Raw genomic sequence first — 72,089 nt, forward strand, 5'->3', positions numbered from 1 at the left:
GAGCGGGCGACTGCTGCCGAGCAGGAATTTGACGTGGCAAAGGTCCACTTGGTGGAGACTGAGGCGGCGCTCCAGAAGTCCTTGGAGGCTCTAGAGGTAGAGTAGAAGGCCCAATTGGACACCGAGCAAGAAGTGGTCGCGCTCCGAAGGCAGATGCTTGGGGTAGAGGAGTCGAATGCTCAACTACTTGAGAGGGTGACCCGGTAAGAGGAAGGGCTCTCCATTCTTGAAAGTGCCTACCTTAGTATGTATCTATTCTACCCTCGGTTGATGCCTTGGTTTTTTCTTTCCTTTGCTTCTAAATTTGTCGTCTATTCCCAGAACTAGGTGGAAAGATTGGCTCTCTGGAGCAAGAGCTGGAGACGGTCAAAGCGACGATCGATCGAGGCTCAAAGGCACTAGCCCAGTCCTTTGAGGAGCAATGTGCTCTCGAGGGAGAGCTCGACTGGATTCACAACATCATGTAGGTGGTCATCTCTTAGGTGTTTGGGTCAAGACCAAGCACCAGTACGCCCGCCGTCCAGCTGGCGGAGGTCCCGAATGAAGTTCGAGTGCTCATCTTTGATGGCATGTTCTACGGGACGTCGGGGGTGCTGACCTCGGTGGCGATCCATCACCCCGATGTAGACTTCATAGCCATCTATAGAGGATACACCGATGGGTGGAGTGCAAACAAAATTCATGCGCTGGGGGAGAGATTGGTGCCACATGCATAGATGGTCGCTGAGCAGGTCACCACGCAGTGGGTGATGGAGGCTCGCCGTTCAACTATGGGCGAAGACGTGTGCCGAGAAGATGTTATCCAACCTCTAGGGAGCAGAGATTAGGTCAAAGGCGATCATCGTCCCACCCCCAACAGAGCCGAACGTCTTCCCGACCAGAAGCGAGCTGCCTTCGCCCTCATCAACTGTTCCATCAGCCAATGTCGGTGGGGGGCCATAATAGAGTTAGAGTAAAAATAGTCAGTTCATATAAAAGATGAGTTTGTGGGGGAGCTCCCATGCGAACAGTTTTATATTCGTGAATATTTTAAGTTCATTTTGTGATGAAATCAGTTGTAAGGGGAAGCTTGTCCCATCCGCCCTTTTATTTATCCTTACATAATTTTGTCTTTTGTCCTTTCCCTTTTGCACCTGCCTGTTGACCCATAGGCTGCAACCTTAAGAACCTAGGCGTGGCCCACAAGGCTCAGCTGCTCATAACCATAGGTCGTGGCAGGGTGTGATCAGTTGAGAGGTTAAAGTGCAAGGTACGTAGGATAATCAAAGGAACAAAATGCCCTTTTGTTTGGGCGACGCCCTTTTGTTTGGGCGAAAAGTATTACTACATGATAGTAAAAAAAAGGAGGGTGGTATCATAGCCCTATGGAGCCCTCGAGTGACCCAGGCCAAGAGTGCTCAAGCTGGGGTGCTGTAGGAGCAAACATTGAATGGAAATAAGCAGAAAGACCGACCTTTAGGGAAATAAATGATATAACTGTTTGATGTTCCATGTGTTGGTGAGAACGTTGCCGTTGTCATCCTTTAGCCGGTAGGTGCCTAGTCAGATTACCTCAGCCACCATGTACGGTCCTTTCCATGGTGGAGAGAGCTTATGTTTGTCCTTGGTTGACTAGGTCCTTCTGAGTACAAGATCACCGACCTCAAGGATCCTCCCCTGATTTTTCTTTCAAGGTACCTACGGAGAGTTTGCTAGTAATGAGCAGAGCGGATGACAATCATCTCATGAGCCTCCTCGAGCAGGTCGACCACGTCCTACTGAGGCTCCATGGCTTGGTCTCAGTCTAAGGCCTTTACTCTTGGGGCACCATGATCGAGGTTGGAGGGCAACACTGCTTCAGCTCCGTAGGCCAGGAAGAAATGGGTGAACCTTGTGGATTGGTTTGAGGTTGTTCTCAGGCTCTAGAGGATCGCTAGGACCTTTGCAACCCATTGACCGATATACTTTTTGAGTCAGTCAAAGATGCGGGGCTTGAGTCCTTAGAGAACCTTGCCATTGGCTCGCTCGACCTGGCCATTAGTATGTGGGTGTCCAACCGAGGCCCAATCGATCCTGATGTCATATCCATCATAGAAGTCTAGGAACTTCTTCTTAGTGAAGTTTGTTCCGTGGTCGGTGATGATACAGTTTGGAACACCAAACTAATAGATGATGTCGAGAAAGAACTTGACCGTCTCTTCCAAGTGGATATTGGGGATAGGCATTGCCTCTATCCACTTGGTGAACTTGTTCACTGTCATGAGTAGGTGAGTGAAGCCACCCGAGGCCTTTTTGAGGGGTCCAACCATGTTGAGGCCCCAGACCACAAATGGCCAGGTGATGGGGATAGTCTAAAGTTCTTGTACTGGCAGATGAGTTTGTCGAGCATAGAACTAGCATCCTTCACACCTATGGACCACCTCCTCTACATCTCATAGTACAGTGGGCTAGTAAAAACCTTGGCGAAAGGCTTTATCGACCAGTGACCTTGGGGCCATGTGATGTTCACAGATTCTAGCATGGACTTCGAGGAGGAGTTGTTTCCCCTAGTTGGTCGGGATGCACTTCATGAGTACTCCTGATGGACTTCACTTGTAAAGTTCATTACTAATGGTAACGAACGTCTAGGCGCATCAAGCGTTTCATCGTGCTTCAATCTTTTCCGATGGGAGAACCTCCTCAAGGAGGTAGGTGAGCAGCGATACTCTCTAGTCAACCGGATCGAGTGCCATCATGGTGATGCTGATAGGTGACATTGGCATGGAGGCGCTAATGTTGGAGCCCCCGAGCACTTGGTCGGGGTTGGGGCACATCAGGAGGTCGAAGCCCCTGGGTACCAGATTGGTGTTGGAATGGGTCTGGATCGAATCCTCCAAAACATAGGTAGATGGCTCATGGAGATCGTTGATGAAGACCCCATCTGGAGATAGAACCCGCCTGGCAACCAATTTTTGTAAGGAAGTCGGCGGCATCGTTGTCCTTTTGGGGGACATAATGTAGTTCGATCCCTTGAAATTTGTCCTCGAGCTTGCGTACCTCCTGGAAATATGCCGCCATGAGAGGGCTCTTGCAAGAGGACTCCTTCATGACCTAGTCAATGACCAACTCTGAGTCGCCGTGGACATACAACCGTGTGGCACTGAGCTCAACAGCGATGCGCAGTCCATTGATGAGGGCTTCATACTCCATGGCATTGTTTGAGGCTGAAAAATAGAGACAAATCGCATAGCAGAGCCTGCTCCCATCTAGGGAGATCAAAACCACTCTAGCCCCTGAGCTGGGAGCCATGATCGACCCATCAAAGTACATCATCCAGTACTCATGGGTGACATCTAGGGTCAGGTGATGGACTTCCATCCATTCAGTGATGAAGTCGGTGAGAGCGTGAGACTTAATAGTGGTGCAAGGGATATATCTGATGTCGTGGCCCATGAGCTTGAGAGTCCATTTGGAGATTCGTCCCGTGGCATCACGGTTGTAGACTATGTCTCCCAGCGGGTATGAAGTGATGACGATGACCTCATGATCGGTGAAGTAGTGTAGGACCTCCTGGGTTTTCACCAAAACGGCATATAAAAGCTTCTAGACCTAGGGGTAGTGAACCTTGGCATCGATGAGTACCTCATCGACAAAGTACACTGGTCATTGGACCTTCAAGGGGTGTCTCGGCTCCTCCCTCTCGATGACGAGGACAACGCTTACAACATGGTTGCTTGCCACAATGTAGAGGAGGGATTCTCCCCATTCGGGAGCGACGAGGATTGGGGCCAATGTTAGTGATGCTTTGAGGCTTTCCAAAGCCTGTTGTGCTTCTTCTGTCCAGATGAATGCATCTGTCTTCTTGAGAAGTTTGTAGAGAGGCATCCCTCATTCGCCTAGTCAGGAGATGAATCGACTTAGGGCGGCCAAACAGCCAGTGAGCCTCTATACACCCGTGACGTTGCATATAGGGCCCATGTTGGAGATGGCCATGATTTTTTTATGGTTGGCTTTGATGCCGCGCTTAGACATAATGTATCCGAGCAGCTTCCCCTTTGAAACCTCAAAAACACATTTTTCGGGATTCAATTTAACGTTGAACCTTCGGAGGTTCGCGAATGTGGTGGCCAAGTTTGCGATTAGGTCACTAGCTTGAGCCGTTTTCACCACTATGTCATCAACATAGATGGTGATTGTTGGTTTTGGTCGCTTGACTTGGCCAGGTTGGTCGAGCGTGTCAATTTGGTTGGCAAAGCATCACTGCATGCACCATTAATAGGTGGTGCTAGCATTCTTCAGACCAAAAGGCATGGTTACATAGCAGTACGAACCATACCGGGTGATGAATGAAGTCATGACCTGGTCAGACTCTTTTATCATGATCTGGTGGTAGCCTGAGTAGGCATCCAGAAAGGGGAGGATTTTGCATCCTGAGGTGGAGTCGACTATCTAGTCTATGTGTGACAAAGGAAAATGGTCCTTCAGACATACCTTGTTGAGGCTAGTATAATCAACACACATTCTCTATTTCCCATTCTTCTTTTTTAGAAGAACAGGATTAGCTAGCCAGTCGAAGTGGTATACCTCTTTGATGAATCTGGCTGCCAAAAGTTTGGCGATCTCCTCGCCTATGGCCCTGTGCCTCTCATCATCAAAGCGACACATGCATTGCTTGGCGGGCTTTGAGCCTAGGATGATGCATAGTGCATGCTCGGTGACCTCCCTTGGTATGCCCGACATGTTAGAAGGTTTTCATATGAAGACATCATAGTTGGCACATAGGAAGTTGGTGAGCTCACTTTCCTATTTGGCCGAGAGCTTTGTCCCAACCCAAACCATCTTGGTTGGGTCGGTGGGGTCAATCTCTAGTGCCTTGGTTTCCTTGGTCGGATGGAAGGCACTTGAGGGGGTTAGCTTGTTGTAGTCAAGGACTATTGGAGTCACCGAATTCCCAAGCTCTAGGAGCTCGGTGGAGTTGATGATAGTGGTGACGAGTTCATAATGCTCATGGTCGCACATGTAGGCGTGCAAAAAGGTGCTACCCATGATGATGACGCTGTTCAGTCCTATCATCTTCAGCTTGAGGTAGATGTAGTTAGGGATCGCCATGAACTTGGCGTAGCATGGCCGCCCCAAAATGGAGTGGTAGGACCCCGGAAAGTCCGCTACCTCAAAGGTTAGGACCTCCGAGTGGAAGTTGGCGCGGTTACCAAATGTGACAGGTAGGTCGATTTGCCCAAGTGGGTACGCCCGTGCCCATGGGATTACGCCATGGAAGGAAGAGCTCATTGAGTGGAGCTCTAACCAGGGGATGCGCATGGCATCGAGGGTGTCGACATAGAGAATGTTGAGGCCACTGCCTCCATCCATTAGCACCTTGGTGAGGCGCTTCTTGCAGATGATGGGGTCAACGACGAGCGGGTAGCGACCTAGTTGGGTGATGTGGGAAGGATGGTCTTTCTGATCAAAAGTGATCAGGGAGTCTGACCAGCTAAGGAAAGAGGGGATGGCCGACTCGGCGGTGCATGCCTCTCTGTAGCGTACCTTGTGCTGGTGCTTGGAGTGGATGGCGTCAGATCCCCCAAAGACCATGAGACATTCCTTGGGGTCGGGGAAGCCATCTTCATCCTTGCCCACCATGCCTCCTTTCTTGGCCTCCTCCTCCTTGCCTTTCCCTTCCTTTGGCTTGGCAGCTTGCCACAGGAAGCGCTTGAGGAGCTCACAGCCCTTGTAAAGGTGTTTAATGGGATAGGCGTGGTTGGTACATGGACTCTCCATGAGCTTGTCGAAGTGGTCAGGCTGGCCCTGCTGGGACTGCTTGCTCGCTCGGTCAGCCACAGCGACCAAACCTAGGTTGTCCAATCGGCGTTGATCCTTCTTATTCTTCTTGCCCATTTGTGTGGAGAGGCCCTCGCCTTGGTCCTCGCACTTGGCTTTGCCCCTGTCCCGATCGCCGCTGAAGACAGCCCCAATCGCCTCCTCACTAGAGGTGTGGTTCATGGCGATGTCAAGCAAATCGTGGGTGGTGTAACATAACCGACCAATTTATAAGAGCATAAGTACGAAAGCAGTCACCGAAGTGATCAAACCGTCATACTTGAACCCATATAAACCTGGTAGTCAACTGAAACAACAAAGGATTTTAAACCAACTTGCATACAACCAAGATCGTAGTGTTTCAACACAACAAGCCACATGTTACATCCATTTCACAAGTAGTTCACAAGTACCTCATACATCGGAGTTCACATAGTTATTACAACACGAGTTCACAAATAGCGGAAGAAAAGTAGTTTGAGACCATCACACACACTTAGTTCAAATACAAGCCAGTTCCATAGTCATATCTAGCAAAAGCAACATGATAAGATAACAAAGAGGATTGTGCCCATGATCTAGTCTTCATCCCCAGCAGGGTGGAGACAATACTTGCAGTAGCCGTTATAGAGCACGTCATCTCCAACAAGAGGGAATAAACCCTGAGTATGAGAATGTATTTAGCTAGACTTACCCATCGTAAACCAAAAATAAATGACGCATAGGAGTATGCAAGGCTTTATCAGTGGATCTCGCTTAATAACCATTTTGCATAAAAGCTTTAATGATATAAGAGCATAATTTAAATTATTAGTTAAGCAACAAGTTATCAATATTAACCTGTCATCTAAATTAGCACCTGTACTAGAGCAAGCAATTGATTAAACTCCAAACATTAGTAACCATATATGGTATAATGTTGTAACATCATCATCATCATTTTAACCATCAAGTTCAATTAAGTGTCTCTATGTTGTCGCTGCTCAGTCAAGTTCTCACTATCTAGGAGAGACGGTGACTCGAATCGATTCCTACCTAGCTAGGGAATTATTCCTAACACAAACCCAATCAACCTGATCATTGGTTGCCTTGGGTCACCTTTGGTACAACTCGGGAACAGATTCATGGGTCCGCACAGCGCCACACTCTTAGGGAATCCACTCTGCCAGGAGGTCAATCTCTCCTTCGAACTTACGCCAATGGCTCCCCACACATCCTTACTACCGCCAGAGTGCGCACTTTCACTTCTTGGCTTCTGGCTTAAGTTGAGCTACTCGGCTTCACAGTCGGAATGAGTTATCCGGCCAACTAAGTGATAGGCATGCGTTCAACAAGACATAAGGGCATACAGTGAATCGGTATTTAACCGACACAGATAGGGATAGATCCACACCCAAGACCTCTTTGCCTTGTTGCTTCTCTATCGACATCCCGCCCGGTCTCCTTTCATTATTAACACATGGTTATTTCCACGATAGTAAATATAGCCAACCATGACCAGACATCATCCTATCTTGCAGGTGATAGGAAATCACCTCACTTTACCAGTCTAAGCATGGCTAAGCTTTGATTCACTCCTAGACCTAAATAGGATTTAGGGTATGTTTACTGGACAAGGAATAGATAGATATGCAACAAGTGTTTGCATCCAATTCCAATCACTTAATGCATCAAACATATAAGATACTCAAAGTAACATTTTCAAAACATAGGAGACTTAGAATGCTCCAGGGCTTGCCTTTTAGAAATGAGAAAGGTTGGTGATCGGGACACTCAAGGACTTCTTCTTTGTTGGCTCCTCCTTCTAGGACCTGCACCTCCTGGTCTTGAGCTTGCTGCTCCTCCTCCAGAAGTCCTTGCTCGAATTCTAGAAGTGTGACTCCCTCCAGAACACCTATAGCATGCATATGCATAGCATAAGAGTCATGCATGCAAAAGCGATGGAAGGTGATGATGAAATATACTGCCATGTCAAGATGGACACATGAATGACATGATGATTCAAGATTTAACGTTTATTTTATTGAGTAGATGCATATCTCTTCATGAAAGCAAGAACTACACACTCACCAAGCTCTAACAACCTAAGATAAAGTTGTTCATCTTCAGTAAGAGGTCTAGCACATGCAACTAACAATTTATTTTAATTAGCCTAAGCATCTAAATCATCACATCAACTCATATAAAGCAATCAAGTTATTCAGTGCATTCACAGATTTAGGGCTGCAGACAACAGCTTCTAGTTTAACTCATAACTGGAGTTGTACTAATCTAAAATATATGCAACAAGATAATCTCGAAAGCTTATCAAATTATCTATAATTCATATTTAATCATTCCAGCATGATTCCCAAGTTAAAAGGATCAAACAGTCACATTTATCAAATATAGTCCTGAAATTCTAGAGAACTACAAGTTCTGAAGACTAACTTTGAATAGTCATAACTCACAAACTATTTGGCCAAATTCCATGAAACTTGAAATCAAACTAGTCAAGTGAGTTATCTACAACTTTGTTATAGACATGATTCATAGCAAACATCATCTTCAACATGTAATTTACTTAAATCTATCCAGAAAGTCACTATAAGTGAATTATAGTGAAAATAATATTTCACTAGATATAAGAATGGTACTTCGAGTATTACCAATATTACCAACACTTAACATACATCAAATGAACACTAGAAAACATGGTGGCCATTTCTAAATAAATTCTTTTCATGCCTTTATTAATTTATTTAGATAATTAGGTGAAATATTAAAACACATAGCCAAAATGTACAGAAAATTCCACAAAAATTACAGTAGCTTATACATATCCCCAATAGGCTACTGTATAAATTTCACATCATTTGAACAAGTATAACATCCTACACAAAAATAACAAGCTAGTAGGGCTTAAAAGACCATAAATAGGAAATCCTATTAAAATGTGTCAAAGAATAGTATTCATATTTTTCTTAGCTTCATCACTGCACAAGAACACTGTACAAAAAGTTTAATGCTTAATGGATACATATTTTTACCATGAAAAATAGCACAAGAATCTAGAATTTATTTAAGATAAATAGCAAACTCCTATTTCCAGCAAGATAACAGTGCAAACAATATTTTTCCTAGGTAGTACATGACAATACAAGACTAACAAAATTGGAATCACATTTTTAGCACTTTTCTAGCTCAAGTTATAGATTTTACAAGATTGAAACCATTTAAAAGCATTTATCAAACTCTATTTTATTCTCCTAGAAAAATACAAGAAATAGTGCATTTCATATTTTTATCAAATACTAAACTTCATGAGGAACCCAACAAAATTTGGTTCACTCAAATAGAACACTACTAGCCCTAGATACCATTTTCCAAAGTTAGAACAAAAATCTAGAAAAGAAATAACAAAACCTAGAACTATAGACACTGACATGCGGGACCCAGCTGTCAGCGGACCCCACATGACAGTTGCATAGAGATAGCGGACGGCGAACAATGAACTCTCAGGCGAAACCGACACCACCATGATGATCTTCTCTCTCTCCCGCGTCGATAGAGGTAGGTGGCCATGGTGGCACGGCGACGCTGCATGGCGGTGCGCCGGCTGTCTCCAGCCACGGTAGGTCCCAACAAGAGGCGCTATAGCATCACAGTGCTTAGGTGAAGCTATTCATGCTACTCTAGGGTTAGTTAGTGAGCTCAGTAAGCCTGGTCGTGGGCATGCCCGTGTGGCGGCAGAGCTCACTCCGACGAGGCTCACACGCTGGCGATGTCAGAGGGATAGCAGTTAGGCAAGGTAGGGTAAAAGCATCTATGAGACACGGGGAAGACAATGTGAAGGAAAGGAAACATGGAGGAGCGGTGGTGAGCTTGGGCCACGGTGAGCTCATGGTCCGGTAAGGTGACAGTCATGGCGACGGTGACGGGAAGGGCCGATAGGCCCTTACCTAGTCACGAACATGATAGCAAAAGGGTCAAGAGAGTAGAGCAAAGCATGGCATGTCTCCTTACACGAGCAATTGCGTGATGGCTGGCCGGTGGAGGAGCTACGTGGCGGTGGCTTTATCGACAGCAATGGTGCGGCGCGGTGCTTAGCTTTTAGTGGTGCGGACAAGGCGAATGGACGTGGGCAAAGCGAGTAAGTGAGCCAACAGGTGCATGGCATCATCGTGTCCACGATGGCCTAATGAGTGGGGGCAACATTGGGGTCCTACTTCCACTTGGCGTGCGTGGCCTGACAGCGGTCAGCCACGACGACATCAGCGCGACAGCCATTAGACACAGCGACGTTCGACTGATAGCGCGTTTTCTCCCCTTCCAAACTCTAAATCTATGGCGAGTTAGCAAAATCCCCTTGAATAAAAGTTGTAGAGCTAGGTTAGGGATACAATCTTGCTTTAGAAAGCATTAGCTAATTCACAAATGATTAAGAGTTACATCAACCCAAAGTCGGCTATGTCAAACTGTAAACTCAGTTATGACTTAGAAAATTTTCTAAGTTTGAAAAATAACATTTCGATGATTTTTGTGATCCAATTTCAAGCTTGTTAGGAGATGAAACATCCTATGACCCAAAAATAAAATTTGTTACACTACTCAAGTACTACAACTTTGTTTTAGGGTGCACATCCATGCAAAGTTTCTAAAATGCAGTTCAACTCCAGTCAAACATATCACATGAAATTGGTACTTTACACTATAGGTATGATTTAGAGACCAAACTAGCCTTAGTTATGAATACCAAAGTTATTCCTAATGACATTCTAAACATGTTTGAAGCATTCCTAAGGTTCCACAATCGTTTCATACATTGATCACATTAACATCCTAGGTCAAACTCAGCATATCATCACTTAGGAGCTTAATAAGGTGAAGTGAACCACATGAACATTGTTCCATTAAGTATCCTAAGTGTAGCTATGGTATTTTAGTGACCAACATCAACCACTTGAACTCAATCACACATGATCATAAGCATACGCATAGGAAAAACATAAAATAACAGGCCATGTTTCATATGTTTCAATTACATGTTTCATATGTGAAAGCTCATATAGGAATGCTTGATGCTTATGCTCATGCAATGCAGGTGCAATTATGCAAGCCTAACACCTAGGGTGTTACAGGTGGTACAGGTCTTCACACAACCGAGCTTGTGGATGAAGGACTTATAGGTTGTCCTAGAGAGGAACGTGCTGATGACGTCCGCATTGACGACATCAGGAAGGGAGTTGCACTGCTTTGAGAACCTACGGATGTAATCCCGTAGGGACTCGTTGGGCTCCTACTGGTAGCTCTTGAGGTCCTAGGAATTCCTAGGATGGACATACGTCCTGTGGAAATTTCTGACGAAGACCCTCTTGAGATCCGTCTAGTCGCAGATGCCGTCGGGTGGAAGGAATTCAAGCCATTCTCAAACATGCTCCCCCACGTAGATGGGGAGGTACTAGATGATGAAGTAGTAGTCATCCACTCCTCTGGCTCGACATGCAAGCCAGAAGTCTTTGAGCCATATACCGGGGTTTGTCTCCTTGTTATATCTAGCAACATTGGTGGGCGATCGGAAGCATTGTGGGAACAACGCTTCCTGTATGCGACAACCAAAGGCTCATGGCCCTAGGCCATCCGGGCTAGGGCTCCGGTCATTTGGTCGACCACCATGCCTAGGGTGCATGTCCCCGCACTCCTTGATGGTCAGGCTAGGGCCCACGCCGCCTGCTCTTGCCGCCACTCAATGGACGTCATCATCATGCTGGGCGTGGCACCAATTGTTGATGATGCTGTGAGTGTCATGGTTTGGCCCGAGCCATTTGTGCATAGGTGGTTGTTGTGGAGGGGGCGCCAAATCGGGCCATGGTGCAACTGTGGCTTCCTGCCCCGCACCCAGCAACAACAGTGATGAGTGGACAGAGTGATTTGACTGAAGCGGCCCCAATCCTCCGGTTGGGCAAGAGGCCACGAGCCGGTGTTTCCACGCTAAAAGGTCCTAATATGGCGAGAGGGGGTGAATAGCCTATTTAAAAATCTACAAATCAACTAAAGCAATTTGATTAGTATAACAAATAGCGAAATGCAAACTTGCTCTAGCTCTACAAGGGTTGCAAGCCACCTATCCAACAATTCTACTTGCTATGATCTCTAGACACACAATTTGCTATGTCACTACTCACTAAGAGCTCTCACACTTGCTACACTAAAGAGCTCCACTAGATGAACTTAAAACAACAAAGCAAGCTCTCAATTCTAATTACACTAAAGAGCTTGCTACAACTAGTTTGCAAGAATATAAATAAGTGAGTAGGGTGATTATACTACCGTGTAGAGGAGTGAACCAATCACAAGATGAATACTAAATCAATCACTAGGAGAATACCAAAGGGCAAGAGACAACTAATTTTTCTCCTGAGGTTCACGTGTTTGCCGGCACGCTAGTCCCTGTTGTGTCGACCAACACTTGGTGGTTCGGTGGCTAAGAGGTGTTGCACGAACCTCATCCACACAATTGGACACCGCAAGAACCTACCCACAAGTGAGGTAACTCAATGACACGAGCAATCCACTAGAGTTACCTTTTGGCGCTCCGCCGGGAAAGGCACAAGACCCCTCACAAATCACCACGATCAGAGCTGGAGACAATCACCAACCTCCCCTCAACGATCCTCACTACTCCAAGCCATCTAGGTGGCATCAACCACCAAGAGTAACAAGTGAATCCCGCAGCAAAACATGAATACCAAGTGCCTCTAGATGCAATCACTCAAGCAATGCCCTTGGATTCTCTCCCAATCTCACAAAGATGATGAATCAATGATGGAGATGAGTGGGAGGGCTTTGGCAAAGCTCACAAGGTTGCTATGTCAATGAAAATGGCCAAAGATGATGAGCTTGAACCGGCCATGAGGCTTAAATAGAAGCCCTCACAAAATAGAGCCGTTGGCTCCTCAGTCCACTAAAAAACGAGACGACCAGACGCATAGGTCAGATCGATCGGATGCTGGGGTTCAGCGTCTAGTCACACGATTGGTGCCACATGTCCCCTGCTTCAAACGCTGATCACCCAGTCTCAATGGTCATCAGTACATTTAAGTTGTGACCGGACATGCTGCTTTGAAGTGACCAGACATAGGACTTCAGCGTCCGGTCGTTTCCAGTAAGCATCCAGAAGCAAAGAATCACAACTGGACGCATCCGATCATGCCTGACCGGACTCACCTAGCGTTCGGTCACTTGGCATCTCCTTTGTGTGCTACCATGTCAACAGGACCGGATGTACTCCTCCAACGTCTAGTCATAAAGTGACCCAGTGTCCGGTCAGAGACCGACGCCAGTGTCTTTGCTGCTTCTACTAATTGGACGCGCTGGTCCTACCGAGACCAACATCCGGTCACTTACAGTGACCTCTGTCTTTTCTATATAGAGTGCTGGTGGCACCATCGGACTATCCACACTCTACGGGCGGATACTCCGCCGATTGTTAGTGAGCTTTATGGCACTTTTATTGTCATATAGCAATGACACTTGCTTGAATTTGATTCCAAAATCACTCAAAGTAGACTTCATCCAAAGTAATTGAGCACAACAACTACCGACCAAAATATACTCTGCTTCGGCGGTTGAAAGTGCTACACTATTTTGCTTCTTTGATGACCAAGACACAAGTGATCTTCTCAATAGTTGACATGTGCCCGATGTGCTCTTTCTCTCAACTTTGCATCCCGCATAATCGGAGTCCGAATATCTAATCAACTTAAATCTTGCTCCTTTGGGATACCACAATCCAACATTTTGTGTATGCTTCAAATACATTAATATTCTCACTTATTCCCATTGGTGTACTAATAGCTTTAGCATCATCCATTCCAAACTTCTTGATCATGACCTTGATATACTCGCCTTGACTCATAAATATGTCATTCTTCATTTGCTTGATTTGAAGACCAAGGAAGTAACTAAGCTCTCTAATCATGGACATCTCAAATTCACTTGCCATCATCTTGCCAAACTCTTCATAAAAATCTTGATTTGTTGACCCAAATATGATATCATCAACATAGATTTGCATTACAAACAAGTCATTTTCAAGCTTCTTGGTGAAGAGAGTGGTGTCAACCTTTCTTATTTTGAATCCCTTAGAGAGTAGGAAATCCCTCAATCTCTCATACCATGCTCTAGGTGCTTGTTTCAATTCATACAAAGCCTTTCTCAACTTGTAAACATGGTTGGGTTTCTTTTCATCTTCAAAACTGGGAGGTTGCTCAACATATACAAGCTCATTGATGTACCCATTGAGAAATGCACTCTTCATATCCATTTGGTATAACTTGATGCCGTGTGCACAAGCATAGGATAACAAGATCCTAATTGCTTCCAATCTTGCATCCGGAGCATATGTTTCTCCAACGTCAAGACCTTCAACTTGAGTATAACCTTGAGCCACTAATCTTGCTTTGTTCCTTATTACTATCACATCTTGATCTTGCTTGTTCCAAAAGACCCACTTGATTCTAATCACATTATGATCCTTAGGCCTCTCAACTAACTCCCATACTTGGTTTCTTGTGAAGTTATTTAGCTCTTCATGCATAGCATTGACCCAATCAACATCCCTCAAAGCTTCATCTATCTTCTTAGGTTCAACAGATGACACAAATGAGAAATGCTCACAAAAACAAGCCAATCTTGATCTAGTTTGCACACCTCTTGAAATATCACCAATTATAGTGTTCAATGGATGATCTCTTGTAACATTAGTTGGTTGAAGCACTTGCACTTGATTGCTTGCATTTGATGGATCATTTGGTTGAGATGATGAACTAGACACTTGTTGATCTTGTACTTTGTCATGACTAGTACTTGCTTGAACTTGATCATGAGAACCACTAGCTTGCATATTTGAGTTAGAGAGCACTTGATTCTTGTCATCTTCAACATCAATCACCTCTCTAGGCCTTATATCACCAATGTCCATGTTCTTCATTGCATTGACCAATTGAGTACCTCTTAAATCATCAAGATTCTTATCTTCATCTTGGGAACCATTTGTTTCAGCAAATTCCACATCATGAACCTCCTCAAGAGTACTACTAGCCAAATTCCAAACTCTATATACCTTGCTAGTAGTGGAGTAACCAAGCAAGAAGCCTTCATCACATTTCTTTTTCAAACTTGCTCAATCTAGTGTCTTTCTTCAATATGTAGCATTTACAACCAAAAACCCAAAAGTATACTATGTTGGGCTTTCTTCCATTCAATAGCTCATAAGGTGTCTTCTTCATCATGGGGTGACAATAGAGTCGGTTGCTATAATAGCAAGCCATGTTGATTGCTTTGGTCCAAAATGAATGACTCACATTGTACTCACTCAACATTGATCTTGCCATATCAATCAAAGTTCTATTCTTTCTTTCAACTAGGCCATTTGATTGTGGAGTGTACTTGGTCGAGAATTGACGTCTAATTCCAAATTCATCACACAACTCATCAATTCTAGTGTTCTTGAATTAACTACCATTGTCACTTCTAACTTTCTTGATAGTTGTTTCAAACTCATTGTGAATGCCCTTGATAAATGATTTGAATGTTGCAAACACGTCACTCTTGTCAACAAGAAAGAACACCCATGTGTATCTAGTGAAATCATCCACAATCATAAATTTATATTTGTTTCCACCAATACTAGTGTATGTGGTTGGTCCAAACAAGTCCATGTCCATCAACTCAAATGCCTTAGATATGCTCATCATGCTCTTCTTAGGATGTGTGTTACCAACTTGCTTTCTAGCTTGACATACACTACATAGCTTATCCTTTTCAAATGTGACATCTTTCAAGCCTCTAACTAAGTCATGCTTGATCAACTTGTTCAATTGTTTTATTCCAATATGACCAAGCCTTCTATGCCATAACCAACCCATGCTAGACTTAGTGATCAAACATGTTGATAATTGAGCTTCTCTAGCATTGAAATCAACTAAGTATAGATTTTCATATCTAAATCCTTTGAATATCAAGTTAGAGCCATCGACACTTATGATCTCTACATCATCCACACCAAATATGCACTTGAAACCAAGATCACACAATTAAGCTACCGATAATAGGTTGAAGTTCAAGCTTTCTACTAGTAGCACATTGGAAATGCTTAAGTCAATGGATATTGTGATCTTACTAAGACCTTTGACCTTGCCTTTCCCATTATCACCAAATGTGATACTACCAATCCCATTGCTCTTATTTTCATTGATTGAATTGAACATCCTTGGATCACCGATCATGTGTTGTGTGCACCCACTATCAAGCACCCAATGCCTTCCTTCGGCCTTATAATTTACCTATAAAAGAAGATTAACTCTTTTTAGGTATCCAAACTTGCTTAGGTCCTTGAAGGTTAGTTACCAAGGTCTTTGGTACCCAAATGGTCTTATTCTTTGGGCCCACAATTGGTGTACCAATAAACTTAGCCTTCACACCATTGGCACCCTTAACAAGAATCAAATTTAATTGAAGATACATTAGGTAGCTTGTTCTTGTTAATCTTGTAATATTGCTCTACATGCCCAACTTGCTTACATCTATTACAAAACCGACCATTGCCCTTCACAAAGCTAACTTTGGGAGTGGCAAAGGCTGCCTTGCCTTTCTTGGAGGTATAGCCTAATCCCTCTTTGTTGAGAGAAAACCTTTGGCTACCCAAGCACTTTAGCAAGTGGGCATCTCCACCATAGGCATTGCCTAAGGCACGAGTGAGCTCATTCGCCTCCTTCTTGAGGGTCTCATTTTTCACCATTAGTGAGGCATCACAAGTGAGAGCATCACTCAAAGGTGAAGTAGAAGTAGTGGTGCTAAAAGAAGTGTTAGTGGGAGCAACTACATCGAGTTTATAAAAAGATTCATCAACAATATCACATGTTAGTCCCACATCACAGGACATAATCACTTGCTCCTTCTTAGCTTCCTCTATTTTGACTTGCTTGATGAGAGAGGAGTGAGCCTTTTCAAGCTTAGAATGAGCTTTGTCAAGTTTCTCATAGGCTTCCATTAGCCTCTCATGAAGGTGGATTGCCTGTTCCTAGGGTTGGCAGGCTCAGGGAGGCCGCGCAGAAGCATCATTGTAGCAGCAATGTTCTGGCTAGCCTGGGTGAACTGAGGGGGTCATTCCCTCTATCCAAGATGTTACACTGGCCCTGATGAGCGTGACCCCAAGCGCCACTCGTTGGCTTACGCGCACATGGCGCAGCGTGCTGTGCCGAGCGCGCCAGCATAGGTGGCAGCTGACTCTGTCGCCTTTGTTGTAACTCCTCGTCGGGCTCCTGTGCATGCGCTAGGGCCTTCACATGGGGGTCCAGAGAGGTGTGGATCTACATAGACTCCACTACCACCGGTGGCTATCCCAGGACGTCCACCATAGCGCACTCCCGGGACAGAGGTGTAACACCTCCAGTGTTACACGAGCCCTTTTAACACTAAACATGTAATTATTAACTTGTTAGCAATAAATTAGAGTGAGATTAGAGTAGAAGAGAACTCAAAAATAAAATAAAATAAAATAAAATAAAATACATTATTAAATAGAGCGTTATATATATAGCTTTTGAATCTAAATTAAATTCGAGCTTTGTTGAAATTTTTCTTATGCCTAGATGTGGCTAATTGTCTAAATTAGTAAACCAATAGAGATATATATATAGGTATATATGCACTCACGTATTTCGTTTTGGTAAGCATGTTGCTATATTAATTAAAGTAGTGTACAAACTTATTTCTTCCCGAGTGAATCTCTATAGATAAATATACGTTTAAACATACAATAAATGTATTCATGTGTGTAGGGATATTAGTGATAAAGAAATAATGACATATTTGTAATTTCATAATTATTTATATATTTTAGTAAAAGAAAAAGAAAGAAAATGGTGAAACACACGCACGCCACACGCGTACACAATGCACTTTTGGACGCATGTGTGCACGGTTAGCCTCGTCGCTGCCTTGCTGTGCGCTGGACTCGTTGCCAGCCTCGCCTTTGTGGCCACGCTGCCAACGCCGCTTCTCGGCAGGGTGTCCCGCTGCCGCTACCGCGTCTGTCTCACGTCGTGCTAGTGTTGGCCAAGGTCATCTTCGCGAGGCCAAGCTGGTGCCGCTAGATGACGCGAGATGGTTGATGTGGCACCTGTTTCGCCACCTATCGCACCTACCCCACTCCTACCCACGTCCTTTGCTGCTGCGATCGATGGTGGTGTGTCTCCCCTGCTATGAATCAATCATTCGAGTTATTCATGTTGTGCCGTGACATAGCTGTCGTCTGGCCGCTTCATAAATTCATGTGATTGGTGTGACGCACGGAGCAGACATGAGATAGCACAACAGCTTAGCATGCTTCATTTACTTTTCTTGGCGCGGTGTTCAGCGTACTCGCCTTGCATTGCAATTATGCACTATCTCGTCTCCTGTCATGGCTCTGCTCCTACCATGTCATGTCCACTCCTTTTCCTGTATGTGTACAGACACGACTCTACCAGCCACACTGCGCTGTCCTGCCTTGTCCCCACGTCATGCTTGGAATTGGTGGTGAGCTCGCACAAGTTTCTCACTTTTCCTCTTGCGCCATTTGGTCTGCCTCTGCTTGCTGGCTTGTCGGCTGATTGCTCTCCCTCCCTCTATTAGTCTTGCCACTTACGGCTCTCTCTACCACCTATCCATCCATCGCTGGCCCTCATGAGCATGCACATGAGCCCCCATGGCCCATGCTGGACCGTAGCCCTGCCTCTACCAATGCCAACACCGACCCTACCGTGGTCGGCCAACTTTCTCGGTCGTGTTCGGCACACCACCTCTCATGTTCCCCCGCTCCTCTATGTGAAGCACCGGCGCCCCCTCCTCTTCCTCCCTATGGCGCTGCTCCACCTTCGAGCGCATAGCCTACACTTCGGTGATCGTCACCAACAAGCGCAACCACGACGCCTCCCCACGCATGCTCTATCGCATCGAGCCATTCGGTAACCATCGTCCATGTTGGCCCACCCTTCTACTGATGCCACCATGGGGCTCTCTCTCCATGGCACCGCCCTAGCCGAGGGCATGCCAGGTCTGCCCAGTGCCGAGGAGGCTGCCCTCACTAGCCGCCATGCCGCCATCGCCCCTGATGCACCGTGGCCACTCATCGTCACCTCCCCTACCGTGGCAACATGTGGCCGATGTGTCAAGCTCTGCCTCGGTCTGTGCCGTGGCCTGACCGGGCCTGGTCGTGGCCCACTCACCTCCTCACACCACTCTATCTCTGCTGCCATGCCCCACCATGCCCTGCCGCGACAGCATTGCCGCCGACAAGCCGCCCCACTAGTTGACGGAATATTTCCCCCTTCGTGCTCTGTTTTGAGGTAGTAGAGGGATCCTAATGCAAATAGCAACTTTTACATTATTCACTTTGCAAAAATACTAGACTCATTGATTTACTAATAGGGGCTTAGTTAATTTGGGGAAAGTCCAAGGGTCTTAGTGCAAGATTGTCACCGCGCTTGGGCTCGGCCGCGCTGGGCCAGTCTGCTGCCGTCGCACCTAGGCTACTTTAGTCCGCATGGGCTGCCAGCCTCCTCTATGGCCGCACGCGCACCCTGCCCCGCCTCGACCATGTGTCCATCTAGGCTAGACTTGTGTCACCCACGCTGGTTCGGCCTGTCGTCACCCGTGCCTAGGCCACGTAGAGGCCGTGCTCGCCGTGGCCTATTTGGGACGCGGTGCTCTTTTAGTTTTTTCGATGAATTAGTGAAGATTTTCTAAAATAAATTATGCACTAATTTTGTTATTTAAATATAAAATCATTTATGAGTCCAAAAAATGTGAAACTAAATTTTTTAGTCTCCTAAAATCATGATCTATCTGCTAGTATATTTTGTTTACATAGTTTGATAATATTCTTAGAAGCTATATAATTAGTTTGAGATACTTAATATTGTAAAAATATAAACTTGTAGGAATTATTATGATAAATTGGTAATAGTGTTGGGTCTAAAATTTTTACAGCAATATTAGGTACTCACTGTAATTTTTGTAGCATAAGAATAATTAGATTGCTAAATAGATAATGAAGCCCTATTTTGAATAAAGATTAAATTGATAGAATAAAATAAAGAAACACCTTGGGATTGTATAACTAAAACATATGTTGGGAAATAACGTCTTATTCGACAACATGGATATGTAGCCTAAGTATGGTTGTCATTAAAACTAGCTCGTTAGTTTGAGTGGTGTAAATCATATTTTACGAGTCACGGTTGCGGTTGATTAATCACGTCTTTGCATTGCATCGCATTGCATATCATGAAAGGGACGTCGATGGATCACGGAGTCATCAGGAGTTGCTGAAGAAATGGTGCTTTGAGAGATAATGTCGCCATGATGGAAAGCTAACTTTTGATTAAATCTTACCCAGGCAAGCCCCGGTGCATAACCCCTACTTTTCTGCACTTTAAATTATATTTGTGCATTAAGTTTTAAGGAGTTGAATAAAACCCACTTGCATATATATATATATATATATATATATATATATATATATATATCTTTATCCTATGAGTCTTACTAGTATGATGGGATTGTGTAGATTACTATGCTACAAGACTCCGGTAGAAGTCGAGTGATTGCCTGTCACTCGCGAGAGATAGGAAATATATTACTGTATTATTATCTCTTGAAATATATAAAATGGTGGAAAGGAAAATGGAGACCAGGTAGGGATATGATTTTAGTATTGGTGGGTGTAAGAGGTTGTGTCCTCCTGTTTACACCAAAATTTGGAAGAAGAACACAGGAACTCGTAGGCTTCCAAGATTGTGCCAATCAAGGAGTCGATTGCGTAAGGATTGATATATGCCGGTTTAGATGCGACACTGGGATCAGTTCTCTCTAAATGACGTCAGCAGATAACGATGATGAGATATGATTGACATCTAGCAGATACATATTGGACTCTACAAAAGGGGAAAGATTAGAGTCCAAGTTATCTTAAAATAGGAATGTTTTCTTTATACCAAAGATTGTACAGAGTCATACTCAAGTAGGATTCGTTTTTAGGCTCTGAGTATAAAGATCAAACCTCGGCTATTTTAAAAAACAAACACAATCAATCAAATACAAGTTACTTACTTTTTCAGCCCCGGCCACCCATTAGGAGTAGGAGTAGAGTAGATCTCGGCGAATTCTTCAACAAGTATGGCAGCATCGATCCAGTCAACCTTCACTGCTTGTCTATAAGTACCATCATGGCTTATACCTCTGTTCGTATGACTGCATCGATCTGGTCGACCTCCACTACGACTCTATAAGTTAGTTATCGACTCTTGTCTAGTTCAAGTAAGGCTGCATCGATCCGGTCGACCTCCACTGCTCGAACTAGATTAAGGTCAAGTTATCGGCTCTATCTAAGGATGGCGTCCCTTTGGATATATTCATTAAGTTACCAATATTTCTTATTGCTTCCATTGTTTATTTAATTACAGCAACATCACTTTACCCGATTGGGATTGATCTAGATCGGCCTTATATCCTTTTTAACCCATCATTTGTTAATTCAAATTTGATCTAATCTGTATCTTAAACAATGAGTTATGTTTTATCGGCTGTTTTATGTCAATCTTGATCGTGCATAGCATGCGGTTAACTGGTTAAGACATGTTTGGTCTTGAGTAGATCTATTGGCTAGCGAAACCGTTCTATGGCCTGTTATCATGGCCTGTGTGATTCTGCCCCACACCCCACTATTAGCATCGTAGAGTGAGGATCGTTATTTGGTAGATTTATTCCTGATAGGACATGACCTTAACTGTGCGCTATGCCAGAATCGACTGTTTTAGCCGATATCGAGCGCTTTCATGAATAGTTCATATTACGAGATCGTTGAAGTAGGGATAGGTTGAAAGATGGGTTAGCCCCATGATCTTATTATTGTATTATGGCCTGCATGATTCTGCCTCATGCCCCACTAATTTTAGTAATAAGTTAGGGTCATCGAGTCTATTGTTGTTTCTACGGCCTACATGATTTTGCCTCATGCCCCACTGGTCATAGCAATAGATGAGATCTAATATGTTCATTAGATTTATCTTTATTAAATGGTTGAATGACGATGAGTTGTTTCTTTTATAAAAGGGGTTGGTTACTCGTAGTCATTGGCTTAGCATAGTTTAATCATTGTTGACATCTTTTTGCCATTGACCGATATTTGTCCAAATAATGATATACATTCTGAACGATAACCGATTCTTCTTACACAACCCCATGAGCTTTAACCGATTTATTCTTATGAATATGCTGGAATCGACTATTTAGTCGATCTCCTTTCATATCGGCTCTTAGAGCCACACATTCGGGACTGTATGGCAACACCGGCATGTTCTGCCCTAAATTACTGATAAACTTTCTCTCCTTGTCAATTGTAGGGTCAAATTGACTGGCACGTCTTGGGAGGAGTGCACAGGATCGACCACCCCTGCGCTGAAGCTAGGTGGATCTCTAGCTCCATCGAGCGGACCCTTTCAGCTTGCTCATGTGCCCTCGGCACGGGACAAAATTTCCGTGTCGATGCCTGCGGTCAACAGAGCATAGCTTGGTTATACTATTTTCCCTGTCTGTGTCGGTTAAGGACTGACTATTGCATTGGGCTTTAGGCAAGTCACAGAGTTATTATCCCGAGCACATACTTAGGTATGGACGTAGGGAAGACTTGTTACTCTCCTATCATGGGTTCCGGCTCTTTTCAGACTGATTGTCAGGGTGGTTTTTAGGTGGAGGTCCTTACACTACACTAAGTCCGGGACTCAGGGGCGGGGGCTTGGAGTCTCAGTTTGGACGGGGACCTAGACCCCATGATAGGAAGGTTGTGGGTTGGTCCTGCTTGTGCCTGGGGTACAAGCAGGGCATGTGTTCTTGGGGTACCTAGCTAGGGGCATTGATTCATGAATCATCAGGCAATCTGATATGGCTTGTCTATGATCTAGCACCATAGTAAGAACTAAAAGATGAAAGAAGGTAAAAGGAAATCTGATTGCTTACCACCTGCTTGAAACTAGCACATGCGCTTACATAGAATGGTTAGTCAATGAACTAATGCGACTGCTAATAAAAATTGAATATAAGGACGCACGCTTAGTAATGCTTCCTGCAGATACAATAAACCCACAAGCTAGATAGCCTTGTATATCCTTAGAGTCTTTTCTTTTCTCCTATCGGGTAAGTCTTGCTGAGTACAATTGAGTACTCAAAGTTTTATTTCCCCCTATTATAGGTGATAGGTGGATGCTAGAGCTGACGCTTGTGTGTGGATTCCTCCTGGTGGGCTCAGAGAGGATTTTCTTTATGCCGCGATCATAGTTTTTATTTATAACTCTCACTAAATGTTTTTCTAAATAAAAGTTTTATAATCTATTGTCATTGTTAAATATCAATGCTTCATCATGTCATGAATAGATATTTATTTCCGCTGTAATTCTAATCACATGTTTATATTCCGCTGTTAACTTAAATTGCTCATAACTCTAACAACATGTTCATATTTTACTATTATAAATAATAAATATTATACTATGATATTACATGGAAAGTGATGTAAGAAATGGCTAAAATGTTATAAACTTTATTCTCTCATTTGTGATCCTGATGGAAAAATATGGATTTTTGGGTTCTCCCTTGGGGTGTGTCCGACGGAACCATATAATTAGTGTCCTCCCTTAGGCACTTAGTGTCTAATAGAAGACGAGTACTCTTAGGAGGCATTAGATTAGGCAGTTCTGTCATAAGAGGGTGGCCAGGTGCCACGACATCGCCAATGCTGGAGTTGTCGCTTTCGATCTCATCATCAACGAGGTCATGAAAAGAGTCAGGAGCATAGCCCGCCATCCCCGTGAACTCAGATGTGAGAGGGGGCGATGTTAGCATCCTTCGAAGCCCCCGCACGTACGCATCCACGGAGGACGCGAAGCCATAGGGGAACCAGTCGCACGATGGTCATGGTGGGGACAATGAGGTCCCTTTAGAGAGTCGGCGGAAGGTGTTAAATAGTGAGTAAAGAACAATATGTACATTACTTACTGTGAGGTTTGAGCCTAGTATGAGCTCAAGGCAGAGCGCGAGTGTCTCGACGTTGAGGTCATCGAGTGGCCCGGGGTTGATGGAGGGTGCTCCTCCTCCAATGGACGCTGGGACGAGCGCCTCCTCGCGGAGGCGGAGTACGCCGAGCTGGTCGGCGATGAAGTCTAGGCTTCCAAAGAGGAAAGTCTGAAGCAGCACGAAGACAGGAGGAACCCACATCCCAATAGGTGGGAGCATGGGGAACTCCAGCAAGTCGAAGCGAATCGTGTCGCTTGAGCCCGCCATGCCGAAGATGGTGGAAAGGTCATCCGATGACCAAAAGTGTGAATGCACGCCGTCCTCCCCACGGACGACGCCAACTGTCGGTGCGAAAAGTGACCAACAAGTAAATATTTATTATTTTATCGTGTGTTGTGATCGGATGTGGCCTAGCATGCGACGACACATGATTTATACTGGTTCAGACAACGTGTCCTACGTCTAGTTTTAGTCGGTTGGTAACTTTATTCCTGAGCCTAAGTGCTCGAAGTTTGTTGTGGGGTTACAAACGAGTAGGAATGAGAAGGGGGGTGCTAAAAGCCCGATCAAACTCTAAACCGAAAGGCCTAGAGTGACGGGTGCTCTAATATGCGCTAAGTATTAGAGCGTATGCTGTGTGTAGCTGTCGAGTTCTAGGGCTATTGAGCTATTCGAGTCCTCAGGTCGTCGAGTCCTCGAGTCGTCTAGCCTCTTTTTTCTTTCGAGAGCCAGCCAGCTTTTAGGAGAGAGCTCATCCTCTTTTATAGTTGAAGGGGATGGCCTTACAAGTCAGAGAGAGAGAATATATATGTATGATATCTAGTCTTGTTGCCCACGCTGTTGGGTACGAGACGGTCATCGACGCCCACAATATTGTTTATGTCCAGACGCATCCGACAGGCTCTACCGTGTTCGCTTGGTACGATAAACGTCGGTGTCTACAATATTGTTTGTGCTCTGACACATCTGGAAGGTTGCATAGTGCACATCTGGCATGGCCTGATGGCACTGTTCTACAGGTGCGCAGGGCATGGCAGGGTATGGTCCTCGGTATTGCGGTTGACTTGAGCGCCTTACCTTATCCTCTCCTGCCTGATCCTAGGGCCCTCACTGAGCAGACGTCCCCGGTCGGTCGATCCCAGTCGACCCCGACCGTGTCGATCGGGAAAGGGCAGCGAGCAGAGGTCCGGCGTTTCCTCGGTCGGAGAAAGAGGTCGGAGTCGGACCGTGGTTCCACCTTGGCCAGGCCCTTCGGTCGAGGACCGGATTATTGTCCCGGCCTATCATTATGTATCTAGGCCGGCCCAGGCGCGTGTTGTCGTTGTGCCGCCTGTTAGGCTGGGTTTTGCAAGGAAATGGGTCTATTGGGGACCCCGGGTTTATGAACCCGGCAGGTAAGGAATAGAAAATTTGCAACAGCTAAACTCTTTAATTTGATATTCTCATTGCATAGCTTGCCATTATCTTCATATACAAATACTTCTATACTCAATTACCGAATTACGTAGACTCAGGGTGTGTTTAGCATGTACTTTTATACTCTTAGTGGATAGTTCCTACAAATAAAATATTTATCCAATTATCTGTCTTTTCTCTCATATCATGTACTTATCATAGCCTGTCCTGTTCGCGTGCCCTTAAACCCGGTTTGATCCGCTTCTTTTTTCATCCGGAACAGTGTTTTCCTCTCACAAATTCCTCCGGATTTATCCAGATTCCTCCAGAATTCCTCCAAACGAACGGGGCAGTTTATTATTAATTTCAATGTCACATTAGTATTTTGCCAGCTAGGTACTTTAAGTCTTATTTGGTAGCGCTCCTCCCCAAGGGCTTCTTTTAAGGAGTTTGAGGAGCCACGACAATGGCTTCGATTAAAAAGGCTTCAAACGGCTCATCTTATTAAACCATTTGATATAAACGTGAAACCACGTTTTATGATTTCAGCGTCGAGCTCTGGCTACGATGGAGGAGCCTATGCTCACGGAGCTATGCCAAAGAGGCACGTAGTCCCCTTCGGAAAAACACATAGGATCATCCGGTGCCAACCGTCGTATCTTTTTGTCCTCCAATCAAACACAACACAAATCCGTTTGAGCAGGGAAAAAAATAACTCGGGCCCACTGTCATCCTCGGTAGATACCACACTCTGACTACTTCTGACCCGTCATATCTTTTTGTCCTTAAATCAAACACAACATAAATCGTTTGAGCAGGGGGGAAATAACTCGGGCCCACTGTCAGCCTCTGTAGGCTCCTCACTGGTCTCTCCAGTCTCCACTCCCACTGCACTCTCGTCGCTGGACCTGGATTCCAACCGCGTCCCCGGAGGCCCTGAGGCCAGAGCGAACCATAAAGTCTGTCAATGCCGCCGAACACAGCCACCACCACCATGGCCTACACTCCCCCACGCCGGCGTCGGTGACCAAGCAGCCTGTTCGTTTGGTTGAGCTTGTTCGTCGTTGGGTCGTGAAAAAATACCGCCGGCTGGTTTGACGTGAGAAAAAAATATCATTTCGGCTGAAAATTTAGGATCGTTTACGGCTGAAAAGTTATTGCTCCTGTAGACTGCTGCACGTGTTAACTTTTCTGAATCCAGTGCTGCAACTAAAATCAAAGTTTGAGACGTATTATAAGTTGTTGTAGTAATGAGTTATATCTCATCTGAACACAGATTCCATTTATGTTAATGGTATGTGTCCCTCATTGTCCTTTCCCTCATTGGCTGGTTTTTTCATTGAATACTGAAATCCCAGTTTCTCAATTCTGAAAATTGATCATGTTCATGTATCAGACAAGAGGAGAGTTCAGTTGACAACCTGTACTATTGTTTTACTGCATATACATTTGTACTTCGAAAACCCACACATTATTTCAATTTGGTAGCCATCTTGAAGTTTGAGAGTCTCCTCTTTAGTTTCCGATTTCAGATAATAAATTGTACTTAGTATATAAACAAGGAAAGAAGATTTGGTGGTAAATTACCAACAAAAAAGAGTAGGTGGTTATCTGACAGAAAGAGGGAAACTGTAGGTATCTGTACTGCAAAATTGTGATCCGAACAGAAAATTCCTATAGCAATTTTTTATATGGTGCCCTTGTAATTATACAAAATACCTGGTATATCTAGATTGGTGCCGCTTGGTATTTTCAGTGAGTTATCGCTTACTCCTATCTGTCAGCAATTATGAAAAGTGAATGTGTGGATTATTATATTCATAAATGTGAATGATGTGAAGTTCCTATTTGTTTATGAATCGATACTAGAGCATAATGAGTAAGATCTGGTGTAAACAGTGTTCCATGATTTCCTCAGCAACTTTGGTTGCTACACCGAGTCACTCATTAGCTCGAATTCATGTTCTACTGGTTTAGCTACATTCTATGTTGATTTGCATGTAACCCTGCTTGCATGGCAGCATCAGTTTGAATTTTGAAACAACGCCCATTGAATTTTATAGTTTTGAGCTGGTTGAACTGTCTACTTTGGGAGGATAGTTGTTGAATTTCGTTAGTCTATGATCATATCTTGCAGGAGAGGAACAGCCGAACAGGACGAGCATTTGGGAGGGTGGAGCTGGCAGGCTGAAGGTGATACTGCAATGTCTGAGCGCCACAACAATTCAAAGTTGCCTTGTCTTTGTCATCTTGGTTTACTAGTAAGTAGATGCTGAAGAGTGTTGCATTTGCCTGTCCTTGTCCATTGGTCTTGTGCTGTTCACGCAAATGAAAACCGCCCTGGTTCTGTAATCTGTACTCTGAACATGTGTTGAGGTAAAGGATTTTTTGGGCTCGGTTAGATGTCCACAGAACATGAGGGGGATGGCCGGTGTCGGTGTTTCCAACTCCAACCAGTCCATGGGCCAAAATGGGCCTAAAGCTTCTGCAGGGCCCAACGAACATGGCACACGCAAAAGTGCAGCTCTGCAAGCCTTCGAGTTCTTAGCTCTCTTCTTCTTAAACAAAACTGAAAACCAGAAAACAGGAATAGGAACAGCCAGAAAAACTGCAACTCAGTCCATTGCTCAGGCACGACCAGCTGACCAGATCACCAGGGTAGGGTAGGACCTCGTTTGCTGATTGAGCTCTAGACTTCTAGTTCTATACTAGGTGTAACTGATGCCACTACGGCACTATCTACATAAATCTGACCCTCACCCCATTTCCTAAAAACTAACGAAAGCGCTGGCATGCAAATCTGACCCAACACGAACACGTACAGACGACGACGATCGTCAAATTAAGAAGCCCAACCGGATTGGCCATCTGACGGAAGATCATGAAAGCTGTTAGGTCCGAGCCATGTTGCGCCTCCGCCTAATCCCATTCCGAGTGGAGCCGGCACTGACGCTGACTCGTCGCAGATCTACCATTTTCTGAAACGAGGGGACAAGAAACGCATGTACCCATGGACGGCATCACGCCATCATCACCCATGGCTAGACAAAGACAAGAACCGCAGCTGAGCACTCGAGCAGGATGAGGATGTGGTGAAGAGGCGAACGTGTTGAGCTCCACTCCACGTCTGCACTCTGCACTGCACTGCACCCCAACCGCTCTGAACCAAACAATCGCTAACCACCTCCGTCCGGCATTCCTCCTCGATCTGAAACCCAACACGGAATGGAACCCCCCCCCCCCCCCCCCCCCCCCCCCCCCCCCTGCAGCAAAATCTAAACAAATGCTCGTCTCTCCCGCGTGACCAACCTTTCCATCTCACCACTGCTCCAAAAATATTCACACACATCACCAATAATCCTTCCATATGTCTCTTGTCCCCGCGCATGAACCGCAGCACCGAAATTTAGCCGAGTACAACACTGGACCCGCCTGCAATCCGCTGGATGGAAAACGTCGCAAACTGACACGGGAAAACAGGTAGCTAGCAATAGCACTGGCACCCTGATGTCTCGTCTACGCACTAGCTACGTGCACGCGAAGTGTCAGTTGCCATTGCCAACGATGCCGTGAACGGGACGTGCCTCCGGGCTCCGGCCTCAGATGACACGAAAAAACACGTCCTCGAATTCAATTCCGTCACCACTTTATCCTCACGCCTCGTCCAACGTCTCGCATCCCATTCCGTCCTCCCCCATTCCCTCGTCGTCGTCGGTCGTCACCCCACTCGATCAGGTCTCATGTCATGCAACGCAGCGTGCGGCGCCACACAATCACAGCCCCGGCCGGTCGGCTCGCGCTAGCCCTATATATCATCCTCATTCTCATTCCCTGACCAGCACTGATCACCTCCCTCCCCGGCCGTCTCCCGAGCTAACTGTAGCAGCTAGCTGTTCCGAGCTCCACGCGCGCTAGGCGTCACGTGCTGTGATCACCTGGCCAGTTCTCTACTCGACGCGACACCCTGACCCGCGCGCGTGCCGTGGGACGTGGCCATGGTCGCCGCCGCCGCCGGGTGCAGGCGGCGCCGCTGCATCTGCTGCGCGGCCGCCATGTACATCCTCCTGGTCCTGCCCGTCGTCGCGTCCGCCGCGGCGGACGGGTTCATAACGTGGGACGACCTCAGCATCCCGGCCGCCGCCGCCGTGCAGGGCGCCGTGGGCGGCGGCGGCGTGAAGGCGGCCAGCAGCAGGGGAGCCCGCGACCTGGACACGATCGTGGTGTCGCAGGACGGGGCCGGGCACTCGCGCACCGTGCAGGGCGCCGTCGACATGGTGCCCGCCGGCAACCGCCGCCGCGTCAAGATCCTCGTCAGGCCCGGCGTGTACAGGTGCGTTGCGTTGGCTGCCTGGCTGATCGCCCGCCGCCGTGCTGCTTGCTATGCCTGAATGCATCCACTACCGCCTCTCTTCTTCTCTTGTACTAGTAACTGCCTCGGCGTTAATGGGGGGTATTAAGTGATCACGACGTGTGCTCGATCGTCTCCCTCTCTAGCTTGCCTCTTGAACTCGTCTTAGCTGCAAACTTTGCCGACCCCTTTTCCGTTTTTTTCCCCTGTTTTGCTTTGCATGTTTTGCGCAGCCAGTTCATTCAGTCTGCTACTAGTAGCAGTTTTCCATTTTCCTGTCAGGGTTTAATAAAACTTGAAAGCAACTCGGTGTAGCGTTTGTCTGCCTTGCGAACCGTAATTTTTATGCAGTACAGGCATGTGCTAAATTTGTGGATTGCTACCTTAACTCCGGTAATGCATCTAGTTTATTCTGCATACTAAAAAAATCTGAGTATTGTAAAGCACAAGAAATTAGTACAAAACTAAGGTGTGCATCAATGGCGGCGGCCGGGTGGGTGCAGGGAGAAGGTGACGGTGCCGATCACAAAGCCGTTCGTGTCGCTCATCGGCATGGGCAGCGGCCGCACGGTGATCACGTGGAACGCCAGGGCGTCGGACATCGACCACCGTTCCGGCCACCAGGTCGGCACCTTCTACTCCGCCTCCGTCGCCGTCGAGGCCGATTACTTCTGTGCCAGCCACATAACCTTCGAGGTACGTGCGTGCGTGCACGTCGTCGCGCTCTGCCTACGTGCGTGATCGGGTTCATCCTCTGACGATCGACATGGCTGCGTGCTCTCCGTGACCCGCGCGCAGAACTCCGCGCCGGCGGCGCCGCCGGGGGCTGTGGGGCAGCAGGCGGTGGCCCTGCGGCTGTCTGGAGACAAGACCATGCTGTACAGGTGCAGGATCCTGGGGACGCAGGACACGCTGTTCGACAACATCGGCCGCCACTTCCTCTACAACTGCGACATCCAGGGCTCCATCGACTTCATTTTCGGGAACGCAAGGTCCCTGTACCAGGTACGTAAATTCCTTTTCTTTTCTACCGCTGACCTGTAGCATTTAATTTTTGTTGTTGTTGTTGTTGAGAGAGACACACAATCTCTGAAATTCATTAGACATTTCTGCCCCCCTAAACACACTGCCCTGTTTTGATGACCACACTACTGGTTTCATGGTGACATCGTTAGCTTCCCATCTCCATGCCTTCCACCCTTTGATGGGTGCTGCCGGGTTGCTATCAGAAAATCACAATTCAGGCACTCAGCCACTCACCAACCTTGCCATTTCATAGTCTTGCAGCAAGAAATGCTCCACCTTTTCGTTTCTCACTTTCTCTTTGTCTAGCTTGTGGCACACAAGCTAGGTTACCAAGCCAGCTCGGTGGAACCACAGGTCGTTAGGCACTTAGCCCTGCACGACGCTTGAAACACTCTTACACAAATCCATGCTGAAAACCCTGTCAGATCCAGTGGTCACATTCCTTTCGTGCCCTGGCACACAACTGTAACATAACACCAGAAGCAAATCCGCGAGGCCAAGTGGCAGTCAGGGCTGATAATGGATCCCTTCTTGGTTCTGGCTTCTGATTTCTGAACGTTCCAACGGTAACCGCGCGCAGGGGTGCACGCTACACGCGGTGGCGACGAGCTACGGCGCGATCGCGGCGTCGCAGCGGAGCTCGCCGGCGGAGGACTCCGGGTTCTCGTTCGTGGGGTGCAGGCTCACCGGCTCCGGCATGCTGTACCTGGGCAGGGCGTGGGGCCGCTACGCCCGGGTGGTCTACTCCTACTGCGCCCTCAGCGGCATCGTCGTGCCCCAGGGCTGGAGCGACTGGGGCGACCGCTCCAGAACCAAGTGAGTACTAACATTCTGTTCCCTTCCCTTCACTTCACTGCTGTAGTTGCAATTACAGTTGCTGAACTGGTTTTACTGTTAACCTGGGGTTGGTGGTGGTGATGATGATGATGAGATTGTAGGAAGTAGGTAGGTGGTTGCCTAGCAGGACAGGCTCACCAAACGGTCTTTACAGGGAAATGCAACGCAGTTAGTTTACCACATGTGACTCGCCTGTTTGTTACCTGCCGGGCCTTCCAAACCTGACGAAAATGATCCGGCACATTGCTGGACTGCTCGTCAGAGAGTGACATTTCTGGGCTCGTTTTTGGACAGGACGGTGCTGTTCGGGGAGTACAACTGCAAGGGCCCAGGGGCGAGCACGAGGCAGCGGGTGCCTTGGTCCCGCTCGCTCACCTACAACGAGGCGCGGCCCTTCCTCGGCAGGAGCTTCATCAACGGCGAGCAGTGGCTCAGGCTGTAGATCCGATCCGTCCTCTCGGCTGCCGAGCTTCGTCGACGGCGAGCAATGGTCCGAGATGTGTGTAGATCCTGCGACTTCTCCGGTCTTCTTCAGTGCAGATAGTGTAGCAAGCAGCTAGTCAGTACACATGTACGCTGTACAATATACTACTGCTAGTAGTACCATGTACAAAGCTGACACCCATATATGTAGTGAGATGCTGAGATGGCCCTGTCCATCATGGAAAGGTACAGAGTTTGCATGTATTATGTGAAGGAAAACAGGGGAGCCAAAGTCCGTCATGTCATGTGAATGTGATACGCCTCGTGCAGATGGGGGACCTCAGGCCCAACGTACCAGAAAATCAAAATGATGAGATCATGGCATGGCTTTCCTGACTTCTAGCACGGGTAAGTTCAGATCCAGAATGCCAATGCCACAAATAGATGGCACATGACTTTGAGAGTGAAAAAATGCTCTCATTTTGCAGCCTCTTCAGATCAACATGCGCAGCTGCAGTTCAAGGGATGGCACGATGGTCATCATAGCGATCAGAACGGATCATCATGATCGACTGCGAGAATCATCAAAGTACCAAAATGTAGACACACCAGACCACACAAGTGTACATACCCATATAAAAATTGCAATACAAGCGAGGAAGGGCGATAATTTCATTCTGAAAATAATTGACTGAGGCGGATTGAACTATACTCAAGCAGAAAACACTAACAGAAAAAAAAATCATATAGATTGCTATACAACGCGCCTGAAAAGGGTACCATTCAGCTTGCAATCCATGTGACTCTTAACATAAACACAACTACCAGAAAAATAAGAAAACTAGGAGAGGTTTGTGTATGGCAAAAGAGGCGACAATACGCTCTGATATCAGCAGCGTAGTAAAACCCCGCCATTGGGGGTTTCAATTACCATATCTAGCTATGTACACGAGTCTAATGAGTTTGGGGATCCCAAACATGTCTTGCTAACATCTACACCTACTTCCCCGTTGCATTTCTGTTCAGCATCATTGTCATCCCTGGGACGCTTCCCTAGAATTGTTCGCTTGTCATCCTCCACAAAAGCTGAGGCTTCATCAGTCATACTATCATCCCTGGGACGCTTCCCTAGAATTGTTCGCTTGTCATCCTCCACCAAACCAGAGGCTTCATCAGTCATACTAACTTCAGATTGCCTACTTCCTTCTGTTTGTTTATTATTTCCATTGGAGCTTGCTTGGGTACCTGCAAGCTTTTGCTCAGGTACAGGTTTAACTCCATTGGAATTTGGTTGGGTAGCTGCAAGCTCTTGCTTAGGCACTGGTTTATCTCCACTGGAGTTTGCTTGGGTAGCTGCAAGCTCTTTCTCAGGCACTGGTTTATCTCCATTGGAGTTTGCTTGGGTAGCTGCAAGCTCTTTCTCAGGCACTGGTTTATCTCCATTGGAGTTTGCTTGGGTAGCTGCAAGCTCTTGCTCAGACGCGGGTTTATCTCCATTGGAGTTTGCTTGGGTAGCTGCAAACTCTTGCTCAGGCACAGGTTTATCTCCATCGGAGTTTGCTTGGCTAGCTGCAAGCTCTTGCTTAGGCACAGGTTTATCTCCATTGGAGTTTGCTTGGGTAGCTGGAAGCTCTTGCTCAGGCACTGGTTTCTCTCCATTGGAGTTTGCTTGGGTGGCTGCAAGCTCTTGCTTAGGCACTGGTTTATCTCCATGGGAGTTTGCTTGGGTAGCTGCAAGCTCTTGCTCAGGCATTGCAGAACTGCTGGAGTCTATCACACCAATAGGCGGTGCATTATCAGCTTGCTTTGTTCGGACACTATCTGAAGGTATCTGTGACAACACATCTGACTTTGTTTCAATATCAACCCATCGGTTCTTGACCCAATCTTTAGAGATTCTAACATTCCTTAGCTGGCATGGACGAAAAAAGTTCTCTCCTGTAACGAAACAACATCATTGATTCATTAGTTTCATCATCTTCATGCATGTATGATGAAGAATGATATAATTAATTAGAAACACTTAGTATTTGTGGGATACAATATGATTATCTATTATACAATAGATAACACATGGACATGGTTTCCTAACAGATTTAATATAAGTGAATCGGTAAAAGCATACATGAAAAGATTAAAAGTGGAAATGTCCCAAAATTTGAGTTCTAACGGTAGGAACATGGCACATGGTACGCACCACCTAGATTCTACTCTCTTAGTTCTAGACAATTAATTTGTCAAGAAAGATTTTTGTTTCTCATTAGCTTGAGAGAATCAAATAGGAAATATCAATTAAATTAAACAATTGAAATGCACCTGGAAAATATACTTGAAGGCTATCTGCCACAATGTTGTCCAAACTGACAACAACTCCTTCCCACCAGCCACTAAATTGCCAGACATCAACAGCAGTTCCAGGTAAAAGAGCAGCACCATCAACAGAACTATTTTCTTGAGGACGCGGCCTGATTCTTAGTCGGTCTTGGCATCTCAGTCCCAGTTTATCAGGAAGAGCCAATGCAGAGGCAGGTACCATCTCCTACATAGAAGCATATAAAATCCTATTGATACACCAAGAAATAATCTAATATTTTTAGCAAAGAATACAAAATACATTTCATGCAGGCACGAAAGAGTAGATAGTGACATTGGGTGTGCACGCGTGTGTGGGATTATAATGCATTATGCCTTTCAGTTATACTTATATCTAGCCTAATTTCAAACTAAAGTAATCAATCATACCTCCAATCTCCCACTATCATCAGCATTTTGGAGATCATCATACTGAACCTTCAATTTGTTATGATTAGTGCATGACTTCAAAACAGTGCACCTGAACCAGCAACCAATAATGCCACTGTCTTGAGACAAGATCTCTAATCTGTCACCAGTATTATAAGTTGGCATTAGTTTATTCTGGGGCACTATAAAATTGATTGAGAGATGCTTCCCAGGAGGTTGCTCGTTACTTAATATCTGATAAGATGGTATGGAGTCTGCCTGTGGGCTTCGACAAATTTTAGTGCCCAAACATTTTGAATAAAGCCTCTCTAACTGCTTCCCAGGTGTACAATATTCACCGTCCTTTTCTGACTCAGCTGGAATTTTCAAGGACAGAACAACAGCTTGACTAAAATATCCACGCAATGATCTTAAATCAAAATGCTTGAATTTATTTTTACTATACTGGCGAAAGCAGAAACGGATCCCGGCCAAAGAAGAAGTTGGCATTGCATTGGAGCACTTTTCATAATGATCGGGAGTTAAAACAGTTGCGATATCATCAACACATTCCACACTGATTACTTGTGTAAAAGGAGTGATGAAAACTTCGCAAGGATGAGGGGGAGGAGGAGGTATAGCACAAGCGAATTCCTGGTTTTGATGAAACCATCGCACTTTGATCTTCTTCTGTCCCTTCTTATCTTCATACATGTCTTCCAAGTATGCAAGATAGCGATTTTCTTCCTCTGACAAGACCAGCACAAAAGTGTGGGTCTGCAAAACAAGATGCCATAAGATATTCTATAAATGACTCTTGAGTATATGCACAATATCATGACGGAACTTACGGATATTGTGGTTCCGTTGCGACAAAAAGCTCGATAGTGCCGAAGCTGTTTGCCACATGTCCAGAACGAACCAGACCATGTAATGTCTGAGCTGCAGTCTTTCCCCTAAGAAGGATAACACCAAAAAAAAAATCATTGACCTCATGGTATATATGGAACCAAAGTACACAAATTTACATGTTACAAGTGATGACTTACCAGATTTTGGTGCAAAAAGCTATTTGTTTCCCCGTATCCATCTAACCCACTGTCATTATCCGCAAAAGATCCATATTTTGAGAATTCTGGAATGGACAACAAATTATTACAACTACAAATAAAGGTCAAATTTTTTGCCAGCATGCAAAGGGTGTGTGTTCAACAGATAAGTGTCACGGAAATGCGTATGTTGCGTTGGATTTGCGGTCATACAAGAAGGGATCGAGTTCAGAACGATGATATACGTGATAGATTAGGGGTAGCACCAATTGAAGAAAAGCTTGTCCAACACCAGTTGAGATGGTTTGGACATGTCCAACGGAGACCTCCAGAGGCACCGGTGCGTAGTGGAATCCTAAGCCAGGATAGTAACGTGAAGAGAGGCAGAGGAAGACCGAAGTTGACTTGGGTAGAGGCAATAAAAGGAGACTTGAAAGGATGGAATATACCCAAAGACTTAGCCTTAGATAGGAGTGCTTGGAAAACAGCTATTCACGTGTCTGAACCTTGATTGCTTCTGCTGGGTTTCAACTCTAGCCTACCCCAACTTGTTTGGGACTTAAAGGCTTTGTTGTTGTTGTTGTTGATGCAAAGGGTGTGTGGGTGTGTTGTGGTGGTGGTGGTGGCGGCTCCGTGGCGGTGTGTGTATGTGTTGGGTGGTGTGCGTAGACGGATCAGGATGGTCATTGGAGGCCATCCGTGGTCTTTGGACATCCCTCTCTGCAGGTTTCTTAGCAGATCAACCTTCTTCCACTTCTCTTTCATGGTAAAATGTATATAAGACGAGTGAAGGTTTTTCAATGTGTTTGAGAAGCCCTTAAGAAAGGCATAAATTTGTTGTATAGTGTTTGTCACACTCAATTACTCAAATGCTTCTTCAATAAAGAGCGAAAGGAGGCCAGCTACCTCAGAGTTTACAGATTTCAAACTGTCACTACTAGGCTGCAGTCATAGTTTTAGAGCATAACTTCAGCGTTTTGGCTTTCAGAGCAAAATTTAGGTTCCAAAAACCATAAACATTAGATCTAAACGAACAAGAGTGATGGGTTAAAAAAATAAAATCATGTAGTGAGTGGTGAAACGAAACAGATGAGAGCGGTAATTACTTGAGTCAAGTGCCTTCACCGGAAGGAAGGACGCGAGCCAATCCACCACCTCACGGCGTGACCGCCACTTGCGAGCAAACACCGGCGGCGCGGCGCCGTCGTCAGCGCCGCCGCCGCACCCCCAGGCGGCGCTGAAGTCCTCCGAGACCACGTAGAGCATGTGGCGAAGGCTCCTCTCGGTGCCGACGACGGCGAGATGCGACACGCCGGCCGCGTCTTCGAGGTAGTAGTGCACGACGCGGCTGCCGCGCTCCTGCGACACGAACTCCTCCCTCCACCGCACGAACTGCGAGCCGTCCTCCCTCGCCATCCTCGTCCGCAACGCTAAAACGCCGCCAAGGAAGGACGCCCACACACAGGCCTGGGGCACGGCACTACCCGGACGGAGGGGCCGCCGCCAGCAGCACGCTCACGTTCAGGGCCTGGGAAAGAGAAGGAGGAGGACTTACGGCCCTAGGGGCTCTCGGTTCGCAGGGGAGGAGAAGGAAGGGGTGCCTCTCGGAAACCTCGGAGGACTGTCTGAGGAAACAAAGGGAGTCGGAGAGGGGCGGCGGCCCGGGGATTCTAGGAACCCCGGGCAGGAGTAGGATTTCCTAGGGGCTCAGAAGGATTTGGGGGCAGTTGTCGCCGGCCAGAGCGGCTTGAAACGGAACGGGTTCAGGCTGAGCAGGAACTCCTCCATGCACCGGAAGGCAGCCGCGAGGCCACTCCAGCGCTGATCCTTGTCTCGGAAACCCCCAGAAAATCCCTCAAAAGTGACGCCACAAGGAAACCCAACGGCGGCGGCGGTGGTGGCGGCGGCGGCGGCGTTCAGGGAAACCAGTGGCAGGCCGTGCGGACGGAAGGGGCGAGCGAGGGTTTCCTCTCGGGACGGGGGCACTCGTGCGCAGGACGGGATCTCTCTCTCTCTCTCCGAAGAGGCAGGGAGAGGAGGGCGCGGCGCGAGGGAGGAGGAAGGAGACGGACAGGTGGGAAAGGCGAGGATGGTGAGGAGCGAGAGGGGGCGAGGGGTCGATGGGGGCAAGAGGGAGGGCCCTCTCTTTCGGGAGAGCGCAGCGGCGCAGGGCCGCAGGGGCAAGGGCAAACGGGTTGGTGGTTTTCCTTCGGGGGGGCAGCGCAGCGCAGCGCAGCCTGTTTGGGTTTCGGTTCGTGACTCGTGTGGATGAGGTTGTGTAGTGATGGATACCGATAGAAGGAACAAAGTCAAAAACAGCGGTGAGCTGATCTCACGGGTCATGATTTTGTCCAGACTCCAGAGTCCAGAGTAACCGTGCCTTTAACAGTTTATAAGAGCTGCGGTCTGGAAGGTCAATGATAATAAATAAGGTGAATTTCAATTCTAAGAGTTGACCAGTTTCTTTCTACGGCGACTATCCACGACGAATATAATATAAATATGAAAATGGAAGAATACGAGAAAGGAAAAAAAAAGAAAAAAAAGACACATCTATGACTTATATCGGGGAGGGGGTTATCGCGCGACCCGTCACATTATTGGGGATCGTGCCCCCCCCCCCCCTTCTTCCTCCTGGTGCTCCTCCTCCCCGCGTCTGCCCTCCACCCAAGCAGAGACACCTCGGGCAGCAGAGCACACGCCGCACACCACCACGGCAATGGCGCGTGCCCCACCACCCTGGCTCCCGCCGCGGCGCCGCCCAGGTCCACCCCCCCCCCCCCCCAAGCGGACCCTCCCGCCCTGGCTCCCAAGGCCAAGGCCACCCGCGCCCGCTGCCTCTCCGCCGGTGGCCGAGCCAACTCGCGGGAGGGAGAGGGAGGGAGGGAGAGGAAGAGCGCTGGAGGGAGAGGAAGTGGGGTCACGCAGTCACACTCCACCGCGACAGTCGCATAGTAACATTTGCGTTCTATCAGGGTTTCGGAATGCTTGGAGGTTCTAGTGATGTACCTTTCATTTTTCCTTTTAGTTCTATGTCATCTATTAACTAACGATGTCGACTATCATCGCGTAAAGGATGTTCATAGTTCTAGTGGACAAACATGGGCCAAAAAACATATTAGAGAAAGCCTCGTGTAGTCGTGTTTCTATCATTGCGTGTCACGGTCAGTGACGAAGCCAGAAAAAAAATGAGGGACTGAACAAAAAAAATAGAGGTTTTTTTATCTTCTCTTAACCTTAGTCCCTCCTACCTAATACATATATGTATAAAATTTTAAGAGGGGGCTTAGAGGGGCTCCACATGCCCAGGATCGGTAGGGGGGGCTAGAGCCCCCGTAGCCCCACCGCTGGCTTCGTCACTGGTCACGGTGTTTCACCCATTGGATAGAGTGAAAGGATCGAATGAACCAAAATAAAGGTGAGTTGGGGCTCAAAAAATTTTATGCAACAACTGCTTCATCTACTTGTGTGTAGTCATAGAACTAAACAAGATCACACTAAAACCAAGTTCTTATGGCCATCGCAATAAGTACTTCCTTAACCCTAGGCATACTAGCATGATTGTTCTTAGTTGAAAAAGGTAAAGCCTATGACCTAAGAGCATACTAGCATGGAAATGAACCTAAATGTCATTCGGTGGCTTCTTGCACTCACAAACACAAAAGCAAGTACTAAGTAAGATTAAGACTTGAAGTAAATGCTCGCAAAAGAGAGGACAAGAAATAATTCAATTTTTTCATGTACATGTTTGGCTTCACTGATGAGGCTTTCTCGGTTGCTTTTTACATCTGCTTGAAACACAAGGCTCTAGGGATTGCCTATGTGACCATGAGTGAGTCCCACTATGTGTTGTGATTAAGGACTTTCCTCGCCAAGCACTACTATAATGTACAATAGTGTTGCAATTCATGTTGCATTGATTCCCCTTTTGTGCATGATGTTATGGCCATGTTCGCTTCTCTTATAATCCGTCTTTTTTCAGTTGGAACAATATTTTTCTCTCACAACAAATCAGTCGAAACAGTGTTTCAGCTTGTTTTTTTTAGCGAAGCGAACGGGGGCCTATTTGTTGTGTAGTGACTTACCATCTTTATTTAATTATGTAAGGATGTGTAGTAAGGCTAGAAAAACACTAACTTTTGTTGTAATATAGTGTGGCCTTTCTAACCTGCACAGATAGGTGATACCCACATGTGATGTGGATTCTAGGGCCCTAGATCAGTTGCCTAGTGGTTGTGTGCCCCTAAGCTTAATCATTAATTAGATAGTGGACCAATGGTTTCATGGATCAATTAGCTAAATATTATTCAATGCTTGATATATAAGCTCCTTCCATATTCAATTATCTGGTTTGTCATTGCCATTTCCAGTGATGAAATCGTTTGTTGCTGTGATGAAAACCTCTTTCATGAGTTGCCTTTTTGTTTGCCATCTTATGCCTATCATGAAATTTTTGGGGCATGTGATGAAAACCTCCATCCTAAGTTGCCTTTTGTTTTGTCACCTTCTTATGCTTGTGATGAAGATTTTTATATCCATAACTTATGAGGGAGGTATTGGACACCAATTATTCTTACTTGTTGTTACTTACCTACTAATATTACTACGCATTGTGCCTTTTTTACACTTTTCGTGTCCTTAAGATCCAGCACCATGATGATGATAATGTTTTTCCTAATGCCACTAAAACATGCATAAGTTTTAGAATTTCCTACAAGTTGCTTGTTTGTTATGTTAACATGTGGTGCCTGTGATGAAAATAGACTTACATTTGCTATCTTCTTGTGGATATGATTAAGATTTACATATTATTCATTTATGATGAGGGATGTTATCTGATGATCAAACATCTTGTGAGGTACTAGGCATGGTAATTTTTCTCTTTGCTAATAAACTTGCTACGATGATGTGATGATTGATAAATTTCTTAGGTTTGTATGAAATTGGAACATTTCTATGCATGCGACATTCTCTCAACCTTTTGCTACCATCGTATGCCTATGCAGAATGTAACATGTCCATAATATGATGTTCTCATACCATCTGTTACCATCTCAAGTATCCATGTTTAATTGGATTTCGTAATATAGTAATCATTCTTGTTAAACTAAGTGGTCATGGTTTGGTATGTGGTTCATGTTGGACGACAAATTGAGGCGTTTTCTAGCTGGGATGTGTCCATTCTATAGGTGTTGGCTATAATTGTGGTTGCTGTAAGAGATGTAGAACCACGGAGCAAGCAATGACCACATTTTATGGAGTTCCTAAAGAATAAGAGGATAATCTTGTTGTATCAGAAGACAATCAAGTCATATGCCAATGTTAAGGATGTCATTATCTTAGTTCAATCACTAGTCATTGTGATCTTAGTTAATGCAAACTTATGTTGTAATATTTCTTATGAGAATCTTGGGTATCCTTACTAGCCAAAGTAGGAGGTACCCATGCATGCAGGAAACCAAACAAATTAAGTTGCATCTGCGTCCATGTGTGGCCTGGTTCCATTGACACATGCAACCAAACAATTTGATGTTGCACACACTGGTGTTGGCCAAGTCTGGCCTAGCTAGGTGGTGTGAGCCAGGCCTGCTGGCCTAGTAACCGTTGCGCACTCTAACAGAACCAATACTAATGTTTCCAAAAAAAGAAATACCACTAAAAAGAAGTACCACTAATTTGTTGACATGTCACACGCACATCTAGTAGTCGGTGGCAAATATGTGGCATTGGGCCCTTCGTGCCTGTAGATGGAGCTCAATATACCCTAGGAATTTTAATACACAGGAGAAACCCTAACCCGTCATTCTCTCACTTATCTCTCTCTCATTTCTAACTCCCACCAATGTTGCCCCTCTCCTAGCCCCTCCCCTCTAAGCGACGCTGCTCCTAGCGGCCCTTCAGCTGCAGCACCTGTGCTTGCGGCGGCGCAATAGCGTGACAGTGGGGTCTCGCGGCCACCTAGATCCGGTGAGCGTGGTGGCCCTACAACGACGGCGTGCTGGCAGATCCAACCAGCAGCAGCGACACGACGTCGATGGGTTCATCAGGCCTTGTGAATGGGCTCAACAGACCCCATCCATAGGCTTGTTATTTTTTTAATTTATTAATAGGAAATCTAGATTTACACAGGTGTAGAAGTGGAGTAGAGTGGCTGCCCGCCTTCAAAAATCATTTTTGTCCGTCTACGAAAACTTCGATGGTAGTAGTGTATGTTGTACTCCACCATTTCAATGTGAGACTAAACGTAACAAGTTCTAATTATGAATATATAGATGTACTTGTCCGTGCAAGTGTGTAACTATGGAGCGGCTCTTTGGTTGTCTGTCTTCCCTTTCCAGGTAGAACGTGAATGTTATTGAACTTGAAGTTTGTTGTCTACCGTTACATTTGTACTCTCTCTATTTCAAATTATAAGCCATTCTTATTTTTTTAGATACACAATTTTATTATATATCTAGACATAATATATATTTAGGTGCATAACAAAAACTACTATATACCTATAAAAAAACTAAATGCAATCTATCAGTCAGTTTGGTATTACCTTGAGTAACTTGACAACTTGGTTTGCTACTCTGCTCTTTCTAGGCAATGCATGCATCTTAACCATTGACGAATCCACCAGATGTTCAAAATATTTTGATGTGTCCCGAGGGGTATTTTTTTATTTCTAACACTTTTTAAACTATTTTTAAAACGGATACTATTTTTTTTCAAAACTAACACTTTTGGACGCGCCTGTTTGCACAGCGTGGCTAATTCACGCTGCCACGCCCTGCATGGCGGCACGGCAGGGGGCAGTCAACGGTTGCAGCGACCGCTGACGTGGTAGGTCTGATGCACCACCCGTCACGGCGCGGCGGGCCTGTCGTGCCATGCATCATGGCGCGGCAGACCCCTTGTTCCCTCTCTCAGTGTCTCCGTCCTTAGACGAGAAAACGCGCCACCACGACTCCCACCCGCTACGCCCGCCCAGCGCGCCCACGCCTGACGTGCCCCACCGGGCGCTCCCGGCTGCCACGTCCGCCGCTGTGTGCCCGTCCTCCCTCACTCCATCTCCACCCCCCCTTTCTCGTTGCCTCCCTTACTGTCGCCGCCCCTCCATCTCCCCACTGTCGTGCGTCGCCCATCCTCATCGCCACTGAAGGGACCGTGACGCCTAAGAGGGGGGGTGAATTAGGCAACTTAAAAATCTAACTCTAAACTATGGCCTCTTTTTCTAGCCTTAGCAAAACTTATGCAAAAGATAAATTATCTAAATGTGCAACTATAGTTTTGCTAGTGTGTTGCTATCTCTACCGCAAAACAAGTAATGTAAACAATGTAAATGCGGACGCTAAAGAGCAAGGTAGAGATATGCAAACTCCCGTCGACGACTCCGGTATTTTTACCGAGGTATCGAGAAGCGCGCAAGCTTCCCCCTAGTCCTCGTTGGAGCCCCTCGCAAGGAATCCCTCGCAAGGGCCAAGCTCCCGGTCGGGTAACTCCATGGATAGCCTCGGACCTTCCCCACGCGCAAGTGGGTCTCTGATGTGCCTCTCGGCAAGCCTCTCCCGGATGCTCCCCGCCGTCTTCACTATCAAGCTTCCAGCCAAAATGCCGTGGGCCTTGTTCCCTCCGGTACACGGTGGCGGCCACACCACAAACACGGTTGGTGTGAGATCGCAAGACTTCAAGCCCCTTTGATATACAACAATGGTGCTCGCAAGCACCGAGTGGTAAGAGGTATGCAAATCTCACTAAACACTAGGCCTAAACCTAGAGCAAGCGCATAAGCGGTGGTCTAATCAACCTAAGCACTTTGCAAAGCACCTACGCTAATCACCTAATAAAACACTAAGCACTATACAAGTGGAGATCACTAAAATGGTGTATCAACACCCTTGGTATGTTTCCTCAGCTCCACACCCCTCAAATAGCCGGTTGGGGGTTGTATTTATAAGCCCCACTGAGAAAGTAGCCGTTGGGGTCGAATTCTCGCGAAACTGCTACTGACCGGACGCTGAATCATCGTGACCGGACGCGTCCGGTAGTCCCGACCATTGAGCCGGCAAAACACTGATCGGACGCTGGCTAGCGTCCGGTCACCTGCCACCGGACGCGTCCGGTCGTAGATATGCCGCTCTGGAACCTTTCTGTACTCGATCGGACGCTGCGTTCCTGCGTCCAGTCGGTTGCCACCAGCGTCTGGCCCTCGCGTCTGGTCGCCTATCTGCCGAGACACCGGTCCAGCTTCCGGTCGCATCTGCGAGCTCGTTTCTTCGTGATCTTGCGTACGGTTTGGTTCCTATCTTCGTGCTTGGACTTTGCTTGATATCTTGGGTCTTTTCTTATGCTCCTAAGGTCTTGCTTAAGGTGTTGATCATTGGATCATCACGTCGCCTTCGTCCAAGTCACGTCTTGCACCCTGTTGGACTACAAAACAAACACTTGCAAATTCATTAGTCCAATTTGGTTGTGTTGGTCATCAAACACCAAAATCCAAAGTAAATGGGCTTAGGGTCCATTTTCCTTACAATCTCCCCCTTTTTGGTGATTGATGACAACACGACCAAAGCAAGCAAATGATAGATATTTTGAAATTTAAAAACTACCTACTTGCTAGGATGCAATGCAAAGGGCAAGGTTATATGATGCTAGAAAATCCTACTTAGATACCAATCAAAGACCATCTTGCCCTTACAAAAGTCCCTATGTGTCATTATGGATTCCTACAAATTTTACCATTACTTAGTCTAATCCATAATCCACTTTCCTCCCTTTCTTGGACCATTACCGCTTGTAGACATCAACTTGATGCTTGCCTTTGGTCCTTCAAATTCTCCCCCTTTGGCATCAAACACCGAAAAGGAAGACATTAGTAGCACAAAGGAGGGTCAAATTTCGTGATCCTTTGTGTATAGAATGAAATGGATCACAAAATTTGACTCTCACATTATATAGACTAAGCTCCTCCTAAATGTATGTATACATATGGTAGAAAGCAAAGCATATGCATAATTAGCAATTTATTGCACAAGAGAGTTTAATCTATATAATGCATGGAGAAAGCATATAAATATGAAATGAAATCAACATGATGATGCCAATTGAAGAATGATGCTTAACTCCTGGGACTCTAAATTCCTTACAATGAGACTACTACACATAGGTTTGAAAATTTGATACCATTTGAAAAAGTGTTAGTCTCAAAGCATCTAAGTTGTAGAATTACTCCTCCCTAAATATGTCCACACATATGTAGAATACTTTGTAGAAATCATGCACATTGATTTTAGAATTAAAAATACCACTTGAAAGATGACATCTCATGAATGTAAGAATCATTTTCAAAAAGATATCCGGGAGAGATTATCTACAATTTGGACTTTGGCACATATTAGATGAACAATAGTAAGACAAGCTATGTGCCGTGCTTCTAAGCAATTTTAAACCATGTAGGTTTGCTCCAAGGGTTAAAAAAGAGACCGAGCAAGCCTACCATAAGATATACCTAGTGTATGCATGATGAAAGATATAAGTATGCAAATGCAAACCTAGGCATGAAGAGTAACTAGATGCTTAAAGATACCAATTGTAGAAAAAACTAATTGCAAGATGTACCAATTGAAAAGTAATAGCATCTAGTTACCTAACATGGAAAGGGGAATTTGGGTCCATAGTATTCACTAGCCCACTTGGCAATGATTTTGTCCTTCATGATGCACCCCATAAAATGCACCCATACTTTGCCAAGTCTCCAAATTCCCCGAAGTCCGATGGACTTCTCACTTCCCTTTCGGGATCCAAACCTTCTTGGTGCTCTTCATGTTTGAAATGATTTCCTTTGGCACCCAAAAACGTTTGACCCCATTGTTGGCTTGCTTGTTCACCTTGATGGCCACCACCTTGTCATTTTTCTTCTTCTTCAAGAGATAAGGTGTGGAGGCCTTCTTGTCCACCTTGTTGGTGTAGGTGTTGGAGAGCTTGCTTGTTTGCTTTTTCTCCTTCTTCTTTGCTCATCCCCCATTCTTCACCTTGCACTCATAGGACTTGTGACCTTCCTTGTGGCACACGTAACAAACCATGGTTTGTCCTTCATCAAACTTCTTCATTCCCTTGATGGTGTTATCTTGATGAAGTTGGGTTTGCTTCGCCTTGCCTTTCACTTGAGTCAAGTCCTTGGTGAGGCGAGCTACTTCTTGCTTGAGTTGCTCATTCTCCTTTGCAACCTCTTGTGTGTATGTATCTACAACAACTTTCTCAACACAAACTTGGTTGCACAAAGGTGAGTCTAAACATAAATCATTGCAAGAAGTAGAGGCATCCTTTTTAGACATGTTAAAGATAGAACTTTTCCTTTTAGATGCCTTGGTGGGAGTTGTGCTAACGGCTTCAAGATTAGCAACTTTATTAGTCAGCTCATCACAATGTTTGCACATGATTTCCATTTTAGCAAGCAAACTATTATATGCTTCTTGTGAGCTAACTAACTTTTCTTTTAATTTTTCATTTTTCTTTTCAAGTTGCTCATTATTGATTGTGCATGCATTTATTGTTGCACTAGCCTCAAGTTTCTCAATTTTAGTAGATAGGTCAACATTGAGATTAGCAAAGTTCTCATATTGTTCAAGCAAGGTTTTGTATGTTTTTTGTGAACTATCTAGCTTTTCTTTTAAGCTTTTGAGCTTCTTTTGTTGACTAGTGCAAGCTTTAGCAAATTTAAGATTTTCTTGCACAAGTTTATGATAAGAAGGCATATCATCATCACTATCACTCTCACTAGAGGAAGAGCTTTCGTTACCTCGTGCCATAAGGCACACATGAGAAGAGCTTGATGATGATTGCTTGTGGCCTCGCCTCTTGTGATGGGTTTCTTCTTCACTTGAAGAATTATCCCATGATCTTATTGATGTAAGGGCTTGATTCTTGCATGCCTTCTTCTTTGTCTTGGGTGTGGACTTGTTTGGACAAACTTTCATAAAGTGCCCCAACTCGCCACATCCATAGCATCCTCTCTTTCTTTGCTCTTTTCTTTGATTTGTGAAAATGAAATCTTGAATTTGGATGGGCACACCCTTGACATTGAGCCTTTGGATCATCTTCTCCACTTTGTAGATCATTTTGATTGATTCTTCATCAAAATCAGAATTGGAGGAGGAAGATTGATCATCACTTGAATCATCATCATCATCCTCATCTTCTTCTTCATCTTCACTTGAGGAACTTGAGCTTGAGCTTGTCTCAACTTTCTTGCCCTTCATCTTCTTTTTCTTGCTACAAGCGAGAGCTTTGCCTTTGCTTGATGAAGAAGCTTCTTCTTGACCCATCTTACGTGACATTTCAAATGCACTAACTTGCTAATGACAATCCCCGGGGTCATGGTGCCCAAGTTCTCCATGTTGTGAAGGATGGTGATGATGCTTGCATATTTCTTTTGAGGTAGAACAGAGATGATCTTCCTCATGATGTCCGCATCATCTAGCTTTAATAATCCTATTGAATGGAGCTCATTGATAATTAGATTCAATCGAGAATACATATTACGAACAAGCTCATCATCATTCATAGCAAAGGAATCATAATTTTGCTTAGCTAGACAATGTTTTTGCTCACGGACATTACTTGTGCCGTCATGGAGCTCTTGGAGTTTTTACCAAATTTCATGTGTCGTATTTAAGGTGAACACTTGGTTAAACACATCCATGCTAAAAGATTCAAATAAGCAATTCTTAGCTCTAGCATTAAAATGCATTTCTTTTTTGTCACTCTTTATGGGCTTTTCGGGATTCTTAATGGGTTTCATCCTGTCACGAGTGACTCTTCATACACCTAAATCAACCGCCTCAAGGTGGCAAGCCATTCTAGCTTTATAGTAGAGGAAATTAGTGCCATCAAATTGAGGAGGCCTAGCGGTATCTATCCCAACCACTCTACAATAGCGTCGGCTCAACGGCGGTTAAGCCAAAGGTCCAAATATGAGCCAACTGGCTTTGATACCAATTGAAGGGACCGTGACGCCTAAGAGGGGGGGTGAATTAGGCAACTTAAAAATCTAACTCTAAACTATGGCCTCTTTTTCTAGCCTTAGCAAAACCTATGCAAAAGATAAACTATCTAAATGTGCAACTATGGTTTTGCTAGTGTGTTGCTATCTCTACCGCAAAACAAGTAATGTAAACAATGTAAATGCGGAAGCTAAAGAGCAAGGTAGAGATATGCAAACTCCCATCGACGACTCCGGTATTTTTACCGAGGTATCGAGAAGCGCGCAAGCTTCCCCCTAGTCCTCGTTGGAGCCCCTCGCAAGGAATCCCTCGCAAGGGCCAAGCTCCCGGTCAGATAACTCCATGGATAGCCTCGGGCCTTCCCCACGTGCAAGTGGGTCTCTGATGTGCCTCTCAGCAAGCCTCTCCCGGATGCTCCCCGCCGTCTTCACTATCAAGCTTCCGGCCAATATACCGTGGGCCTTGTTCCCTCCGGTACACGGTGGCGGCCACACCACAAACACGGTTGGTGTGATCTCGCAAGACTTCAAGCCCCTCTGATGTACAACAATAGTGCTCGCAAGCACCGAGTGGTAAGAGGTATGCAAACCTCACTAAACACTAGGCCTAAACCTAGAGCAAGCGCATAAGCGGTGGTCTAATCAACCTAAGCACTTCGCAAAGCACCTACGCTAATCACCTAATAAAACACTAAGAACTATGCAAGTGGAGATCACTAAAATGGTGTATCAACACCCTTGGTATGTTTCCTCAGCTCCACTCACCTCAAATGGCCGGTTGGGGGTTGTATTTATAAGCCCCACTGAGAAAGTAGCCGTTGAGGTCGAATTCCCGTGAAACTGCTACTGACCGGACGCTGAATCGTCGTGACCGGACGCGTCCGGTCATCCCGACCGTTGAGCCAGCAAAACACTAATCGGACGCTGGCTAGCATCCGGTCACCTACCACCGGACGCGTCCGGTCGCAGATATGCCAAGGGACCGTGACGCTTAAGAGGGGGGTGAATTAGGCAACTTAAAAATCTCACTCTAAACTATGGCCTCTTTTTCTAGCCTTAGCAAAACCTATGCAAAAGATAAACTATCTAAATGTGCAACTATGGTTTTGCTAGTGTGTTGCTATCTCTACCGCAAAACAAGTAATGTAAACAATGTAAATGCGGAAGCTAGAGAGCAAGGTAGAGATATGCAAACTCCCGTCAACGACTCTGGTATTTTTACCGAGGTATCGAGAAGTGCGCAAGCTTCCTCCTAGTCCTCGTTGGAGCCCCTCACAAGGAATCCCTCGCAAGGGCCAAGCTCTTGGTCGGGTAACTCCATGGATAGCCTTGGACCTTCCCCACGTGCAAGTGGGTCTCCGATGTGCCTCTCGACAAGCGTCTCCCGGATGCTCCCCGCTGTCTTCACTATCAAGCTTCCGGCCGAAATGCCGTGGGCCTTGTTCCCTCCGGTACACGGTGGCGGCCACACCATAAACACGGTTGGTGTGATCTCGCAAGACTTCAAGCCCCTCTGATGTACAACAATGGTGCTCGCAAGCCCCGAGTGGTAAGAGGTATGCAAACCTCACTAAACACTAGGCCTAAACCTAGAGCAAGCGCATAAGCGGTGGTCTAATCAACCTAAGCACTTCGCAAAGCACCTACGCTAATCACCTAATAAAACACTAAGCACTATGCAAGTGGAGATCACTGAAATGGTGTATCAATACCCTTGGTATGTTTCCTTAGCTCCACTCACCTCAAATGGCTAGTTAGGGGTTGTATTTATAAGCCCCACTGAGAAAGTAGCCGTTGGGGTCGAATTCCCGCGAAACTGCTACTGACCGGACGCTGAATCGTCGTGACTGGACGTGTCCGGTTGTCCCGACTGTTGAGCTGGCAAAACACTGATTGGACGCTGGCTAGCGTCCGGTCGCCTGCCACCGGACGCGTCCGGTCACAGATATGCCGCTCTGGAACCTTTCTGTACTCGATCGGACGCTGCATTCCTGTGTACAGTCGGTTGCCGCCAGCGTCTGACCCTCGCGTCTGGTCGCCTGTCTGCCGAGCCATCGGTCCAGCGTCCGGTCATGCTTCCAGCGTCCGGTCCTTGCGTCCGGTCACATCTGCGAGCTAATTTCTTTGTGATCTTGCGTACGGCTTGGTTCCTATCTTCATGCTTGGACTTTGCTTGATATCTTGGGTCTTTTCTTGTGCTCCTAAGGTCTTGCTTAAGGTGTTGGTCATCGGATCATCACGTCGCCTTCGTCCAAGTCACGTCTTGCACCCTGTTGGACTACAAAACAAACACTTGCAAATTCATTAGTCCAATTTGGTTCTGTTGGTCATCAAACACCAAAATCCAAAGTAAATGGGCTTAGGGTCCATTTTCCTTACAATCTCCCCCTTTTTGGTGATTGATGACAACACGACCAAAGCAAGCAAATGATAGAGATTTTGAAATTTAAAAACTACCTACTTGCTAGGATGTAATGCAAAGGGCAAGGTTATATGATGCTAGAAAATCCTACTTAGATACCAATCAAAGACCATCTTGCCCTTACAAAAGTCCCTATGTGTCATTATGGATTCCTACAAATTTTACCATTACTTAGTCTAATCCATAATCCACTTTCCTCCCTTTCTTGGACCATTACCACTTGTAGACATCAACTTGATGCTTGCCTTTGGTCCTTCAAATTCTCCCCCTTTGGCATCAAACACCGAAAAGGAAGACATTAGTAGCACAAGGGAGGGTCAAATTTCGTGATCCTTTGTGTATAGAATAAAATGGATCACAAAATTTGACTCTCACATTATATAGACTAAGCTCCCCCTAAATGTATGCATACATATGGTAGAAAGCGAAGCATATGCATAATTAGCAATTTGTTGCACAAGAGAGTTTAATCTATATAATGCATGGAGAAAGCATATAAATATGAAATGAAATCAACATGATGATGCCAATTGAAGAATGATGCTTAACTCCTAGGACTCCAAATTCCTTACAATGAAACTACTACACATAGGTTTGAAAATTTGATACCATTTGAAAAAGTGTTAGTCTCAAAGCATCCAAGTTGTAGAATTACTCCTCCCTAAATATGTGCACACAAATGTAGAATACTTTGTAGAAATCATGCACATTGATTTTAGAATTAAAAATACCACTTGAAAGATGACATCTCATGAATGTGAGAGTCATTTTCAAAAAGATATCCGGGAGAGATTATCTACAATTTGGACTTTGGCACATATTAGATGAACAATAGTAAGACAAGCTATGTGCCGTGCTTCTAAGCAATTTTAAACCATGTAGGTTTGCTCCAAGGGTTAAAAAAGAGACCGAGCAAGCCTACCATAAGATATACCTAGTGTATGCATGATGAAAGATATAAGCATGCAAATGCAAACCTAGGCATGAAGAGTAACTAGATGCTTAAAGATACCAATTGTAGGAAAAACTAATTGCAAGATATACCAATTGAAAAGTAATAACATCTAGTTACCTAACATGGGAAGGGGAATTTGGGTCCATAGTATTCACTAACCCACTTGGCAATGATTTTGTCCTTCATTATGCACCCCATAAAATGCACCCATACTTTGCCAAGTCTCCAAATTCCCTGAAGTCCGATGGACTTCTCACTTCCCTTTTGGGATCCAAACCTTCTTGGTGCTCTTCATGTTTGAAATGATTTCCTTTGGCACCCAAAAACGTTTGACCCCATTGTTGGCTTGCTTGTTCACCTTGATGGCCACCACCTTATCATTTTTCTTCTTCTTCAAGAGATAAGGTGTGGAGGCCTTCTTGTCCACCTTGTTGGTGTAGATGTTGGAGAGCTTGCTTGTTTGCTTTTTCTCCTTCTTCTTTGCTCCTCCCCCATTCTTCACCTTGCACTCATAGGACTTGTGACCTTCCTTGTGGCACACGTAACAAACCATGGTTTATCCTTCATCAAGATTCTTCACTCCCTTGACGGTGTTATCTTGATGGGGTTGGGTTTGCTTCGCCTTGCCTTTCACTTGAGTCAAGTCCTTGGTGAGGCGAGCTACTTCTTGCTTAAGTTGCTCATTCTCCTTTGCAACCTCTTGTGTGCATGTATCTACAACAACTTTCTCAACATAAACTTGGTTGAACAAAGGTGAGTCTAAACATAAATCATTGCAAGAAGTAGAGGCATCCATTTTAGACATGTTAAAGATAGAACTTTTCCTTTTAGATGCCTTGGTGGGAGTTGTGCTAATGGCTTCAAGATTAGCAACTTTATTAGTCAGCTCATCACAATGTTTGCACATGATTTCCATTTTAGCAAGCAAACTATTATATGCTTCTTGTGAGCTAACTAACTTTTCTTTTAATTTTTCATTTTTCTTTTCAAGTTGCTCTTTATTGATTGTGCATGCATTTGTTGTTGCACTAGCCTCAAGTTTCTCAATTTTAGTAGATAGTTCAACATTGAGATTAGCAAAGTTCTCATATTGTTCAAGCAAGGTTTTGTATGCTTTTTGTGAACTATCTAGCTTTTCTTTTAAGCTTTTGAGCTTCTTTTGTTGACTAGTGCAAGCTTTAGCAAATTTAAGATTTTCTTGCACAAGTTCATGATAAGAAGGCATGTCATCATCACTATCACTCTCACTAGAGGAAGAGCTTTCGTTACCTCATGCCATAAGGCACACATGAGAAGAGCTTGATGATGATTGCTTGCGGCCTCGCCTCTTGTGATGGGTTTTTCTTCACTTGAAGAATCATCCCATGATCTTATTGATGTGAGGGCTTGATTCTTGCATGCCTTCTTCTTTGTCTTGGGTGTGGGCTTGTTTGGACAAACTTCCACAAAGTACCCCAACTCGCCGCATCCATAGCATCCTCTCTTTCTTTGCTCTTTTCTTTGATTTATGAAAATGAAATCTTGAATTTGGATGGGCACACCCTTGACATTGAGCCTTTGGATCATCTTCTCCACTTTGTTGATCATTTTGATTGATTCTTCATCAAGATCAGAGGTGGAGGAGGAAGATTGATCATCACTTGAATCTTCATCATCATCCTCTTCTTCTTCTTCATCTTCACTTGAGAAACTTGAGCTTGAGCTTGTCTCAACTTTCTTGCCCTTCATCTTCTTTTTCTTGCTACAAGTGAGAGCTTTGCCTTTGCTTAATGAAGAAGCTTCTTCTTGACCCATCTTACGTGACATTTCAAATGCCACTAACTTGCCAATGACAATCCCCAGGGTCATGGTGCTCAAGTTCTCCATGTTGTGAAGGATGGTGATGATGCTTGCATATTTCTTTTGTGGTAGAACGGAGATGATCTTCCTCATGATGTCCACATCATCTAGCTTTAATAATCCTATTGAATGGAGCTCATTGATAATTAGATTCAATCGAGAATACATATCATGAACAAGCTCATCATCATTCATAGCAAATGAATCATAATTTTGCTTAGCTAGACAGTGTTTTTGCTCACGGACATTACTTGTGCCATCATGGAGCTCTTGGAGTTTTAACTAAATTTCATGTGCCGTATTTAAGGTGAACACTTGGTTAAACACATCCATGCTAAAAGATTCAAACAAGCAATTCTTAGCTCTAGCATTAAAATGCATTTCTTTTTTGTCATTCTTTGTGGGCTTTTCGGGATTCTTAATGGGTTTCATCCCATCACGAGTGACTCTCCATACACCTAAATCAACCGCCTCAAGGTGGCAAGCCATTCTAGCTTTATAGTAGAGGAAGTTAGTGCCATCAAATTGAGGAGGCCTAGCGGTATCCATCCCAACCACTCTACAATAGCATCGGCTCAACGGCGGTTAAGCCAAAGGTCCAAATATGAGCCAACCGGCTCTGATACCAATTGAAGGGACCATGACGCCTAAGAGGGGGGGGTGAATTAGGCAACTTAAAAATCTCACTCTAAACTATGGCCTCTTTTTCTAGCCTTAGCAAAACCTATGCAAAAGATAAACTATCTAAATGTGCAATTATGGTTTTGCTAATGTGTTGCTATCTCTACCGTAAAACAAGTAATGTAAACAATGTAAATGCGAAAGAAAAAGAGCAAGGTAGAGATATGCAAACTCCCGTCGACAACTCCAGTATTTTTACCGAGGTATCGAGAAGCGCGCAAGCTTCCCCCTAGTCCTCGTTGGAGCCCCTCGCAAGGGCCAAGCTCTCGGTCGGGTAACTCCATGGATAGCCTCGGGCCTTCCCCACGCGCAAGTGGGTCTCTGATGTGCCTCTCGGCAAGCCTCTCCCGGATGCTCCCCGCCGTTTTCACTATCAAGCTTCCGGCTAAAACGCCGCGGGCCTTGTTCCCTCCGGTACACGGTGGCGGCCACACCACAAACATGGTTGGTGTGATCTCGCAAGACTTCAAGCCCCTCTGATGTACAACAATGGTGCTCGCAAGCACCGAGTGGTAAGAGGTATGCAAACCTCACTAAACACTAGGCCTAAACCTAGAGCAAGCGCCTAAGCGGTGGTCTAATCAACATAAGCACTTCGCAAAGCACCTACGCTAATCACCTAATAAAACACTAAGCACTATGCAAGTGGAGATCACTAAAAATGGTGTATCAACACCCTTGGTATGTTTCCTCAGCTCCACTCACCTCAAATGGCCGGTTGGGGGTTGTATTTATAAGCCCCACTGAGAAAGTAGCCGTTGGGGTCGAATTCCCACGAAACTGCTACTGACCGGACGTTGAATCATCGTGACCGGACACGTCCGGTCGTCCCAACCATTGAGCTGGCAAAACACTGATTGGACACTGGCTAGCGTCCGGTCGCCTGCCATCGGACACGTCCGGTCGTAGATATGCCGCTCTGGAACCTTTCTGTACTCGATCGAACGCTGCGTTCCTGTGTCCGGTCGGTTGCCGCCAGCGTCCGGCCCTCGTGTCCGGTCACCTGTCTGCTGAGCCACCGGTCCAGCATCCGGTCACGCTTCCAGCGTCCGGTCCTTGCGTTTAGTCGCATCTGCGAGCTCGTTTCTTCGTGATCTTGCGTACGGCTTGGTTTCTATCTTCATGCTTGGACTTTGCTTGATATCTTGGGTCTTTTCTTGTGCTCCTAAGGTCTTGCTTAAGGTGTTGATCATCGGATTATCATGTTGCCTTCGTCCAAGTCACGTCTTGCACCCTATTGGACTACAAAACAAACACTTGCAAATTCATTAGTCCAATTTGGTTGTGTTGGTCATCAAACACCAAAATCCAAAGTAAATGGGCTTAGGGTCTATTTTCCTTACAGCCGCCCCTCTATCTCTCCACACTGTCTCGAGCCATGAAGGACATTGCTGCGCTACCCATCGTCGTCCTCTAGAAGAGGGGATTGCCGCCGCCCTCCAGAAGTAGGCCATTGCCGCCGCCGGCCATCTCCTTTCCATTGGTGGATTGTGGTGATCCATAATCTTTGTCGAGGTAATGCTCTTCTGCATCTCTGTCAATTTGTTTGCTAGGGTTAGGATTCAAATTTAGTTTGACTGGATAGAGATTTATATAATTAGTTAGCAAAGATATTTAGTGAAGTTAGTAAATATAAGTTATGTATAGTTTTGTAGTTAGTTTTGCAGTTAGCTAGATATGTATAGTTAGTAAAGTTACTTAGTATAGTAAGTATAGGTATTAATATTAGTGTGTTTAGTGTAGTTAGTTAGTATAGTTAGTTATAATTGTTGGTATAGGTATTAATATTAGATTAGTTAGTATAGTTAGTTGGTATAGGTGTAGTTAGTATAGGTGTAGTCAGTTAGTTAGTACACACGACGATTTCGATGACCTGATGAAGTTTCTAAAATACTTTTGTAGATGGATTATTGTGTTAGAGTTTTCTATGGAGGAAGTGATAGGAGAGAAGATGGTATGTTTGAGGATATGGAAGAAGAATTGGAATCGTTTGATGAACCTCCTAGCTTCAACGATCTTTATGGCTGTTTGAATGGAAAGTTTGGCGGTGATTATACACTGAAGGGGAGGTTTGATAGTGGAAAGACTAGGGCACACTACATGCTGATGCCCTTGTGGGACCATGCTCACTGGTCCCGCTATAATAGGGTAATCCAAGGTTCCAATGTGGCCTTGGCTGAGGTGGTTTTGGAGAATGGGTATAGGATGCATGATCTCTAGGAGGGGCCATCCTTCGATGATGATACTCAACAAGAATGTGGGGTTCATGTGGAACCAACTATGGGTACTATGGATTTGGATGGTCAGTTGACACAGGAGCAGTTTCATTCAAGTCAAGTAGGCTATATAAGCAATGTCTTCGATGTGAACGAGTTCGAACGGGAAGAGGAGGAGCAGGAGGAGGAGGACATGATCGATGATGTAGTTAGCAGTGATTTAGACGATTTAGATAATGACTAGGGAGGTAAACATGCTATGCCCACACCGATTGATGCCATGCTAGTACCTATTCATGGTATGCCATTACCAGTACCAACTGAGATTTTGCATGTTATGCCGGCTTAGGGTAGACTAGTCACAGATTTGCCAGCAGATGATACCCCCTATGATTCATGGGGTAGAATTAGCAAAGCACAGTAGTATGTTCCACCACCACCTTACACAGTGATAGAGCTTGAGCAACCAAGGTCAATGAATGTACCTTTCAGGGGTGTTCTGAACTATAGGGATGTCAGCATGACGGATATGGCAGTTTGTGACATAGGTCTCCATTTGTGTAGGAAATCATTGTATGACCATGAGAAAGAAATCCTTAGTAAGAGGATGATATTCAATACAATGTTAAAGATGAAGCTCTTTCTTCAGGACTATGCAATGTATCACCATAGGCCGTACAGCGTCACTCATTCGGACTAGGAGTTGAGGTACCACATGATATGCAAAAACGGTTGTATGTGGAGGTTAAATACACAAAAGAGACAGAGTGATGGCAAGTAGAGGATAAGTAAAGTGGTCGAACCCCACACTTTCCTATCAAATAAGGGGAAGGAAAATCATCAGCAGCTCACTTTATGTTACCTTGCCTGTCGTATATTGGGGCTCGTTGATGACAACAATGACATTTGGGTGTCTTCATTACAATAGTCCATATCTAAATTCGTTAAGTATGATGTGAAGTACGGAAAGGCCACAACAGAATATTTGAAGGAGGCCGAGGAATTGGCCATGTAGCACACCACCAAGCCGTATGGACCCCACCGCAATATCTTTAGTGTATGGGGCAAGGGTGGCACAAGCTTGGGTAGCGAACATTAAGGTGGACGAAACTATCGAGTTGATCTTGATAGAGTAGAGTGCAGTTGCAATGTACCTCAAATCATGCATGCCCCTTGCTCTCATATGATCATGACCTACAGGGTTTGTGGGTATAACTTTAAGGATCTGCCATATATGTCACCGTGAAAGCTCTAGTTTGGTTTTGGTGAATTGATGGAACCCTAAGTGCTAACCTAGTTTATCAAGTGATCATGATATAGGTAGCACACTCCAAGTGGTGAAGCAAATAAAGATCATGACATGATGATGGTAATGCCATGATGATGATCAAGTGCTTGGACCTGAAAAGAAGAAAGAGAAAAATAAAAGGCTCAAGGCAAAGATATAAATGATAGGAGCTATTTTGTTTTGGTGATCGAGACACTTAGTGAGTGTGATCACATTTAGAATAGATAGTCGTACTATTAAGAGGAGTGAAACTCATATCAAAATGCGGTTATCAAAGTGCCACTAGATGCTCTAACTCATTGCATATGCATTTAGAATCTAGTGGAGTGCTAACACCCTTGAAAATGTTTGTGAAAATATGCTAACACGCATGTGCACAAGGTGATACACTTGGTGGTTGGCACATTTGAGCAAGGGTTAGAAACTTCACCGATGGAGTGTCCGCCCGTAGAGTGCGGATAGTCCGATGGTGCCATTAGCGCCCTATACAGAAAAGACGGAGGTCACTGGAAGTGACCAGACGCTGGCCTCGGTTGGACCGGTGCGTCCGGTCAGTAGAAGCTACAAAGACACTGGCGTCGGTCTCTGACCGAATGCTGGGTCACTTGGTGACCGGACGCTGACAGGGTGTGTCCAGTCTAGCTGACGTGGCAGCTCATAGGGGAGTCGCCATGTGACCGGACGCTGGGTGTGTCCGATGAAAAGTCGCCTCTAGATGCTTACTGGAAATGACCGGACGCTGGGGTTCAGCGTTCGGTCACTTTGAGCTGCTGCGTTTGGTCATCACTTGACTATTGAGATCGAGCGATCAACATTTGAAGAGAGGGGACACGTGGCACGCATCGCATGAATGGATGCTGAGGTCCAGCGTCCGATCAATATGACTGGAGCGTCCGATCACCCCATGTTGTGCCCAGTGAAGGGGTACAACGGCTCTATTTTGTGGGGGCTTCTATTTAAGCCCCATGGCTGACTCAAGCTCACCCTCTTGGCCATTTGCATTGACATAGCAACCTTGTGAGCTTAGCCAAAGCCCTCCCACTCATCTCCATCATAGATTCAACATCTTTGTGAGATTGGGAGAGAATCTAAGTGCATTGCTTGAGTGTTTGCATCTAGAAGCACTTGGTGTTCGTGTTTCGCTGCGGGATTCGCTTGTTACTCTTGGTGGTTGCCGCCACCTAGATGGCTTGGAGCAGCGAGGATCATCGAGCGGAGGTTGGTGATTATCTCCGGCTCCAATTGTGGTGATTGTGAGGGATTCTTGACCTTTCCTCGGCGGAGAGCCAAAAGGTACTCTAGTGGATTACTTATGGCTTGTGTGATCCTCATCTTGTGTTGGTTGTGCGGCACCCTATTGAGGGTTTGGTGTGTGATGCCAATTAGCACGTGAACCTCTAGGTGAGTGAATCGCCACAACGAGGACTAGCTTGCCGGCAAGCAAGTGAACCTCGGGAAAAATCATTGTGTCATCATTTGATTCCGAGGTAACTGGTCTTCATTGTTATTCATTCTTGTGATTGATTGGCTCCTTCCTCGACATGGCGGTATAACCTTCTTGCTCACTCTCTTTACTTTACCACAAACTAGTTGTCAAGCTCTTTAGTGTAGCTAGTTGTGAGAGCTTGTTAGTTTGGTTAGTATGGCTCTTTAGTTAGCTTTTGAGAGCACACTAACTTAGTGTAGTGTCATAGCTATTGTGTGGATAGAAACTATATAAACTAGAATTATGGTAGGTGTCTTGCTTTTTAGTAGGCTAGCGCAACACTTGCTTCGCCTCATAATTGTCTAACCGGTTTGTTAAGTGTTGTTGTAGAAATTTTTAATAGGTTATTCACCCCTCCTCTAGCCATTATGACCTTTTAAGTGGTATCAGAGCCGAGGTCATCGTGATTTGAGGCTTAACAATCTTCGGTGTAAAAATAGCTCAAATCAACAACACCAAAAAACCACCCCAATTTGATGGCACAAATTATCCGTATTGGAAATCAAAGATGACCACACACATCAAGTCAATCAATAGAAAAGTGTGGAAGGTGGTAGAAACCAAAATTGAGATTGGTGATCCGGAGAATCCCACCGCGGTCGAAGAAGTGCTTCTCCAAAATAATGACATTGCTCTAAGTGTCATTCATGATGCAATTAATGAGAGAACATTTGAGCAAATCAAGAATATTGAGATGGCTCATGAGGCTTGGAAGAAGTTGGAAGAATTATTTGAGGGCACTCAAGCCGTGAAGGGTGCAAAGGCATACATCCTCAAAGAGAAGTTTGTAAGCTTCAAGATAAAGGAGGATGAGAGTGTGCCGGAGATGTTTCATAGGCTTCAAGTGCTTGTCAATGATCTCAAAACACTTGGAGAAGAGGTAAAGGACAAGGACTTCTCCCACAAGTTCTTAAGATGCTTACCTTCAAGATTTAGCACATTGGTCACTATTCTAGTCAGGAGTGGTTTAGACACCATGACACCAAACCAAGTGTTGGGAGATATAATGACCGATGATACATATAGAGATGATGATGAGAAGGAAGAAAAGAAGGAGAAGAAAGATGAGAAGAAGAAGAGTGTGGCATTCAAAGCCACATCATCCAAGGGCAAGGCAAGGCAAGAAACATCAAGTGAAGATGATGGCTCATGGGATGATGATGATGATGAGAAGATGGCTCTCTTTGTCAAGAAATTTGGCAAGTTCATGATGAAGAAAGGGTACCATGCTAGAAGAAAGAAATCTTTATCCAAGAACAAGGAAGAGTCAAGAAGGTGCTTCAAATGTGAAAGCAAAGATCATCTTGTAGCTCAATGTCCATACAATAGCAACAATGATGATGACAACAAGAAGAACAAGAAGAAGGACACGAAGGAAAAGAAAGAGAAGAATGACAAGATGACCTTCAAGAAGAACAAGGGTAGTTCATATGTGGTCACTTGGGATAGTGATGCTTCCTCAAGTGATGATGATGATAGTGATGATGATAAGACCACCAAGAAGAAGGCACTTGCAAGCATTGCAATCAATGAGAAGCCTTCTCTCTTCGACACTTCATCATGCTTCATGGCTAAGGCCACTAAGGTACAAATTTGTGATGATGGAAGTGATGAAGAACATGATAACAAAAATGAAAATGAAAATGATAGTGATAGTGATGATGATGAACCTACTAAAGATGAATTATTTGACATGCTAGAAGATGCTAAAGAACACTTTGACATTAAGAGAAGGGAATGCAAGAGCTTAAATAAGGAGGTAAAAGCCCTTAAGCAAGCCCTTGATGAGCTCAAAGCAACTCATGAGAGGCTAGAGGAAGCCCATGAGAAGCTTGGCAAGGCTCACAAGAAGCTTGAAAAAAATTCATTCCTCTTTGCTTAATGAGCAAAATAAAAAGAAGCATGTTGAAACTTGTAATGTAGGCTTAACTTGTGATATAATTGATGAATCATTATCTATGCCTATCATTGTTGCTCCCACTAACCCTTCTTGTAGTACTTCTACTTCCACCTCATCTAGTAGTGACAGTTTCACTTGTGATACCTAACTAATGGTTGAGAATGAGAACCTCAAGAAGGAGGTTAATAAGCTCACTCACACCTTAGCTAAAGCCTATGGTGGTGAGGACCGCTTTCTTATGTGCTTGGGTAGCCAAAGAGCTTCTCTCTACAAAGAGGGATTGGGCTATACCCCCAAAAAAGGCAAGGCGGCCTTTGCTACTTACAAGACTAGTTTTGTGAAAAACAATGGTTGGTTTTGTACTAGTTGCAAGCAAGTTGGTCATAAAGAGCATGAGTGCAACAACAAGAGAAAAAATGCTAATGTATCCTCAATTAAGATTAATTCTTTCTATGTGCTTACTAAGGGTACAAATAGTGTGAAGGCTAAGTTCATTGGTAAACCATGGATGGGCTCAAAGAAGAAAGCCATTTGGGTACCAAAGAGCTTAGTAACTAACCTTCAAGGACCCAAGCAAGTTCGGGTACCTAAAAAGAATTGATCTTCTTTTATAGGTCAATTACAAAGCCAGAAGAAGGCATTGGATTTTTGATAGTGGGTGCACTCAACACATGACCGGTGATGCAAGAATGTTCAACTCAATCAACACCAATGGCAATGATGGTTATGTGGCAAAGGCAAGGTCAAAGGGCTTGGTAAGATTGCAATATCCAATGATATGAGCATATCCAATGTGTTGCTAGTAGAGAGCTTGAACTTTAATTTCCTATCCGTGGCTCAATTGTGTGATCTTGGATTCAAATACATATTTGGGATAGATGATGTAGGGATCATAAATGTAGATGGCTCTAATTTGATCTTCAAAGGATTTAGATATGAGAATCTATACTTGATTGATTTCAATGCTAGTGAAGCTAAATTATCTATATGCTTTTTCACTAAGTGTAGCATGGGTTGGTTATGGCATAGAAGGCTTGGTCATGTTGGAATGAAACAATTGAATAGATTGGTTAAGCATGACTTGGTTAGAGACTTGAAAGATGTTGTGTTTGAAAAGGATAAGCTTTGTAGCTCTTGTCAAACCAGAAAACAAGTTGGAAACACCCATCCTAAAAAAAGCATAATGAGCACTAGTAAAGCATTTGAGTTATTGCACATGAATTTGTTTGGGCCAACACAATACACTAGCATCAGTGGTAACAAATATGGCTTTATGATAGTGGATGATTATACTAGATACACATGTGTATTCTTTCTAGAGGACAAAAGTGATGTGTTTGCAACATTCAAATTATTTGTCAAGGGCATTCACAATGAGTTTGAAACAACCATCAAGAGGGTTAGAAGTGACAATGGTAGTGAGTTCAAGAACACTAGAATTGATGAGTTATGTGATGAATTCAGAATTAGACATCAATTCTCGGCCAAGTACACTCCACAATCAAATGGCCTTGTTGAGAGGAAGAATAGGACACTCATCAATATGGCAAGGTCTATGCTTAGTGAGTACAATGTGAGTCAATCTTTTTGGGCCGAAGCTATCAACACGGCTTGCTATTGTAGCAACCGCCTCTATTGTCACCCATTGAAAGAGAAGACACCATATGAGCTCTTGAATGGTAGAAAGCCCAACATAGCATATTTTTAGGTTTTTGGTTGCAAATGTTATATCTTGAAGAAAGGCACTAGATTGGATAAGTTTGATAAGAAATGTGATGAAGGATTCCTACTTGGTTATTCCACTACAAGCAAAGCATATAGAGTTTGAAATTTAGATAGTAGTACTCTTGAGGAAGTTCATGATATTGAATTTGATGAAACCAAGGGTTCACAAGTAGAGAATGAGAACTTGGAAGATGTTAGAGGCATTCAACTTTCAAATGCTATGAAGAACATGGATGTTGGTGAATTGAGGCCTAGGCAAGTGAATGATGATGAAGATGATCAAGTGCAAGTGCTCTCTAACTCAAATGTGCAAGATGATACAAATCAAGTTAGCACAAGTGGTTCTCATGACAATGAACAAGATCAAGTGGCTAGCACATCATCTCAACCTAATGATCAAGTAAGTGCAAGCAATCAAGTTCCAATCCTCTAACCAACCAATATTGCAAGGGATCATCCATTGGACACTATAATTGGTGATATTTCTAGAGGTGTGCAAACAAGATCAAGATTGGCTTTATTTTGTGAGCATTTCTCATTTGTGACATCCATTGAACCAAAGAAGATAGATGAAACATTGAAGGATGTTGATTGGATGAATGCTATGCATGAAGAATTGAATAACTTCACAAGAAATCAAGTATGAGAATTAGTAGAGAGACCAAAGAGACACAATATGATTAGAATCAAATGGGTCTTTAGAAATAAACAAGATCAAGATGAGATAGTAGTAAGGAACAAAGCAAGATTGGTAGCACAAGTATATACACAAGTTGAAGGTCTTGACTTTGGAGAAACATATGCCCCGGTTGCTAGATTGGAAGTAATTAGAATCTTGCTAGCCTATGCTTATGCCCAAAATATCAAGCTCTATCAAATGGATGTTAAGAGTGAATTTCTAAATGGTTACATCAATGAAGAAGTATATGTTGAGCAACCTCCCAGTTTTGAAGATGACAAGAAGCCCAACCATGTGTACAAGTTGAAGAAGGCATTGTATGGCTTGAAGCAAGCACCTAGAGCATGGTATGAGAGATTGAGGGACTTCCTACTCTCTAAAGGGTTCATGATGGGCAAGGTTGACACCACTCTTTTTATCAAGAAGATTGGCAAAGACTTGTTTGTGTTGCAAATCTATGTTGATGACATCATATTTGGATCAACCAATCAAGACTTTTGTGATGAGTTTGGAAAGATGATGGCTAATGAGTTTGAGATGTCCATGATTGGAGAGTTGAGTTACTTCCTTGGTCTTCAAATCAAGCAATTGAAGAATGTTACATTTGTGAGTCAAGGCAAGTATATCAAGGACATGATCAAGAAGTTTGGCATGAGTAATAGTAAAGCCATTAGCACACCAATGGGAACAAATGGCAACTTGGATAGTGATGCAAGTAGAAATATGGTGGATCAAAAATTATATCGGTCTATGATTGGAAGTCTACTCTATGTGACCGCATCAAGGCCGGATGTCATGTTTAGTGGCGGCATGTGTGCAAGATTTCAAGTCTCGCCAAGAGAAAGTCATTTGAAGGTTCTAAAGAGAATATTGAGGTACTTGAAGCATACACAAAATGTTGGTTTGTGGTATCCCAAAGGAGCAAAGTTTGAGCTAGTTGGTTACTCCGACTCGGATTATGCGGGATGCAAGGTTGAAAGGAAGAGCACCTCGGGCACATGTCAATTGTTGGGAAGATTACTTATTTCATGGTCATCAAAGAAGCAAAATAGTGTTGCATTATCAACCGCTGAAGCCAAATACATATCCGTCGGTAGTTGTGCACAAATACTTTGGATGAAGGCCACTTTAAGTGATTTTGGAATCAAGTTCAAGAAAGTGCCATTGCTATGTGACAATGAGAGTGCAATCCAGTTGACCAACAATCCGGTTCAACATGCAAGAACAAAGCACATTGATGTCCGTCACCATTTCATAAGAGATCACCAATAAAAAGGGGACATTTACATTGAGAGTGTAAGCACCAAAGATCAACTTGCCGATATATTCACCAAGCCATTGGATGAGAAAAGGTTTTGCAAGCTAAGGAATGAGTTGAACATATTGGATTTCTCAAATATGTGTTGATGCACCCCCCTCACTTATATGACATGCCTCTCCTTCGAGCAATCCAAGGTAAAAGTTGATTGGCATGGCATACATCCTTGCTAAGGACATGTTTAGTGCATCTAGACATCTTTCACATTTAATAGGCTCATTCATGAAAATCAAATGAATTTGATGATTATATGGTACCACTATTGCTTCTATGCTTATTTTGATCTAGTGGTAGTATATGACATGTTCATGGGCTTGTAAACCTAGTGTTTAGTCTAAAAAATGAGCTATAAGTGTTTAACTCAACATGGTATAAGATAACCCTTATTTGGAGGTGTGAAGAAGCTTGTCCTTGGATCAAACCGAGTGAAATGTCTTCGGCAAGTACTCTAGATTGAACCAAATTTGGCAAAATAATCCTCACCCTATTGATTGACATTGATAATCTCAACCTATCTATTTTTTGAACCTTTGTGGTCATTGATGAAAAAGGAGGAGAAAAACAAAGATATTAGTGATATTAGTACATGGGGAGAAAAACAAAGATATTAATATACTAAGATGGTGAAAAGACAACAAAGGGAGAAAGAAATAAAGATATAAGTGATAGGGGGAGAGATATGACAAAGGAAAGGGATCAATTAAAATTTTGAGCACACAAGTAGGGGGAGCAAGCTCATGAACTTGTATGGTGCATTTGAATGTGCATTTCATATGTTTGCTTGTATGACACAAGTTTTAAATTTCAATATCCATGCTTGTGTGGTGTAAGCTAGTTGTAGGTTTGAATGATGAAATGAAAATCTAGCATGCATAGGTTATCTAGTGATTTCATTTCCAAGTGTTTCCAAGTGGTATCGAGCTAACCATGGTGCTAAGGATGGTATATTGGTGCACTCCGATTGGTATCACGCTTCAAAGGTCCATCTTTTATACCTTAGCATCATTCGGTAGACATTGTCTCTTATATTTTCTATCTAAGCATATGTGCAAGCTACAATCTAAACTCTTAGCACATATGTAGGGGGAGCAATCGCTACCATTTAGGGTTTATGAAACTTGTCCATATCCTTTTACACATGGTAAATATGCTTGGACAAGCAACATGGATTCAATTAAATTTAATTCATATCTTTGTGAAAGGGTTGTCATCAATTACCAAAAAGGGGGAGATTGAAAGCTCTAGTTTGGTTTTGGTTAATTGATGAAATCCTAAGTGCTAACCTAGTTTATTAAGTGATCATGATATAGGTAGCACACTCCAAGTGGTGAAGCAAATGAAGATCATGACATGATGATGGTAATGCCATGATGATGATCAAGTGCTTGGACTTGAAAAGAAGAAAGAGAAAAACAAAAGGCTCAAGGCAAAGGTATAAATGATAGGAGCCATTTTGTTTTGGTGATCGAGACACTTAGTGAGTGTGATCACATTTAGGATCGATAGTCATACTATTAAGAGGAGTAAAACTCATATCGAAATGCGGTTATCAAAGTGCCACTAGATGCTCTAACTCATTGCATATGCATTTAGAATCTAGTGGAGTGCTAACACCCCTGAAAATGTTAGTGAAAATATGCTAACACACATGTGCACAAGGTGATACACTTGGTGGTTGGCACATTTGAGCAAGGGTTAGAAACTTCACTGGTGGAGTGTCCGCCCGTAGAGTGTAGATAGTCCGATGGTGCCACCGACGCCCTATATAGAAAAGACGGAGGTCACTAGAAGTGACCAGACGCTGGCCTCGGTTGGACCGGCGTGTTCGGTCAGTAGAAGCTACAAAGATGCTAGCGTCGGTCTCAGACCGGACGCTAGGTCACTTGGTGACCGGACGCTGACAGGGTGTGTCCAGTCTAGCTAACGTGGCAGCGCACAGGGGAGTCGCCGTGTGACCGGACACTGGGTGTGCCCGATCGAGCATTACCGGATGCGTCCGGTCATGAAAAGTCATCTCTGGATGCTTACTGGAAATGACCGGACGCTAGGGTTCAGCGTCCGGTCACTTTGAGCTGCTGCGTTTGGCCATCACTTGACCGTTGAGATCGGGTGATCAACATTTGAAGAGAGGGGACACGTGGCATGCATCGTGTGACCGGACGCTGAGGTCCAGCGTCCGGTCAATATGACTGGAGCTTCCGATCACCCCATGTTGTGCCTAGTGAAGGGGTACAACGGCTCTATTTCGTGGGAGCTTCTATTTAAGCCCCATGGCCAGCTCAAGCTCACCCTCTTGGCCATTTGCATTGACATAGCAACCTTGTGAGCTTAGCCAAAGCCCTCCTACTCATCTCCATCATAGATTCAACATCTTTGTGAGATTGGGAGAGAATCCAAGTGCATTGCTTGAGTGTTTGCATCTAGAGGCACTTGGTGTTCGTGTTTCGCTGTGGGATTCGCTTGTTACTCTTGGTGGTTGCCGCCACCTAGATGGCTTGGAGCAGCAAGGATCATCGAGCGGAGGTTGGTGATTGTCTCCGGCTCTAATCGTGGTGATTGTGAGGGATTCTTGACCTTTCCCCGATAGAGAGCCAAAAGGTACTCTAGTGGATTACTTGTGGCTTGTATGATCCTCATCTTGTGTTGGTTGTGCGGCACCCTATTGAGGGTTTGGTGTGTGATGCCAATTAGCACGTGAACCTCTAAGTGAGTGAATCGCCACAACGAGGACTAGCTTACCGACAAGCAAGTGAACCTCAAAAAAAATTCATTGTGTCATCATTTGATTCCGAGGTGACTGGTCTTCATTGTTATTTATTCTTGTGATTGATTGACTCCTTCCTCGACATGGCGGTATAATCTTCTTGCTCACTCTCTTTACTTTACCACAAACTAGTTGTCAAGCTCTTTAGTGTAGCTAGTTGTGAGAGCTTGCTAGTTTGGTTAGTGTGGCTCTTTAGTTAGCTTTTGAGAGCACACTAACTTAGTGTAGTGTCATAGCTATTGTGTGGATAGAAACTATATAAACTAGAATTGTGGTAGGTGGCTTGCTTTTTAGTAGGCTAGCATAACACTTGCTTCGCCTCATAATTGTCTAACCGGTTTGTTAAGTGTTGTTGTAGAAATTTTTAATAGGCGATTCACCCCTCTCTAGCCATTAGGACCTTTCACACCCTTGTATCTCCATTCGAACACTGTTAGTATTTGGGAGAGGAGCTTTGAGCCATACCTTGACCCGACATAGTGGCCACATTATCATGGTTATGACTACGTGCTGCATCCGGATCTAATGAAGGTAAGCAAGGGTAGGAGGAAGAAGAAGCGACTTAAGGGGGACATGGACGCTATGAGAAGGTACGATGAAGACATGTGCGGAGGGGGAGACTTCAACGAGACCCGTGGTGGGAATCTTTGCTCCATTTGCAAAGAACCTGGTCACAAGGCTAGCAGGCATAGAAGACAAGGGCAACATGTGCATTTAGCATACATTTTATTATATTAATATTAATTGTTTGCTATGATATTTAAAACTACTATGTTAGTAACAATTATGATATATGTTTATTCTCTCATTTTGCATAATAGTTTATTCCTTTTATATTTACTTTATTTTTATGCACTAATGTTCCATCATATTATAGTACTCTTAATGTTTGTTCTAACACATCCATTTGAAATTTGAACCAGGATGGGGGATCATCATCCGTAGTACCCCATTCTTGAGGTGCACTACGACAAGGACCACCGAGCCAAGCACCTATCGGAGCTTCAGGAGGACTTGCTACCTCTTAGACTATGCACGCACCAGCTGCACCGCTGGGACAAGCGATGCCGGCCGTACATACAATGTGCTGGCTTCCTTGAGATCATCCGGGTCATCAACACTAGGCTACCGATCCTTGACCCTACACTTCTCACTGCTAATGTCGATAGGTATGATTTGATACACGTTTGGTGAAGTACAAAGCATTGATTTGTCTCATTGTTTGAATTAAAAAAACTTCTTGTATTGAATTAAAAATCCACAGGTGGAGCCCAGAGACCCACACCTTCCACCTTCCTTGCGGCGAGATGACTATCACAATGCAGGACGTGAAGATAATTCTGTGTCTGTGGTTGGGGGTCTTCTAGTGACTGGGATCCTTGATAACGATCACTGGATGGACTTGGTGAAGAAGTTCTGTGGCAGAAGACCACCCGAGGACGAGGATGCTAAGAGAGCAAAGTAAGAATTTCTACGTTCCAAACATTTACCATTTTGACACCAGCACATGCAAGTCTTTGGTTGGTCTCTTATATCACAAATATATGGTATGGTCTAAGTCTGTCGTTGATCTACATATTCTGCAAATTATTTTGCTATTTAAATGGAGGGTGTAGTACATAATTTTTATGATGCGTATTGTCTTTGTCTAATTTAATGTTTATTTTTGTTCCCTCAGCTCTCATGTAATTGTCCTTAAAAAATTTTAGGAAAACATCCGGTGTCAGATCGGTCTGGATAATAGAAAACTTCAGGGCGCCGCTACACCTAGACGCTCAAGAGCAGGAGATCGAGAGGTATGCTAGGGTGTACCTATGGCACTTCTTAGGCGCCTTCCTGTTCCCCAACGCGTCGGGTAACACCATCAGCTAGGCCTTCCTCAACATACTGAGCCAACCATCGGAGAATATTGGAGCGTACAGCTAGGGCAGTGCGGTCCTAGCATGGATCTATCGTCAGCTCTATGTTACCTGCCGATGCAGTACAAGAGGTGCCAACCTAGGAGGTTGCTCCCACCTACTACAAGTTTGGTGTTGGGAGCGATGGCCAATCGGGAGGCCCGTTGTTCACGGTTTACCTATAAGTGCATCGATTTTTTTATTTTCCTCAAACTTGATGTCGAACTTGTGACTGACTATCCTATTTAATGCATGCATGGAATCACGCGGACGTAGGACCAACTACTCTGTATGTCTGACAAGAAGTGGAGGTAGTTAGAGGGAACCCGAAGCGGCGGTACAGGTAGTACTCGGACACGCTAGACGTCCTGACACAGCACCAGGTAACGACTACTTTGATACTGTTAGTCGGTGTTGTTGCTTTTTTATTATTCCCAAAACCTAACTATAGTTACCTAACTTTCAGGTGAATTGGTGTCCTTGGTCTAGATTCGAGCTAGAGGGGTACCTTAGTCCTCGCACTAAGGAAGAGTCGGACGAGTGGCTTTTTAACGGGCCACTAATTTTCTTCCACGTGGTCGAGATGCACTACCCTATAAGGGTGTATAGGCAGTTCGAAAGATTGTAGCCATGCCCACCGCCGCTGTACACAACCAACAGAAAGATGCACGGGTGTGATGACTATCTCTATCTCTACAACTAAAACATTCATAGCTATTCCATCCACAGGTGCGACACCAAAGCTCATCGCTCTGCTAGAGATTGTGCGAAGCCCATTGCTCCACAGATGAAAGGCACCGCCACGTGGGACCGACAGCACGCTTTAGGGAAGTCATTTCATAGGAAACCTCACCATCCATCTCGTGTGGCAAGTCATGCCTAGCCTTCCCTGCGCCGCGATCCAAGCCTCCCCCGGTGCGCGCTCGACTCATCCCCCGCTCGGTGTCTCCCCGACATCATCTGTCATCTCTCTCGCAATCCTCGCAATCCTCCAATCATGTTCCCTTCAATCATGCTCCCTTCAAATTGTGAGATCGAGTCCTCCAATCATGCCCCCACACCATCATGACCCTCTCCCCCGTGCCCCTCGCCGATCGCGCTCTCTTGCCTGATCCCCTCACTCGCTGACACTTCTCACTGATTGGAGGCCGACGTGCCCGTTCTTCTTTAAGGAAGCACCGATCGTGTGCTTTTCCCTGACCGCGTCCTCCTCGCTAGATTGTTGCAGTAGCGCATCGAGCAAGGATGTCCATCACGATCACGTGGCCATGCCTACCCCACCGACACCTTCCCTCGTCGCTGCACAGACAACGGAGATGATCTAAGGTGAAAACCCGCGGTGGCGCGTCAATGGCAAGCCACAGCTGTAACCATCTTGGCCAATCAAGATCATGGATCATCGACGTTGTCATCCAAGGTGTGCCCTTTTCTATTTTAGTTCTTTTTCTTTCCATAATAGCTAAGTACTGAGACGACCAGATGACAAAGCGCCCATCACCCGGCGGCCAACGACCATCAGCAACAGGCAGCGTCATGGAATAAAGAGGGATGAGGTTTATACTGCCACCATCACCATCGTGCTCTGATCCAAGGTTTTGTAAAAATACTAAGATTTTTGGATCAGAACATATACATGTACAGTTGCATGGTGTGGTTTTGATGTCTGCCGCTTGCATCTTAAGAACAAAACCAGGCCATGTGCCGAGCGTGAGATTGCTGCCCTGAACTACTATCAAGAATAACCAGAATGCAATAGTTTCTACAATAAGCAGTTTGTGATTGAATTAATCATCGTTCTGTTTCAGCCTTGTTGTTTCAGTCGACTTCTATCAGAATGCTAATAATCTAAAATTGGCTCTTCTTCCTTTTGTTTCAGCCTTTTGTTTCAGTCGACTTTAATTGTTTGCTGGTTTCAACTATATGCCACAACGCTGCATACGGCCCTAGGGGCAATCCAGGTTTTGCCTCTCTCCACTGTTCATGATCCGGCAATGAATATATACCTCTCGCTCTCTTTTTTGTTCGATTCATTTTATGTGTGCCAATAATTCATAATAACTTCAGGATGGCATTTGCGATAAATTCGTAGCTTCAACGACTTCAGCGAGGGTGTGTATCAAAGTTTGCTTTCTAAGTATAATTCCTGTTTGGACGTTCCCTGTAGTTTTCAGGTTGCTTCTCCAGCTTTCTTTTTTTGTTGAGGGCTCCATTTTTTTCTCACACAATAAACTATCAAAATCCAGTTAGGACACATGTAACGCTATGCAAATATATATTTTTGTGGTAGACAGACACATGCAAGACTGAGACCAATATCTTCAGATAAAAAATATGCAAAATTGATTTTGTCGGACAGCGAACAGTGGTAGACAAAGGCATTTATCTAGCAAAAAATTTACTTGTACCATTTCTTTTTTCTTTTGGTTCAGCAGAACTGACAGGCCATAATAGATGATCAACAGATGCCCACTTATTATGAACGCTATTGTGGTATTTTTTCTTACTCTTTCCAGGTTGTTAACTTTTGCTGTGGTTTAAATTATTTTAGCTTGTTATTGATAGAAACTTTATAATTTTCTTGGAAAATCTGCTTCTACAAAAATTACGATCTCATTCAATCAAAGGTAGTATAACTGTTAATTTTGCAATGGCAAGTTTCCATAATGGTACATAATAGAGATGGCTTGAAATCGCTAATATCTAAGGAACAGAGGAAGTGAAGGGAGGCCATTGCGCATTCTGGTTCCACAGTAAAGGTTTACTCTTGCACTTCATGAACTACATTTTATTTATTTAAGACACAGTTAGTTGGCCTTGTCAATATTAAATGGGAATGAGTACAATATTTGCTTTGGAGCAGCTTTCTTTTTCACTGAATTTGTGCTTAGGAAACAAATACAGCACCGGAAGATTGATAAATTAATTGCATAGGTCATTTGTCCTATTTGTTTATGGGGGTTTCTTTAAGTGCATTCTTATAGTATTCCATTTGAACTATCCTCCGTTGAACAAAAATAACATGGGTGATCTAAGTAACAATAATTATATTGAGTGCCTTCGCAGGTAAATTCATTTCTTTGATCATTTTGGTGCGATAAGTGATCAAATACTATATTTTCTTGTAACCTTAGACATTAATCAAGGCATTTCAGCTCATGTATGTTTGCTCTTTAAATAATCTTTGGCGTGTAGGTGTGCCATGGACAATATTTGCTCTGGAGAAGCTTTGTTTTCCACTGAATTTGTGCTTAGGAAACAAATACAA

At 44.7% G+C, this 72,089-nt stretch overlaps 2 protein-coding genes across 3 annotated transcripts; one reads left to right on the forward strand and one right to left on the reverse strand.

The window, feature by feature from the left end:
- The first annotated feature begins 28,979 nt into the window (after positions 1–28,979).
- On the forward strand, positions 28,980–32,520 carry LOC136542599 (pectinesterase QRT1-like). Of its 2 annotated transcripts, XM_066535110.1 has the most exons (7): positions 28,980–29,593; positions 30,115–30,307; positions 30,410–30,616; positions 31,218–31,453; positions 31,769–32,143; positions 32,228–32,305; positions 32,386–32,520. In XM_066535110.1, exons 1-5 carry the CDS (start codon positions 29,259–29,261, stop codon positions 31,914–31,916), a joined length of 1,119 nt encoding a protein of 372 aa, XP_066391207.1. In that variant the 5' UTR covers positions 28,980–29,258; the 3' UTR covers positions 31,917–32,143; positions 32,228–32,305; positions 32,386–32,520. The 2 variants fall into 2 exon arrangements, with proteins under 2 accessions (XP_066391207.1, XP_066391206.1); XM_066535109.1 differs by having other exon boundaries at positions 31,769–32,305.
- A 128-nt stretch (positions 32,521–32,648) lies between these two features.
- On the reverse strand, positions 32,649–37,837 carry LOC136542598 (uncharacterized). The gene is made up of 6 exons (XM_066535108.1): positions 36,774–37,837; positions 35,668–35,753; positions 35,470–35,574; positions 34,640–35,395; positions 34,214–34,436; positions 32,649–33,835 (listed from the first exon to the last, which is right to left on the reverse strand). The coding sequence occupies exons 1-6, from the start codon at positions 37,081–37,083 to the stop codon at positions 32,838–32,840; spliced, it is 2,478 nt and encodes an 825-aa protein (XP_066391205.1). The 5' UTR covers positions 37,084–37,837; the 3' UTR covers positions 32,649–32,837.
- Positions 37,838–72,089: the final 34,252 nt, after the last annotated feature.

This window comes from Miscanthus floridulus, chromosome 3 (genome assembly GCF_019320115.1).
Source record: "Miscanthus floridulus cultivar M001 chromosome 3, ASM1932011v1, whole genome shotgun sequence".
NCBI lineage: Eukaryota > Viridiplantae > Streptophyta > Magnoliopsida > Poales > Poaceae > Miscanthus > Miscanthus floridulus.

Bases quoted from the DNA above. Each gene is read 5' to 3' on its own strand.
- LOC136542599 (XM_066535109.1), top strand. From the start codon at position 29,259: ATGGTCGCCGCCGCCGCCGGGTGCAGGCGGCGCCGCTGCATCTGCTGC. The intron at 29,594-30,114 runs GTGCGTTGCGTT...GGGTGGGTGCAG, and splicing joins GTCAGGCCCGGCGTGTACAG to GGAGAAGGTGACGGTGCCGA. The intron at 30,617-31,217 runs GTACGTAAATTC...AACCGCGCGCAG, and splicing joins ACGCAAGGTCCCTGTACCAG to GGGTGCACGCTACACGCGGT.
- LOC136542598 (XM_066535108.1), bottom strand. From the start codon at position 37,083: ATGGCGAGGGAGGACGGCTCGCAGTTCGTGCGGTGGAGGGAGGAGTTC. The intron at 35,575-35,667 runs GTAAGTCATCAC...TATCCTTCTTAG, and splicing joins GCTTTTTGCACCAAAATCTG to GGGAAAGACTGCAGCTCAGA. The intron at 34,437-34,639 runs GTATGATTGATT...GCTTCTATGTAG, and splicing joins ATGATAGTGGGAGATTGGAG to GAGATGGTACCTGCCTCTGC.